The sequence below is a fragment of the Rutidosis leptorrhynchoides genome, chromosome 3, assembly GCF_046630445.1.
Source record: "Rutidosis leptorrhynchoides isolate AG116_Rl617_1_P2 chromosome 3, CSIRO_AGI_Rlap_v1, whole genome shotgun sequence".
Taxonomy (NCBI): domain Eukaryota; kingdom Viridiplantae; phylum Streptophyta; class Magnoliopsida; order Asterales; family Asteraceae; genus Rutidosis; species Rutidosis leptorrhynchoides.
The window spans coordinates 641,506,426-641,578,514 of record NC_092335.1 but is presented as its reverse complement, the minus strand read 5'-3'; the positions used below and the strand labels follow the sequence as shown (position 1 = coordinate 641,578,514).

The following is a 72,089-nucleotide window of genomic DNA, read 5'->3' as shown; positions in this document are numbered from 1 at the left end:
AGAAAGTTAAAAGAACAAGAGGATCAAGAATCTTTTGGCCTAACCTGTCACAGTTTTCTTAAAGTTCAAAACTTATGCCAAATTAGCTTACATATTACAAATTACTGCTCTGAGGTGGATTCCTGTATGCTCGACAAATTGCTTAATCGTTTTTGCAATTTACAGGATCTGTCCTTGGCAGATTGCGGGAAAATGCCAGATTCTGATTTAATTAAATTACAAAAATATGGGTCTACATTGCAGTGTCTTTCTCTTGCTTTCTGTCTTCGAGTAACTGATACAGGAATTGTTTCAGTTGCTTCCTATTGTCCATTGCTTTCTGTTATCTGTCTTTCCAGATGTTCTATCACTGATAGTGGGCTCGAAATTTTAGCTATATCCTGTAAATTATTAATAGAGGTCAATCTTGAATCCTGCATAGACATAACTGATTGCGGGATTCAATATATATCTAAGAATTGTCGACAACTTCGGGCACTAAAAATAAGTTACTGCATTAAAGTTGGAGTTGTAGGCTTCAGAGGGTGTTCTTCTACTTTGGCTATCTTAGAAGTCAATTTGTGTGCATTCGATTCTATCGGTGTTGTTGAAATCTTAAATGGAGGTGGTCTTGAGTATCTAAATCTTTCGTCCTAGTTATAAACATACTATGGGAAAAGGACTGACAACTATTGGTTTAGGATATGGTGCAAATCTTAGAATCCGTGATTTACATGTGTGCAATGTTGTGGACGATGATGTGATAAGCATATCAAAAGGGTGTCCATTGTTGAGAGAGTGGGACCTATCGTTATGTAGAAACGTTGGTTTGCGTGGTTAGGAGTCGATTGGATTGTACAGTCAAAAGTTGCAGATAATACATGTGTACAATTGTTGGGGATTTTGTGATAGTGGGTTATATAGATGGGCAAAAAAACCGGATCCAGATCCGATCTGGTGACCCGATCCGGAACCGGACAGCAGCAAAACCGAACACAGCAAAAACCGGATCCGGATCCGAGATCCGATCCGGTACGACCCGGATCCAGATTTTCAAAAAAACCGGATTTTTTCCGGATAAAAATCGGATTTTATCCGATCCGGTTTGGATCCGGATCCGGATCCGATCCGGTTTTTCAAAAACTAGCCGTCTTTTTTTTTTTTTTTTTTTTTTTTTTGTGCAGTTTCAGCCTTTTTTTGAGTTTTTTTTTTTTTTTACCATTTTAACCTTTCAAAGTCCATTATAAATACATGGTAATGCTTTGGTTGAAAATGCACCAACAAACATTCTCATATTTATTTCTAAATCACTAAATATTCTCTAATCTCTAGTCTACTTATCCCATAATGGATAATTCACAAGCTTCCGTTTCCGGTTCCGCTTCCGTTGGAACATCTTCACAAGGCTACACTACGGCCGATATTGATTACAAAAAAGAAACAAAGCGAAAAGGGGACGTTTGGTCCAAATTCGAGTTGTGTGTAATGAAGGATGGTGCGGAAAAAGCTCGTTGTACACAATGTATGAAGTTCATGGCTCGTTTTAAAGAGGCATCAACAATGTTATCTGGTGTTTATTACCCAACTAGCGTACTAGTTTTAGAACAATTTTATATAATGACGGAAAAAATATGCGAATTTGCGAACTCAAATAATGTTATTTTTAGACAAGCGATTTTTCATATAAGAAAAAAACTAAAAAAATATTTTGGAGAGATACCGAAGGTATTTTTATGTGCGGTCGCACTTGACCCACGATTAAATTTTAATGGGGTTGAACGATTGATGACAACAATATATACCAACTTTGATTGTGTGCATGGTGTTTTTGATGCCGAACCCAACTACCTTTTGAACCAAGTACACGCTTTTAATGATGTTTTTGAGAATATGTTTGGTATTTATGCAACAAAATATGGTCGACAATCAAACCCAATTGTTGACCAACCCGGATCATCTTCTCGAAGGAGCCGAGACCTCAAAATAAGTCTTTTTAACTTGGTACGTGAAGACGCTTCCAAACGCGCACGAACATCGGCACCCACAAGCGAGTTGGGAAATTATAAGATGGCAAACTTTGCACTAAACATGAGTGAAGAACAATTTAACAACCTTGACATTTTAAAATGGTGGGAAACAAAACAAGACACATATCCAATATTAAGCATTATGGCTCGTGACTTATTTACCGTTCAAGCTTCAACCGTAGCTTCCGAATCGGCCTTTTCTTTGAGTGGTCGAATTATATCGGAAGGAAGGTTAAGACTTACCCCCCAAGCTGTGAAAGTATGTGTATGTTTGAAAGATTATTTGGATGGGGTAGATAGGATACAAGATCAAACTTCATTAGAAGGTCCGTTATATAACGACATTGAAGAATGTATAGAGTTTGAAGAAAATTTAGCGGGATTATCACCTACAACAACCGAAGAGAATTCCGACAATGAACTAAACGAAGTGGATGAAGGTGACTATGAACCGTTTGATATGGACCAAACCGAAATGAATGTATCGGGTTACCAACAAGCTTACCTTTCTCTAGTTGATGACCCCGCTTTTGAAGACTACGATCGAAGGCACCATCCTCAACGCGCTCAACAAGATAACACATTTGGGTCATTTGACGACTAAATTATAACGGGTGATGGCCATGCCGAAGCTCGATATACTTTAGTCTTAATACATTATTGGGTGATGGCCATGCCGAAGCTCGAAATGTATTAATTATAATTGTATTGTTCGAATAAAAGTGTTTTTATTTTTATTATTGTATCGTTCGAATAAAAGTGTTATTTATATAATTGTATTGTTCGAATATTGTTATTTATATTATCTATTGTGTTAAGCAGTTGAGCATTATAACTTTTCTTTATACCGATTATATTATTGTTGTCAAACGTTAAAAAAAATAGAACCGGTAAAAATATAATTCGCAAAATCGAATCCTAGTCCAAGAAAAATCCGAAAAAATCCGATCGAGATCCGAAAAAGAACCGGTTCCGGAAAAAAATCCGAAAAAAATCCGACGCCGAGAACCGGAACCGGATCCGGAACCGGTTCCGAAAAATCCGGACAAAAAAATCCGGTTTTTTTTTTTGTCCGAATCCGGTTTTTTATCCGGTTTGTGCATCTATAGTGGGTTACTATGTTTAGGTAATGGATGCAAACGCCTGTTATTTACATGGGAAGGTGCAACAAAATCACTTCAGATGGTCTTCATGCCTTTAAATTACAAAGACAAGATGTGAAGATTGAAAACGATGCGGGTACCACTTTTCCTAGTTGGAGATTTACTTGGCCGTTTGCAAAACATTTCGGCTTTTAATCTTCGAAGAACTACAATTAGCTGCCTTTAGGAACAAAAGAGAAGAAATATTAGCACAATTTGTATGTTTATGTGTTTATTTAAAATTTGAACAGTTGTTGTTTGGTTTATGAAGTCGTCAGAGTCGTGTAAGGATGTTTTAGATTCACAAGTTTCTGACCTGCGTACGATGTTTTAATTTTCCGTATACAACTGAGTCCCTAGAGGTTCACTCTTTGACACTAGTTTGGCAGGGTGGTTGTTATTAATTAGTAGTGACCACTGACCAGGAAGGAATAAATTATTAACAAACTATCGTCATTAATCTTCATCCTTATTTATTAGAACTATTCTATCAAAATGATAAAAGGTTTTTGAGTTCATGGTATAAAGTTGTATTTAAGACCAAAGGGCTTACATCCTAGTAGTATTTGAGGAGTCTTTCTAACAAAGAGGTTGAGGGTTCAAGCCCCGATAGAGACATATGGGTGATCTAATATGTATTGTATTGGATGTGTGAGTTGTCGCTAAATGACATCGATCAATAACCGATACAATAGTAAACCCTAATATTTAGTATACCTTTAGGCTTTTTAGCCCACTAAAATATTATGGTTAAAATTATAGCTTGAGATTAAATATTCAGAGTAATAAAGTGACATTATTAAGATAGGTAACAGGTAAAGGTAATTTAACAGTGATTAGCAATTACTTCACGTTAAATACTCCGTATTAGTTACCAACTTCAAATAAAGTAATATATGTAGATTAGACTAGCGGTTTCAAGATTCCAAATCCATGAATCAGGAAAATAAAGTTGAACACCTTCAAGTTCGAGTAAAGGGAACCAAGAGAAGCTTCATTTTGGCTACCCAAACTTTGCCGTTGCTAGTGCCACATCCAATTATCTATATGTTATATACATAGTGAGTAAAAGGAGTAGAGCTATCATTTTTTTAAATGACAAAATTTCTTGCTGGTCGTTTGACTTCGTACCAAACGTCTTATGTGACCTTAAAAGTTAACTATTGTTAGCACCGAGGTCATCTGTGAGATATCGTGATAGTTCGAGATCAACCAAGTAAAAAAAATTTGTTTAAGGCCACCTAAAATGTTTGGTACAAAGTTAAAGGACCAACGGAGAAATTTTGTCTATAAATTGATATATCCACCACAAGTCCACAACTTCATATTAAATACTTGTAAGTACAAATAGTTAATGTACAGTTATAGTGGATTTATTAATTTTGATGATGAAAATATCAATTAGCATAAAAAAAAACACTAAAGATTATTTTATCTTATTTTTTTATTATTATTATTTTGAATTATGAATTTGAGATGTACGGACTACTAGTCAAAAGGTTTATTTTATTTTTTTAACATATGCGAGTAGTACGTATAAGTTTAACCTTCATATAAAATAAAAATTTGAGGCATACGGCAGAACAATTATATTCTTATGTGTGACAGTTTAGTGACTTGATCAATCGGTTGCCGTCGAGAGATTGGTCAAATGAGGTTAACAACAATGCATAAAAAAATGAGTAATTAATTTGATATATATGTCCACTATTTTTTAATTCATGTACACTTTTGTCTCATAAACATGCATTTATGCCCCTAGAGAGTTAAAATTATATTATTATTATATATATAATTAAGGGTAAAATAGGTAATTAGGTGTACATGGATTAAAAAGTGATGTGTTAGAATCACCTCTCATATATGTATAGCCGTCCTGCTCCCTACTACATATGTATAATCAATGTTGAAAAAGACGCGATGCGGGGTCGAAACCTTAAAACGTCGAGACAACGGTTTAGACGGACGTTTATTGACGTTGAATTTTATATATACATTATATATACATGTATATAAAACTAAAAAACCTTCGTTGACTAGTTTTTACCTATAATCTCTATTATCGTTAATAGAATACAAAAAAGTAACACTAAACTACTAGATGTTGAACGATTTGACCAACTTTTGACCGATTTTAACCAAAATTTTTTTTTTTTACTTTTGATCAGCGTTGACCTGACTTTTCCCACAGTTGATCCGACATTCAACCGTTGACTGACTTATTAGAAGACGGAACGAGTTCGAGACGAGCTAGTCACCAAAACGTAGCAACATATTTCGTTTACAATCAATGTGTATAATTGGTGTATATAGACATGTTACAAATTTATTATCGTTAAATAGATGTTTTCATGAGCTCTAATAGTTATCATGCTAATCACACTCTAAACAAAAGTTACATAGATTACTAATTTACGTTATTTCAACTCAGATTCAAGTAAATTTACGCGTCAACATCTTTTTTATATGAGTTGTTACATACATGACATAAGATATTAACAATACCCTGAATATATATGATTTATTTATCTTATATTATTTATCCCATTAATGTTTTAAAAAGTAGTATTTGATAATAATGTAGGGTTATATATGTACAATTACATAAAACAAATAACTAAACCAAGTCAATCCCACCAATTCCCTATCATTTATCACTAAAAAAAATACATGTCTATAAACATGTTCTTTCATTCATCACCCACCCACTACTTGCCCTTCATCTTCATCGTCATCAATCATAATCATCATCATATTATAACCTTTAGAGATAAATAGATACACTGTGATATCAAAAGCATATACCCAAGATGAAATTACTCACAAATTTTCCATTTTTGTTGATATTAGCATGTAATTTAATTCTTTCATCGCATATCATCCATGCACAAACACAAGATTCATGTAGTTCCAACATAAGTCGTGCAAGTCTTAATGGCCCTATCTCTTTTGATACTTCTTCTCTCAATTGTTACCCTGTTTGGCCCTCTGAAAACTTCATCCTTAGAGTAAGTTTCTTCATCCAACAATTACTTGTATGTATCTTTGTTTTTCAAGTGGTTCTTGATATGCTTTGTATAACAGTATTTTTCAAAATCCCAAGTACAAAATCATATTTTCGATTTGGTTAATGATCTATTTATTACTAAGTTTACATCGATAGATAAACAGCATAAAGTTTATTTCTAAATCTTTTAGAAGTTGTGATCATTATTTTGGTTGCCTTTTTATCTTCATGAAAGGCAATCTTTTTGGTTGTTTTTAGCTTGCAAAAATAAAAAAGAATCCCAGATATGTGTTAAGTTGTATCTCCATAATCACTAAAGCAGGAAAAAAAAAAAATCAGGTATTGGATCGAATTTAAAAATTATATAATTACCAAAATATTAAATATTTAGAATTGTTGTAAAGGCCTAATTATAGATTATGTTTGGTTAATGGGTTGGTATGAAATAGACTTGTTCATTACATATCACTTAATAAAAATGAGTATATGATTTGTTTGGACGGTTGTACCTAATAATGAAAGTTACATCTTTTGTATCAGTATTCACAACAAGGTCCAAATTTATGGAACTTTGTATTATCAGCACCAAACACAAACTCCTACACAGCAATGGGATTCTCGTCCGATGGCCAAATGGTGGGGTCCAGCGCCATCGTTGGTTGGGTCGGTAGTGATGGTGTATCCAACATGAAAAAATATTATCTTGGTGGTCAAACTCCGAGTCAAGTCTTGCCTGATCAAGGATCCCTACAAGTTCTAGGAAACACGTCAGCACCATTAATGTCATCCGACACTTCTCGAATCTACATGGCATTTCAATTGGTCACACATCAACCAAGTGGACGACTTATATTTTCGGTCGGGGATAGTAGTAATCCTCCTCCGAGCGCACCAAGTTATCGGCTAACTCAACATAGGACCGAAACTGCCATTAGACTGAATTATGCATCAGGTAAAAACCTCTAGCTCTAAAATTGAGGTTAGTTATTGAAAGTATTATGGAAAGTTTTTTTTTTTTATAAAAAATTGGGAGTATATTTTTGGTCAACTACAGAGTCTTTCAACGTGTGGAGATTGATTTTGTCAAATTGGTTCATGTTACTTGATCAACATGATGGGGGTATTTTATATGTTTTGACTAACCATTAAATATTAAATATTGCTTTTGAAGTATATGTTAAGTTAGATGTCTCAAATATGTTTGTCAACAAAAGAAGAACATTATGATCTCAAAAATAGTACTCGTATGAAATTTCTATTTGGTTTTTATCAAATCAAAAGACTTTTAAAAGTCTATGAAAGTTAGTTACATTGTTCCTTTCTATACCAATAGACTTAGACTATTATATTTATATATATTGTAATTTATTAATTTTATATATATTTAAAATATATATATCCTTAGATGTCCATATCTCTACAATATGATAGAGAAGATTATATTATATTAAGAGAATAATAATAATAATTTTTTTTTATGTTACTCCATATATATTTTTACACATATACCATCGATTTTTTTATTGTTTTATTTAATAAAATATATCAACTATATATTCAAGTGAATACCGACTTTTAATTATGACAAAAAATAATAATCATGTAGATTTCAATTTTTCATCTATTATAGTTCGTTGAGTTGTTGGAAGTTCCTTAGAAATTTGCCCTTTGACTTTGACTTATAAACGTGATAATTGTAAAGTGGGCCCAGTGCCAACTTCTTGATAACTTCTAGTGGGCCAAGGAGACTCAGACGATGACTTCACTTTTGAAAACCCAAAAGCAATTAAAAGCCCAATGGAGTGTTCTTGTAAATTCATTGTATCAATACTAATACTTTTTTTTTTTCGTTGAAAAAATCGAAACTCATATAGAAACAGAAACGAGGTCGTTTTTTAAAGGAAAATGCCCTCCACAAATAATACAAAAAGACGGGGAAATGAGAAAGCTCGCACCTAGAAAGCAACTATCTAAACGAAACTATCTATAAACGAGTCTCCCTACAACCCGAAAAACCATAAAGACAAACTAATAAAATAAAACCGAATACAACACGTAAAAGGGAATCACATCAAACTAACAAACAAGACGAACCCGACTACTCAACCTCGAGGTCCCGCTATTTTCAATTTACCGTTAACCATCTCTTTTAAGGAATCTTTCCGGACCGATTCTTTATGTTGTACGATAACACACTGGTGGATCCGTCACCTGGTGCGCTCTCGTTGGACAAACCTTTCATCATTTCATCGAAAGCCGCAAAAGCCTCCACAGACATATTACCTCTCCAGAATGACGATGAACCGCCTTCTTTACCGTCATGAGGCCCCATAAACAAGTCTTGAATTGTGTTCCTGTAATCCAAATCATCAACATTATCTTTAAGCTTTAAAGTGCCCGAAGTGGAAGCCTCGTTCATCTTTTTTCTAGATCTCGGATTAACTTCAGCAAACGAACTTTTAGAAACAACTAAACGAACCATGATGTACAAAAACCTTCACATATACAAGTTAGCATGAGATAATAATGTCATTGCTAAACTTGTTTAGAATATGTTTTTAATGAACTTTGTTTGCAATTACTCTGTAACAGGTCAAGCTAATAAGCTTAAGGCACCTCACTCGAATTTAAAAAGAGCTCATGGAATCTTGAACATCATAGGATGGGGCGTTCTTATACCTATTGGCGTAATGGTGGCTCGTTATTTGAAGCATTTGGATTCGTTATGGTTTAACCTGCATATTGGGATTCAATCGTTAGGATTTATTCTTGGATTATCAGGCGTGATTGCAGGATTCGTTCTTGATAATCGTCTTGCCGTGAATGTCCGAAAGCACAAAGGACTTGGCATAACCATTCTTGTGTATGGTTGCCTTCAGGTATGAACCTACATTGTTTCTTCATACGTAGGCTATCATGCAAAGCCAAATAATGGGAAATTATAACAATAGCCAGCTGTAAATGTTATCGTTAAAAAACTATTTCTTGCATTGACTCTCGTAATAACATTTTAATGGCATACCTTTTGGTAGTGGCGGAACATAGGGTAACCCAAAGGGGTACCCGCCCCACCTGAATTTGGGGGAAAAAATGTACACAAATTTTTTTTTTTTTACAAAAAAATAAGGTTTTTTAGTGTTAACCCCCTGTCATCAGCTTTGCACCACCTGTGATCGGGTTCAAGTTTCGCCGCTGCCTTATGTTTGTTTTTATTAAAACTCTTTTAAATTTCCTTTTAACGATTTGTTAAAAGTTCACTTTACTTCAACTTTTATTCCTTGATCTTCTTATAATACACAATGACTATATGAAAAGACTTATGGCGTCATTGTTTTGGTTACAGCTTGTAGCTTTATTGGCTCGTCCTTCTCTAGATTCGAAAACGAGAAAATATTGGAACTGGTATCACTACACCATAGGACGAGTTATGATATTGACCGTGATCGTGAATATTTTCTACGGTATTCATATAGCTAAAGCAGGAAGCTCATGGAATGCAAGTTATGGGGTCATTCTTGGAATATTTATCATGACTGTTCTGTTTTTAGAAGTTAGGATGTTTAAGAAAAGATAGACCTTTCCATCTTTTTTTTTTTTTTTATTTGTACTTGGATTGTATGTATTATAGCCATTGTTTTTCAGTATGCTTTTATGTTACTTCTCATATCTCATATTATTATTATTTGAGAACTACACTCTTCGATTAATTATTTTGCGGTGATACAAACTTCTGTGTTATTTCATTTTACTTTCAATATTTACTAAAGTCGCAATTGCGTTATTTATTATAAGCCGAATGTCTTTGTTACATCTACAGGTTAGATGTTAATATTAATTGTTGGTAATGAACTGTGACGGTATGGTTCTTGTTTTATTGATTAGAATTTATTTATGAAGAACTAAAGAAGCTAGGATACTTTCATTATTGATTTGTAATTCAGTTTTTTCATTGTTTTTGAACTGGTGTTTGATTCTGCTCTATAAACATGCCTCTAATTACATGTCATTTGACATATTGGAGTTATTCAATTATCAAAGGTAAATCTTTATCCATAAACATGCCTCTAATCACAAGTCATTTGAAGACTATGCAGGTTTGGTCTATTGTGTTCCATCTTTTTTGCTTAGATTTCTCCCCGGTGATGAGTGTTAGCGGATATGTTTATGGTAGTTACATTAACCCATTATGATGTTAGATAATATTGTGTTAGCCCATTGATATGTATAGTTTAGGGTTTGGCCCAAATATGTATTTCTATTTATTCTTGTAATGTACATATTGGAAGTTTGATACTGGTCTGCCTTTCTTAGCGCGAGAGGTTAGAAGTTCGACTCACGTGGAGTGCAGCATTGCACACAAGGTTGCCCTTTAACCCTTGGAATTCACTCAAGGGTGTCTTCCGCACATCGCGTTGCGGGGGCAGTGGAGGCGGTGGGTTTTGCCGTCCATGCCCTCGGGTTAGGTCAGGTTTCCTTCTGGGCAGCAGTTGAGGGCGGGTTATGCAACTGTGTGAGATGAACGCGTGGGTGGTTTAGTCCCCCCTTCTGCTGTTCTAAAAAAAGGATGCATGTTCTCTATCAATCATTAGGAAATTTAGTACATCTAATAACATTGATTTTATTTGATTTTTTAGACATTTCAAGACTTTTCTCTTATTAGATTTTAAGGGGAATGTGGGTCTGAGCCAACCCACTCGGTTCAAAAAATACGATCGGTTTAGAATGAAACTTGTTTGGACCCAACCCAACTAAATTTTAAGGTAACAAGATTTTCAAATAGAGTTATAGGGTTGTTTACTTTTTTTTTTTAATTAAATTTGCCTTGCTTTCATTTGTCTCTTAGTGAGAACAGATGTTTGATTCCATGTTTCCTAGACACATACCAAATTTTAGATTAAATGATGGAGTAAGTGATAAAAAACGACAATTTTACTTATTAATTTAACAGCTATACAGAACAGATTATTAAGTTGAGAGTAAACATGTCTATCTTGCTTTGCATATGGTAAATGGTCAAAGAGACCTTTATGCAATTTAGGAGTTGTATGGGGTTTAAAACATAAAGAAATGGAAGGAGGAGGGTTTGAGGGTAAACTCACAAACCATCGAACCCTGGAACCTAATTCGTGTGTATGTTTTTTTTTTATGTCACCATATGCAACTCCCAAACCAGTCCCACAAACTTAATTATTCTTGAACCATTTGAAGCGACTTTAGAACCATTTGAATCATCTAGATTTAAGGTATGTAATATGTTTATACGTGTTAGAGATAAAACATCTCTTGAGTTTACTATGAATTTACAATTAAAAAAATGCGTAGAAATGCTTTTTCTTTTGATTTGGAGATTGTACATGTTACTATGCTCAGCTTATTATATATTATTTGAGATAATTTATGTCTTTCGGAGCGTTTATACAAAATGATTTTGAAATAGGTTATTGTTAGAATTTTGAATCATTTATTTAACAATCATCATGTTTAATGGCCTTTTCTATTTAGAGAAGATGTTAACATGAGCTGTATAATAGAAAATGGTTTGGAATTGATGTTTTGAACCATATGGCTTATTATAGGAACCTCTGTGTGGACACTAATGAAGATCTGCAGCTGCAATGAACTAACAGAATATTATAAGGAACATGATCATTCGGGGTCGTTGAGCACTAGGAGACGAGACACCGAACTTAGTGTCTAATTTAATTTCAGTGTCTTCCAAGACACTGAAATTTAACACTGATGGTAAAAGTGAGGAAATGATTCAACGTCTAATTCATATTTTATAATTTATTTTTGGCTTCCGAAAAAATTTACCAACGTCGACTAGGTAAGGTCGTTGAAAGGCAACTGTTATGTATAACGTTGGTTTAACGTCGAGCCGAAGTCAACGACTTTGAGAAACTCGGCGTTGGATATGAAAACGGTGAAAATTGTACACGACTCCGAGTGCTTTAGAATAATATAATAACAGGACTATGAATAATTTTGGGTTGTATAAAACTCATTCGCATGTACAGTATATGTTAGATTGTTGCTTTCTCTTAAAGACGTGATATGTACACAACCAATATACTTAACATAACAAAAAAATGTTGTATACATATCATCACCCTTAAAAAATATGGAGTAGTTTGGTATGTTACCATTATTATAATTAAAAAAATATAATTACAAATTAAAAAGTATAGATATCTTTATTTTTTCACAATAAATATGTAAAAAATCGCCTCCGTTAATATATATATATATATATATATATATATATATATATATATATATATATATATATCGACTCCAAGCAAAGTAAATGAGGTTATTAATTATAGTGAGTATATATATATATATATATATATATATATATATATATATATATATATATATATATATATATATATATATATATATATATATATATCGACTCCAAGCAAAGTAAATGAGGTTATTAATTATAGTGAGTAAATTATGATCCCTTAAAGTTGTGATTATTCTATAGTTTAGTAGTTTATAATTAAGTTATATATCTATAAGTATCTATATGTAAAAGTTGAGTACTTAATATAATTATGATTAGTTAACATCATATTAAATGCTACTACAAATATTAAAAAGGTAAAAAAATAGTAGTATAAAGGTAATAAAAAAAGGTCGTAAATTTAGTTTATTACATTTAAATCTTAAGTAAGTAAATGAACAATATTTATATTTTCTAAAGGTTTAATTGGCCTTTTCAATATTCATCAAAGCATACGTTTTAGAAGTAAATAGCGAGTCCCTATGATATCTTTTATAAATATGAATTACGATTATGATTTACTCTACTATAAATTTATAGCAATTTTGATAAGTAAATATTATAATAAACTATGTCGGGGTTATTATCCCTGCATTGGCATAGTCGAAGCTAGAGATGATAGCAACGGGTTGTTTAGTACCCCTCGGGTGATCCCAATCGATGTTCAAAAAAAATAAATAAATAAATAAACTATGGTAAAAAATTAAAAAATAATAGTAAATTAATATTAATGTATAATGATTAACCATGCTTTTATTATAAGTAATTGAAAGTATTTATGATTACCGTACCTCTAAAATTGAGTTTTATAAAGTATTTAGGATTTTTTAATGACACATGGTAATGATAAAGATAAAATAGTATAAAAAGTATAAAAAGAAAAACAATAAAAAAAGAAAAAAAGAAAAAAAATCTTAACTTTTTTTTTTTTTTTTTTGGCAAAAAAACGATAACATTAATAACGGATCCGAAGATCAACTCATACAATCAATACAATAGAGTCCAAACAACGAGCTTTAGCTAAGACTAGACAAACTTAACAAACGGCTCACCAACTAGATGAGAAATCGCGTTTTACAAGAAAACTATTTCAACTAAAGCTATAACATAGGAAACTAAAATACCGATTATACTACACACTAAATAAATAAACAAAAACCACCGATCGGGAGAACTCCGACCGATACCATTACAAAACAAATGAAAAAAGAACCGCCATTGACCCACCAAAGAAGCCATCCGAACAACCACCGGATAATAGAAACTGACACCTTCAAGGTTACTCCAAGACTAAAGCCCATAAGCGAGAGAACGTCGCAAATGACAACACACTCCGAGCAAAAACCTGAAAGAACACCCAAACAGTAACTCCGGTGAAAAAGCCGACGATCGAAAAAAAGAACCGGCCACCACCAATCTACTCTACCACCAAAATATAGAGCACTAAGCCTCAAAAACCAGCTAATAACCTGCTGCAACAACCAGAACACCTAAAAGGTGTTCGCCGCTTGATTAAAGACATGAAATAGGCCTCAAATAGAAACTCAGGCGAGACCTAACAAAATCCGGCGAAAAAAGCAAACCACCCTGAAGCTTGAGAGACACCCAGATCCACAGAGAAATAACACCATACGCCGGAGATAATCGAGAGAACGTCGATCACACAGATTCCGGCCCAAAGAAATCTTCCAGAGAGATCTAGAGACTCGAAACAGCCGGAATGGAAGCCAGAAAGGGACGACCAACAGGAAAAACACACTCCACCGCAGATCTGCCCAAATCGGCCCCAACCCAACCCATAACCGAAATCTGACAAAAGGAGAAGTAGAGATCCAGTATTGGAGTTCGTCGCCTACAATCCCACTCAGAAAGACAACTGGCAGTGAAAGGAAAAGAGCCACATGAGCTGAACCTCCCCAAAACCCCGACCGACGGCGAGAATCCGACAGTCAACCCCACATCAAGAACCGAAACCCAGATCTCGAGGGAAACCCAAACAAGATCGTCGCCTGGAGAGCGGCCTAGTGGCCGGAGAATCCAATCAGGCTAAAGCCGTCGCCGGAAAGGGAATGAGCGGTGGATCTTTATTTGAACAGAAAGTAAGTAAAACTGGACCACCGACGAGATGTCGGTGGTCGGTGAGGAGTACGTCACGAAGTTACAAACCTGCAAACGGAGGGAACAGAAGGAAACGAAGGTGGCAGCTGAAGAAACTAGAGAGGAAACTCAAATCGAGTAGTGAAAGGACCCGTTCATATCGATTATAAATGTAACAACCCAAACCAATAACCAATTGATTTCGCGAAACAAAATTTTTTTTTTTTACAGAAGAGTGCGCCACGCGCACCACCATAGGGTGCGCGGCGCGCACAGGCTCCAATTCAGTTCTGTCCGAATTTGCAAATTTTCAAATAAAGATCTCCCACTTCCCGACATAATTAGACGAAACGCTTTTCACAACATATTCTAATATGGAAAAGTCATACGATTCAAACATAAAATGAGTTTTACAAAACGGGGCCCACATCGGCCGTTTTACGAGTTTCATACAAAAGTTCGAGTTTCGACCACACTAGTTTAAATTCCAAACGACACTATGAGCATGGTGTTTGGGGTTAAACTACCCAAATCTCGGTCAAACTTCAAAAGCTATCACATCCCAAAAGCGTCCCCTAAACAACAAGCGGGATCTCTAATCCAATCGAAGGCCCATACCATTGTCAACGCTGGAGCCTATAAAAAGATAAACAACGAGAGGGTAAGCAAAGCTTAGTGAATACAATACTTATACCCATATATATATATAACATACCTACTTGCAATCACTTACACATATACCGCATACACGCTAGCAATACAATTAGCATACCATCTCAAGTACAAAGCTAATAATCTCCAACAAACCGCTACTAGCGTAATCAATAACATATAATCGACATAATATAATATGCTACAAAATAAAATACACAACCATGGTTAACCATTCTCGCATCATGGTGCTACCGGCTCTTTGGTTCACACCATACGCATTTGTTACGATGCTACCAGCTCTTTGGTTCACATCACAACTCGAGTCATACTCACGCTAGAGTGCTACCGGCTCTTTGGTTCACACTCTAACAACGCTAAGGTGCTACCGGCTCTTTGGTTCACACCCTAACAAATCGTGCTATAGCGCTACCGGCTCTTTGGTTCACATATAACACACGTACTATGACGCTACCGGCTCTTTGGTTCACATCATAGCACGCTCGCACATACTATGGCACTACCGGCTCTTTAGTTCATACCATAGCATACAAATAAATACATTACATACATATGCATATAATCATTCCACTCACCTTTAACGATTTGGTGACGATTTTATACTTCCTCAAGCTTCAAAGCAAAGTACCTAATATAATAAGTACTTCAATCAACCCACATAACTAGTTGGACTAAATACCAACAATTTCACTTATGTTCATTTAATGACTTAAATGCATTAAATGCCCCATTTTCACCAAAACCGCCCTTTAAGGGTCAAGACCATCATTAATCACTTAAAAGCTAGTGATTAAGGTCCAACAACACTAACCATTACACAATTAGGGTATTTCATACCCATATTTCCCAATTAGGTCAATCATTAGCCCTTTGACTAATTTAAAGTCAACACACCCATTTCGGGTTATCTACTAACCCATCTAACACCCATTTATTAAATTAACTAGGTGTGCTAGTGATTAACTAACCAATTAGAACTCATAAACATCAATTAACATTTTGAAACCCTAGGTTAGTCACCATTGAGTCTTTATGACTCCATCTTACCCAAGAATACCCAAAATCACCAAATATGAGTTTTATGTTCTTCATTTACCCAAATCCTAACCCTTACACAAAATCAAAGTAAGAAAATTAAAGTTAGAACATACCACTACGACCACAACGGAGCTAGAGAGGAGATGAACAACTTTAATACCAGCACTTTGGTCCGAGAACAACTTCTTCCTCTTGGATTTAAGCTTTCTCACTCAAGAATCACACACTCTCTCTAAAATTTAAGTGAAGAGGATAAGGTTGTTGATAATGGAGTTAATGATACTCCACAAACTGACCAACTGGCCTTTAACTCGTCCACAAGTGAAATTACCAAAAAGCCCATCAAAATATCTAAATAAAAGAGCTGGATCCGGCTACAGTGAACAGTGCGCGGCGTGCACCATTAGGTGTGCGCTGAGCGCACCTAGCCCAGCCCAGCTTCTGACTTCTGTTTGATTACACAACTTCACCCACACGCTATGTACCATATATACCCTGCTGTACAATGAATATTAGGGTCTTATAACTCTCCCCCACTTGAATCGGAGCGCGTCCTCGTGATCCAAGCCGCATGACAAGAGGGAAGGTAAACCAACACGAAATCTTCGGACTCCCAAGTAAACTCGGAACCTTTACTACGACGCCATTGAACTTTATAAGTTCTCACTTCTTTATTTCTCAACCTTTTGACCTTCTCATCGAGTATGGCAATCGGCTCCTCAATATATTCTAACTTATTATTTAGCTCAATCTCGTCTAACGGTACCCAAGATGAATCATCCGCAAGACACTTGCGGAGATGGGAAACATGAAATGTATTATGGATTCCCGCAAGCTCTTCGGGTAACTCCAAACGATACGCGACTTCACCAACACGAGCTAAAACCTTAAATGGCCCAATAAACCGAGGAGCTAACTTTCCCCGTTTTTGAAACCGAATAACACCTTTCCATGGCGAAACCTTAAGCATCACCATGTCACCTTCTTAAAATTCGATCATTCGTCTACGCTTGTCCGCATACGAATTTTGCTTATCTTGCGCCTTTTTCAAATGATCCCGAATCATATCAATCTTGCTATTCATTTCTAATACCAAATCAGTACTCCCAATTTATTTTTGACCAATCTCACCCCAACAAATCGGAGTTCGACACCTTCGCCCATAAAGCATCTCATAAGGTGGCATCCCGATACTAGTATGATAACTATTATTGTACGAGAATTCCACCAAAGGTAAGTGATCATCCCAACTACCACCGAAATCAATAATACACGCCCGTAACATATCCTCCAAAGTTTGATTCGTACGTTCGATTTGACCATCCGTTTGAGGATGATACGCCGTGCTCAATTTCAATTGTGTGCCCATATCTTCATGAAACTTTTCCCAAAACCGAGATGTAAAACGGGTATCTCGATCCGAAATAATAGATATAGGAACCCCATGTCGAGCGACTACCTCCTTGATAAACAATTTAGCCAAGGTTTCCGATGATATCGCTTCCCGAATGGGAAGAAACAAGCCACTCTTCGTCAATCGATCAACTATCACCCAAATCGAATCAAATTGGGTTCTCGCCGTTTTAGGTAACTTTGTGATGAAATCCACTTCGGGATTTCTAACGGTTGTAACTTACCATACGGATTTTGGTGCTCGGCCTTAACTTGCAAACACGTGACGCATTGCTCAACATACTTTACAACATCACGTTTCATGCCCGGCCACCAATAAGCTTTCCTTAAGTCAAGATACATTTTCGTCGCGCCCGGATGAATGGAATACTTTGACTTATGTGCTTCATCAAGTAACACTTGTCGATAATCACCCATCTTAGGCACCCACACTCTTCCTTGAAAAGACAACAAACCACGCGAGCCCATAGTAATGAATTTCGATTGCCCCACAATTCGTTCCGCATGCTTGTTGTGAACGTAAGCTTCAATTTGAATCACACCAAGTTTTTCAAGAAAATCATTAGTAATAATCATACGTAACAATCCCAATCGTAACGCCGGGTGATGACTCTTTCGAATTAACGCATCCACGACCACATTCGCCTTGCCCGGATGATAAAGTATCTCACAATCGTAGTGTTTCACCACATCCATCCATCTACGTTGACGATAATTCAAATCTCTTTGATCAAAAAGATGTTTCAAACTCTTGTGATCCGAATAAATTGTACACTTTACACCATACAAGTAATGGCGCTAAATTTTCAACGCATGAACAACCGCCGCCAACTCTAGATCATGAGTCGGATATCTCATTTCGTGTTCCTTTAATTGTCGAGAGGCATAAGCGATGACTTTACCCCTTTGCATTAGAACACAACCGAGCCCATTTAAAGAAACATCACAATAGACCGTCATGTCTTCCACCCCTTCCGACAAAACTAGCACCGGAGCTTGACACAACTTCTCTTTTAACAATTGAAAAGCAATTTCTTGCTCGTTCTCCCAATTAAATCTCGCATTCTTTCTCTTTAACTTCGTCAATGGAGAAGCAATCTTGGAAAAGTCTTGGATAAACCGACGATAATAACCGGCCAATCCGAGAAAACTTCTGATTTTCGTAGGCGTAGTCGGTCGTCCCCAACTCTTTACCGTCTCTATTTTTCCCGAATCTACTTGAATACCATTTTCGTTCACAATGTGGCCAAGGAATTGAACCTCCCTTAGCCAATTCACATTTGGAGAATTTAGCATACAACTTCTCCTTCCGCAACGTCTTTAACACACTTCGCAAATGATGTTCATGTTCCTTCATACTCTTCGAATAGACAAGTATGTCGTCGATGAACACAATTACCGACTTGTCCAACATAGGTTAGCACACTCGGTTCATAAGATCCATGAATGCCGCCGGTGCATTCATAAGACCAAAAGGCATAACTACGAATTCAAAATGCCCATAACGCGTTCGAAAAGCCGTTTTCTTGATTTCTTCCTCACGGACCCGCATTTGGTGATAGCCGGACCGTAGGTCGATTTTAGAGAAATACGTTGCACCTTGGAGTTGGTCGAACAAATCGTCAATCCTAGGTAATGGATAATGATTCTTGATCGTCACTTTGTTCAACTCCCGATAATCGATGAACATCAGCATACTACCATCCTTCTTCTTCACGAATAAAACCGGAGCGCCCCATGGCGAAGCACTCGGTCGGATAAAACCCTTTTCAAGTAGCTCTTAGGTTTGATTTAACAACTCTTGCATTTCCGTTGGCGCTAAACGATAAGGAGTTTTAGCAATGGGGGTAGCCCCTGGAATCAACTCAACGCGAAATTCAACTTGTCTTTCCGCCGGAACACCCGGTAACTCATCCGGAAAAACGTCTTCAAATTCACTCACCACCGGAATTTCACTAATGGATGGTGGCTCATCATGAGTATCAACAACATGGGCAAGAAAAGCCATGCCACCACCAACAAGAAAACGACGTGCCCGTGCAAAAGTGCATATCGGCACAAGTCTTCTTCGTTTATCGCCATGAATAATTAACTCTCCCCCACTAGGGGTATTTACTCGAATAGATTTTTCATGGCATGCAATATCGGCTCTATTATGATCGAGCCAATCCATACCAACAACGATATCAAAATCACCCAAAGTCATCGGGATGAGATCGATTTTAAAGTTTTCGACACCAAACACAACATTACAATTTTTACACACATCTACCACTAGCACCGTCTTGCCATCCGCTATTTCAACTTCTACCGGACGACTTAACTTAGCTAACGGTTTATTAAGTTTAGGCACAAATCTTGGTGACACAAACGATAAGTTTGCACCACTATCAAAGAGTATCCTTGCCGGATTGGAATTAACCATGAAAGTACCTGAGACAACTTTGCTAGATTGCTTGGCCTCCTCATTGGTCATCAAATAATTTCGACCCCTAGCCGTACCCGCCGCCTTCTCTAGTCGCTTAACATTATCGTTACACAATTCGGGACACTCCGGCCTCTTGTGCCCCTCTTTGTTACAATTAAAACAAACGATTTTGTTGGAAGATGAGTTCGTACAATCACGGGCCAAATGCCCCTGTCGACCACAATTGTAGCACGTGGGCCCAAAACTCTTAGAAGCCCCCTTTTTCCCACTACCGACGCTCTCAGCCACACTCTTGTTCTTCTTGTTCGAGTGGCTAGTAGCTTCAAATTTTCGTTTGCCAAAGGTGAAGTCACTATTTCTTGGAGCAAGCGACTCAAAACCCTTAGCGATATCAAATAGCTCATCAAAAGTCTTCGCCGAATTCCTACTAATCCTTTCTTGATAGTTATCATTCAAGGTTCGGTAGAAATCTTCTTTCAACATGTGATCGTTCCCGTCTTACTCCGGGCAAAATTGGGTCTTTGATAAGAATGTGGACTTGAGAGTGTTCAAATCCATTGACCCTTGCCTTAAAGTACGTAACTCGTCCTTAAGCTTTGAAAGATCGGCCGAAGTTCGGTACTCTTTGAAAAATTCTTCTTTAAACTCGTCCCACGTCAAACTCATACTTTGTTCTTCGCCATAAAGTCGTATCTTCGCATCCCACCACAACTTGGCATCACCCCTCATCATGCTACTACCAACCCTCGTCTTTTTATCGAGAGGGCACTCACTAGTACGGAAAGCCCCCTCCATATCGGAGATCCATCGAGCACTCTTGAGTGGGTCTCGTTCACCTTCAAAGGTGGGAGGTTGAGCATCCTTGAAGTTTTTATAGTAGAAGTCTCGTCTTCCCGCGTTATCCTCTTTAAGAACAATCTTAACTTGTTCATTGACTAGATTGACTACTTGTTCGTCAATCGAATCCAAGAACATCTTCTTAACATCCTCTAAGAAGGCCTCATGACGCCTTTGCATAATGGCCTCAACCTTGGCCGTAAACTCAACATCCTCGCTCGAACCCCCTTCATTGATCTCGGGTTCGTTTCTCGTCTTCATACTATAAAACGGAAATGGTTAAGCAACGAACGAGAAAAACTAACACATATGAATGTACATATACACCACACTACTCCATCTTGCTCAACAATCGTCGTACATCGCTTGCTTGACACGATTTGAACCCGTAACAATGGTAGCTAATCATTGTTACGCGAGCACGTCGCATTAACTTGCTAGTACAACGTCTATCTTACTTGATGATTGCTAACACAACACAAAACAATTAGCGCAAGGTTAGTTCACATAAACCTAAGCACTAATCAACCCCCGGTCCGACCCGTCTCCTACAAGACCCGCATAAAGCGCATACACAAATAAATCTAAGTCTAGGCACCTATCTCAAGTCGCCTAAATCCCTTAGACCATGCTCTGATAGCACTTGTAACAACCCAAACCAATAACCAAATGATTTCGCGAAACAAATTTTTTTTTTTTTATAGAGGAGTGCGCCACGCGCACCACCATAGGGTGCGCGGCGTGCACAGGCCCCAATTCAGTTCTGTCCGAATTTGCAAATTTTCAAATAAAGATCTCCCACTTCCCGACATAATTAGACGAAACGCTTTTCACAACATGTTCTAATATGGAAAACTCATACGATTCAAACATAAAATGAGTTTTACAAAACGGGGCCTACATCGGCCGTTTTACGAGTTTCATACAAAAGTTTGAGTTTCGACCACACTAGTTTAAATTCCAAACGACACTATGAGCATGGTGTTTGGGGTTAAACTACCCAAATCTCGGTCAAACTCCAAAAGCTATCACATCCCAAAAGCGTCCCCTAAACAACAAGCGGGATCTCTAATCCAATCGAAGGCCCTTACCCTTGTCAACGCCGGAGCCTATAAAAAGATAAACAACGAGAGGGTAAGCAAAGCTTAGTGAATACAATAATTATACCCATATATATATATAACATACCTACTTGCAATCACTTACACATATACCGCATACACGCTAGCAATACAATTAGCATACCATCTCAAGTACAAAGCTAATAATCTCCAACAAACCGCTACTAGCGTAATCAATAACATATAATCGACATAATATAATATGCTACAAAACAAAATACACAACCATGGTTAACCATTCTCGCGTCATGGTGCTACCGGCTCTTTGGTTCACACCATACGCATTTGTTACGATGCTACCGGCTCTTTGGTTCACATCACAACTTGAGTCATACTCACGCTAGAGTGCTACCGGCTCTTTGGTTCACACTCTAACAACGCTAAGGTGCTACCGGCTCTTTGGTTCACACCCTAACAAATCGTGCTATAGCGCTACCGGCTCTTTGGTTCACACTATAACACACGTACTATGATGCTACCAGCTCTTTGGTTCACATCATAGAACGCTCGCACATACTATGACACTACCGGCTCTTTGGTTCATACCATAGCATACAAATAAATACATTACATACATATGCATATAATCATTCCACTCACCTTTAACGATTTGGTGACGGTTTTATACTTCCGCAAGCTTCAAAGCAAAGTACCTAATATAATAAGTACTTCAATCAACCCACATAACTAGTTAGACTAAATACCAATAATTTTACTTATGTACATTTAATGACTTAAATGCATTAAATGCCCCATTTTCACCAAAACCGCCCTTTAAGGGTCAAGACCATCATTAATCACTTAAAAGCTAGTGATTAAGGTCCAACAACACTAACCATTACACAATTAGGGTATTTCATACCCATATTTCCCAATTAGGTCAATCATTAGCCCTTTGACTAATTTAAAGTCAGCACACCCATTTCGGGTTATCTACTAACCCATCTAACACCCATTTACTAAATTAACTAGGTGTGCTAGTGATTAACTAACCAATTAGAACTCATAAACATCAATTAACATTTTGAAACCCTAGGTTAGTCACCATTGAGTCTTTATGACTCCATCTTACCCAAGAATACCCAAAATCACCAAATATGGGTTTTATGTTCTTCATTTACCCAAATCCTAACCCTTACACAAAATCAAAGTAAGGAAATTAAAGTTAGAACATACCACTACGACCACAACGGAGCTAGAGAGGAGATGAACAACTTTAATACCCGTACTTTGGTCCGGGAACAACTTCTTCCTCTTGGATTTAAGCTTTCTCACTCAAGAATCACACTCTCTCTCTCTAAAATTTAAGTGAAGAGGATAAGGTTATTGATAATGGAGTTAATGATACTCCACAAACTGACCAACTGGCCTTTAACTCGTCCACAAGTGAAATTACCAAAAAGCCCATCAAAATATCTAAATAAAAGAGCTGGATCCGGCTACAGTGAACAGTGCGCGGCGCGCACCATTAGGTGTGTGCTGAGCGCACCTAGCCCAGCTCAGCTTCTGACTTCTGTTTGATTACACAACTTCACCCACACGCTATGTACCATATATACCCTGCTATACAATGAAGATTAGGGTCTTACAATAAACGATTCACATTAGTTGATTACATTGCGAAGTTCTGACCTCTATATGATACTTTTTACAAACATTGCATTCTTTTTAAAAGACAATTTTCATCTCATCGAAAGTTTACAATTATGCATACCAATGATATTAACATGTTTCCCAAATATAATTGACTAATCTGTCATTCATCTATCAACAATCTTTTTGAACTCAAATGATTTGAATGCAACGTCTTTTGAAATATGCCATGAATGACTCCAAGTAATATCTTTAAAATGAGCAAATGCACAGCGGAAGATTTCTTTCATACCTGAGAATAAACATGCTTAAAAGTGTCAACCAAAAGGTTGGTGAGTTCATTAGTTTATCATAAACATTCATTTCCATCATTTTAATAGATCACAAGATTTCAAATATTTAACCGCACACATAACCCGTGTACAAAACATGATACACATAACCTGTGTATAAAAATCATTCATATGGTGAAAACCTGGTAACCGACATTAATAAAATGCATCTAGAATATCCCCATCATTCTGGGACTCTCATCGGACATGATAAAATTGAAGTACTAAAGCATCCGTAACCCGGATGTGGTTTGTTAGGCCCAATATATCTATCTTTAGGATTCGCGTCAATTAGGGTTTCTGTTCCCTAATTCTTAGATTACCAGACTAAAAAGGGTGATATCCTGTATAATAATCCAACCATAGAATGTAGTTTCAATTACTTGTGTCTATTTCGTAAAACAGTTATAAAAGCAGCGCATGTATTCTCAGTCCCAAAAATATACATTGCAAAAGCATTTAAAAAGGGAGCAAATGAAACTCACGATACGATATTTTGTAGTACAAATATGCATACGACGATACTGAACAATGCAGGGTTGACCTCGGATTCACGAACCTATATTAGTTACGTATGTATTAAAACATGTAACAAGTTTATATATATACACTCATAATTATATGTAAACAACTATGTATAATTATATTATTAATATAATTTTTATATTAATAACATATATGTTATATTAATAATAAGTTCTATATATATAAAGTAGTTAATATATATTTCCAAAATTACATTTATTAATATAAATACTTTCTTTTTAAAATAGTTTAATCATGTAATTTAATTCAATATTATATAATAATAAAAATTTGTATTAAAGTTTATATATATATGATAAAAACATATATATTTATATGTTAAGTAATATAATTTAATTAATATCATTTTAATGAAGGAAATATAGTGATATGTAATATTAATATAATTATATTATATATAGTAAATATATTTATATATATCAAATATTTATTTGGTAAAATAATATTAATAATATCAATAATGAATAAAAGTTGTATTATTTTGTAATAATAATAATTATTTTGATAATAACAATAATTATATTTACAATGATAATAAAATTTTTGATGGTAAATAATAATTATTTGTAGTAATACTAATATCATAATAATTATAATATTAATGATAAAAATGTTATGATCATGTAAATGATTATAATAATACAAATAATGTTAATTAAAATAAAAATGATAATAACGATAATTTTAATAAAACGATAGTTTTACATTCCATACTTTTTAATAATAATATATTCTAATAAAATGATAATTTTTAATAATAATAATTTTTAATAGAATGATAGTTTTAATAACAATGATAAATTTTAAATGATGATAATAACGATGCTTTAGTAATAATGATAATAATAATTTTCAATATTAGTGTAAATTGTCTTAATAATAATATTTATTAAATATACTAATTATCATAACAATAATAATAATATTTTATAAAAATAATAATTCTATCAAAAATGATAATTTTTAATAATAATAATCCTAGTATGATAATAATAATATTTTATAATAAAAATGATGCTTCTATTAAAAATGTTAATTTTAATAAATGTGATAATTTTAATATTAATGCTACTCTTAATAATAATAATAATAATGATAAAATATAATAAAATAATAGTTTTTATAAAGATGTTTATTTTTAATAATAACGATAATGTCAGTAATAATATCAATGATAATAATTATAATAATCATTTTGAATAATAATACTAAAATTAATGATAACATTAATAATAATAATAATTTTTAGAGAGTAATAATAATAATTATAATAATGATAATAATAATAAATATATTATATTATTAATAATAGTAATAATAATAATAATAATAATAATATAATAATAATAATAATAATAATAATAATAATAATAATAATAATAATAATAATAATAATAATAATAATAAAAGTGACGAGAGTCATACCATCCTAATCTCATCGCCATTGACCTGCTATCCTCATTGTACCCATAACCTCCTTAGCTAACCCATAACTCCATAGCTTCAACCCACTCGAAAACCCGTTTTGAAACACTCGAGCAAAACCCCTTCGTAGTATTTTATATGTAATACTAATACTAATAATAATAATAATATTACTAATAAGATTAATAAGATTAATAATAATAATAATAAAAATAAATATATACGAAGTACGTGAATTAGATAGAGAGATAGATATGGATTGAAACCAGAACGCGTTCGAGGCTTTATAGGCCACTTCTAGACCCATGAGCTCCGCGATCGGGAAGGTTAAGTGGGCATCTAGCCCGCGATCACGACATGACCACTTCCAGCTCACTCTTAATTCCCTCGTGGGCTGCCGACAATTTTTAATATATTATACATACATATATATATATATATATATATATATATATATATATATATATATATATATATATATATATATATATATATATATATATAATTTATATAATTATAAATATATTATATAATATTCACGTGCATAGTTAACTTGTAATTTTAGTTCCATGACTTGTACGTTGACGCTTGACTCATGTCCCGGTTCCGGTTATTCGAACGTCATTTCGTACGCTTAGAAAAGTAGCACATTACATCTCGCGACTTGTACCTTTGTCAACAATTTGGCTTAATTCGCCAATAACTTATATCTCTCGAGTGTAACCTAATCATTTAAGTGTTTTGGTCATTTGCTTCTATAAATCGTCTACTCGATGTTTGTTAAAATATATTAAATGATATTATTTAAAATCTTTACTATAAGAAAGATAAATATAATCAATTAGTTATATAACTAAATAAATATTATATTTTATCACTTATAAAATATACATATTATCGTTTAGAAATTTGTATAACAAATATATATATATACTCGAGATCTTTATTTAATGATATAATCTATTGTTTTTTTCAAAACTAATTATATTTAAAGTTTATAAAAATATAAATTCTAAATCTTTTAAATAATAGAAAATATAATATCAAATAACGTTTACACTTTAAAACTTAAATTGATATAGTTCATGTATGTACTAGTGTTATTTTAACTTATCAAACATTCTAATTAACTTATCAATAGTCATGAGGAAATTATCGTAAAACATGTACAGGAATCTCCACTAACTTTTGTCTAACACTCGTTAATTGGCACTTTGTACTTACTTGTGAATCACATTACCAATTATTCCGAATACCGTTAAAAAGAATAGATTTCTTAAATCATAATGGACCTCACTGTGACAACCCGGAAATTTCCAACCAAATTTAAACTTTAATCTTTATATGTTTCCGACACAATAAGCAATATTTGTTAAGTTAAATTTCAAGAATTTTAAACTATGTTCATACATTCATTCAACCTCGACCAAGTTCCAACGATTCACGAACCATTAAACGAATATGATTATATATGTATATGTGTATATATATTATAACTTGAAACGTAAACGAAATATTAGATTAAATACTTTATATGATTGTATCTGTTTCAAAATGTTTATCAATGGAATTAGAAGATAAGATCAACTGATTGAATTATCAGATATATTAAATTATGATTACAAGTCTCTGTTGAAAGGCCCACGTTGATTTGAGAAATCTTTCCATTTTAACAATATTCGGAAAATGGTAAAGTAATTTATAAATAAGAACAAATTGTCAATCATTGAGAACTAGACAAAGGATAGTGGAAGATTGAATCTCATAAAGACTCGATTGATCTATTTAGTTTCAAACGTACAAAAACGTTTTCAGTTTAAAAAGAACTTTATTATTAAAACGTATATAACTTTTATAAATATCTAGAACCACTTTTGACAACTCATTACTTAACTAGTATGATAAAGATAACGATATTTATATTTTATTTTATTAAATATATATAACGATTTAAATTAATATTATATATATTTATACGCGTATAATACGTACATAGTTTTATACTTTTACTATACTTAAACTTTACCTTTACTTTATTTTTACTTTACTTTAACTTTAATAATTCACTTTAATAATTTATACTTTAATAATTTATACTTTAATAATTCACTTTAATAATTCATACTTTAATAATTCACTTTAATAATTCATACTTTAATAATTCACTTTAATAATTCATACTTTAATAATTCATTTTAATAATTCAAAAATCTATTATAAATAGAATTCAATAGGTTTCATTATTTCATAGAAACTTGAAAATATTTTTCTCTAAACTCTCTCAATCGATTTACATATATATATTTACTCCGTATTATTTCAAGATATTATTAGTATACATAAAATATTACGACGGAGTGTTGTCCGAGTGATTTCAAAATTGTTTTTCGAGTAGGATAGGATTAAGGAAATTATGGGTTATAGCTATGGAGGTGATTGAGTATGGTTCATGGGTATGCTCGTGAGGTCAATATAGTGTTTATCATTTCCGTTGCGTCTACGTACCTTTCCTGCAATATTGAATCTCAATATTGATGCGTGAGTACTCATAATTTAACTTTTACATACTAATAGTGTATCCCTGACTAGTGCTCGAGTATTTAGGATTATGCATGCTTGTACTTTTGATATTGCCCTTAGACAGGTTAGGTTGAATCTTGAATTAGTTACACTTGCGGTTGAGATAAGGTATAAGATATGCATGTCCTTGGAAAGCTAGCGAAAAATTAAGAACTTTTCCTTTAGATATCTAATGGTTTCGATGAACGGATTAGAAGTTATAATCAATTGAATTTTCGATATTTTTATTAAAAATGATTATTATTATCGTCGTTTTTATCGTCGTTCTAGTTTTATCTTATTATTATCATTATTATTATCTTTATCAATAAAAGGGATTTATCATTAAAAATTGTTTTTTTATTACTATCGTTATTATCGTTAAAGTTATAATTAGTATTATTATTATTATTATCCAATTATTATTATTATTATTATTATTATTATTATTATTATTATTATTATTATTATTATTATTATTATTATTGTTAGTATTATTATTATTATTATCATTATTAATATATATATATATATATATATATATATATATATATATATATATATCATTATTTAAAAATGGTTATTGTTATTGTTATTATTATTATTACTATATTATCATTAAAATAATTATTAGTATTATGGTTAATAATATTATAGTAACTATCATTATTAATATTAGTGTAATTAAAACAAATAATTGTAACACCTAAATATTTTGATTACTATTATTATCATTATTATGAACAAAATATAAAAGACGATTAAAAGCTATTAAACGAAACGATTAGGAAATAATGAGTAAGAGTATCATGATGAAATTAAAATATTATAAGATATTAATTTAGATAAAATTATCGTTCTTATTATTTTTATCATTACTATTATTATTAAAAGTATCGTTAGTATTAAAACTATCATTTTAACAAAAATTATCATTTTAATAGAAATGTCATTGTTACTATAAAATATCATTATTATTATTATTTTAAATAGAATTATTATTTTAAAGATAATATTAAAAATTATCGTAAATATTAAAGTTATCATAATTAGAATTATCGTTTTATCATAATGTCATCTTAGTAATTATAAATATTGATATTTTTATAATAATAATTATTATTACAAAATAATACAACTTTTACTTACTATCATTATAGATATTATTTTATAAAATAAATATGTGATACAAACATATTTTACTACGTGTAATAACTTACTTTAATAATACCTATCATATTATCTTTATGATATTAAATGAACCCTATAAATTTTATTACTTAATATATATAAAAGTATATTTGATTATATAAATTTAATATAAAATTTTATTTATTAATAAATAAATTATATTATTTACTCTAATAAATCTTTTTAAAATATTTAAAAATATAAAACGATGATATTTAAACTATATATTAATCATGTATAGATTTTTAGAAATTATTTTGAGTCAAATTTACTTTTGTTGACTTTTGCATATTAGTCTCGAGCATTAGGATTGTGGTACACTATGACTTGACCTAATTTGTTAGAAAAATATTGACCAACATATAAATATATATAATTAATTTAGGTTCGTGAATCCGAGGCCAACCTTGCACTTGTTCAATGACGTTATATGTATTTTTACTACGAAATACAGTATGGTGAGTTTCATTTGCCTTTTTACCCTTTATATTTTTGAGCTGAGAATACATGCGCAACTTTTATAAATGTTTTACGAAATAGACACAAGTACGTGAAACTACATTCTATGGTTGAATTATCGAAATCGAATATGCCCCTTTTTATTAAGTCTGGTAATCTAAGAATTAGGGAACAGACACCCTAATTGACGCGAATCCTAAAGATAGATCTATTGGGCCTAACAAACCCCATCCAAAGTACGTGATGCTTTAGTACTTCGAAATTTATATCATGTCCGAAGGAGGATCCCGGAATGATAGGGGATATTCTTATATGTATCTAGTTAATGTCGGTTACCAGGTGTTCACCATATGAATGATTATTTTTGTCTCTATGCATGGGACGTATATTTATGAGAACTGAAAATGAAATTCTTGTGGTCTATTAAAATGATGGAAATAAATGATTATGATAAACTAATGAACTCACCAACCTTTTGGTTGACACTTTAAAGCATGTTTATTCTCAGGTGTTAAAGAAATCTTCCGCTGTGCATTTGCTCATTTTAAAGATATTACTTGGAGTCTTTCATAGCATATTTTGAAGAACGTTGCATTCGAGTCATTGAGTTCATCAAAGATTATTATTAAATCAATTTATAGTTGGATAGTGGATATTATGAAATGGTATGCATGCCTGTCAATTTTCGATGTAAAGAAAGTTTGTCTTTTAAAAACGAATGCAATGTTTGTAAAATGTATCATATAGAGGTCAAATACCTCGCAATGTAATCAACTATTGTGAATCGTTTATAATGTATATGAACGGGTCCTTTCAGTTGGTATCAGAGCGGTGGTCTTAGCGAACCAGGTCTGCATTAGTGTGTCTAACTGATAAGTCGATAGGATGCGTTAGTGAGTCTGGACTTCGACCGTATCTGCATGTCAAAAGTTTTTCTTATCATTTTGTGTCGAAAATTAACTACTTATCATCCACAGAAAATTACCTGCTTATCATTTTTAGTCTAAGACACGTCTTGCTGTATTGATTGCATGAATAGTGTAGAGACAAAAATTCATATCTTAGCATATCTGCTAAATCATATCTTATCCTATCTGTTACTTAAACTTTGCCTGACATATCCCGCAAAGTCCTCCGTAATCTACGAAATCTTTTGATCTATATATATATATATATATATATATATATATATATATATTCTATGTAATTAGAATACCATTCGTTAGCCAAAATCATTTCATATCGAAAAAAAAAATCCTTTATCCAATCGTACGAAATGGAATTCGTCATCAGTTCAAGTCACTCAGATTCCGAAATGGAATCCCATTCAAGCTCCGAAAGCAGTGTGACCGGAATAGATCAACCAATCAGTCATCACCTATTCTGGATGAATTGGGGATGGGTTCGTAGCCTCCTCAATCATTGGAGACAAGAAGAAGGTGATCCCTTCCATCCACCACATTGCCCTCTTGATGAAGAACCTGAAGCACTTACCGGCGAACCTGTCCGAAACACCATTTTCTCGCTCATTTCCAGAGTATCTCGTCACGATTATATATTACATCAAATTTTAGATTTTATTTATCCGCTCGTCCGAACCGACAATCACCCCGGTGTAATAGAAGAAGTCAACGAGCTTCGCGCTCGGGTAGTGGCTTTGGAGAATATGGTGCAGAGATTACAAACACCAGCAGCAGCATCAGCAGCATAACCAGTACCTCCATCATCAACACCAACAGTACCATTACCACCTCCAACCACAACCGCGTCGTAAACCTCAACTTCACAATCTGTCCCACGAGCATCAACGTCATACACACCATAGATACCAAGGAGTACCAACAACAATAACTGACGAAGTATTAATTCATAACTTCATTGGAGAAACATTCCGCGGCGATTATGTAATCTCTAAAGTCTTAGAGATTATCTAATCTAGCCCTAACCATAAATCAGTTAAGCGAACCAAAATGATGGAAGGAAGAGTAGAAACCCTGACAAAAATGGTGTGTGATTAACAAGCTAAACTTGCTTTACCAACAACATCAATAGTACCATCAGCGTTACCAGCATCGTCAGTACAGTCAACATCCGAATCAACAACACCGATAACATCACAAACTCCGTCAGTTCAAGAATCACTGTGGACATCATTACGAATCAATAACGTTTATATTGTATCAACGAGTTATGAAGAATTAACTCATTTCCTCTGAAGAAATTATATGTATATTATATATATATATATATATATTGAAATAAATCTTTCAGTGCTAAGCTATTGTGTGTGAATCTTAACTACTCGGTTAATTCATATTACAAATATGCAATAATGTACGTCCTTCGGCCGCAACTTAACCAGCGTTAACTACAATCTCTGTCGCAATTCAACAAATTCCAATTCATAATAAATCAAGTATATATTTGATTTTACACTTTCATTATCAATGTACCCGAAACTTTTCAGATAACATCATTCGTACTTTGCGAAATTCTCAAGAATTTCACGAACCGAACACCATACATCAACAAATAACGAAGTATTGATTCATAATTTTAATGTCATTAAAGAAATACTGCGTAAAAGTTATGTACTTTTTAAAGCCTTTAGGGATTATTCAATTCTAGTTTCAACCGTAAATTAAATGAGTTTAATTTAACATTAACTCATTAAATCTATGTTACATCTGAAGAAAATATACATATATATATTTTCATAAAGACTGTAATAAAATTCTTTTGTACAAAATATTAATTGTGAAATTTTTTTTAACGGGTAGGTAATACCCGAGAGATATATAAATTCACAATTAATATGTTACATTCTTCGAATCTGATTCAGCAAATCATCCATTATACTCCCTACTTTCACAACAATATACATTCTTTTATAGAAATCAAAACAACCATACTCATTCAAAATTTAATTACATATTCTGATTTTGAAATCTCAAAATTTAACTTGAGATATGACCAAAATCATCACTCTTAGATCCTTACATCTTTCACAAGCTATATTTTGACTTCAAAACTGTGTTAGAACATCAAATGTATGTTAACGATTACAATCTGTGTTCAAACCCTTCGAAAATTTCTGAAGACACTTCGAATGATGAGCAATCGAGATGATGATCCAACCACATGTTACCCACAGTTATGTACCCGAAAAACTCTTGAAACCAAAGTAAAAGTTTAAACAACGTATCCGCGTCAGATTCTTTGGCATTTATTAGCAAAAATAACTTTGCGACTCCTATTCAAAGTAGCCAGTTTTGTCACAGCTCCAGCAAGTCAACTTCGACTTTTCAGTCAGACTAACCTTATTATAACCTTGAGATATACACCATCGTTACCAGGGAACCTTTTACATTCCACCATATTATTAGCAGATGTACCAACAACTTCATTACCCTTTGACTTTAGCCTCTCCAAAAAGTCATCATAATTATTCATTGAAACCCCATCATTTACTCATTCGCATCTTGTAATGAGAATTGCCATACGAATCATTGGGAATTAGCAATCAGTATTTTGAAATCTTGCAGCATGTCTGCGCCAACAGTTATATGTGTATATATAACGTTTATCTTCTGGACTTAATTTGAATGTGAAGTTTCTGAAAAACACTCCGAACTACGAATTGGTTCTCCAAAAATGGAAAAAATGCTAATGAAGCAGCAAAAACTATAAACGACTTTAAATGGTAAAAGCTGGATGATAATGATGAAGTGTGCTGGCAAAGCGCAGAAAAAGAGAAGTTTTGGAACTGGAAAACGGATTGAGCAAAGTAGGAAGGAGGCTGTGGACAAATTACAAAGACTGAACCTTGACTTTAAAGGATCCAAATGATTCAGTACCTGCTGAAGTCATTAACGAATACCTTGCTCCTGACTCTAAACCCCTGCGGACAATATTCTTCATCATCCTCTGATATTAGAAATTCTAAAATATCATCATATCTTTCATTATAAATATCCTCCATATTTCTGAAGATATTTTCTTAATTTTTCTTATTTGAAATCATTTACCTCTTCGCGCTATCTGTATTACATCATAAAAGAAACTATTTTAGTTTCTAAATTCTGAAAGATTCAAGTTTAAAATAGGAATATTTTGAAGTAGTGTTGAGAACTGAAGCATGAATAAGTATAATATAATGACACTTGATCAATGTGATTATATTACAGTAAGTCATGCTGAGTTTCTAAATGGAACGTGATGATTCACAGATCATAACATCATCATGTGCCATGTTATACGACTCTTGTATTCTATTTAACCTATAAAATATCAAGAAAATATTTCTTGATGATTCGGCCTTTTCCAAGGTATTCTAGTAATTTGACAAGTCAAGATCGTGCCATCACAATTTCCTTCCTAGAACATTAACAATGTTCATTCCGAAATTCATATCTGTGAATTCTGGACCATTACAAGCGGTGCTTAATCGCAAGAAGAAGAAACGAAAGGACAAAACTCCGAAATAAAAATTGGGGTATAAATTGCAGCAAATAAAAGAGAGCATTAACTGTGAATGATAATGATTATAGAAGACAGAAGCAGAGACTTTGAAATATAAGGGAACATATAAAGCTCAACGACAAACCAGAAATTATAAACCATATATCGATGCATATAGCAATATAAAGACACGGGAGAACTAGAAACACTATAAACCCAAGAGTATAGTAGAAGTAAATAGATTCTTCCGGCGGTAGATGAAAAAGAAGAATGACCGATATGAAAGTTAGAAGTATATCGAGAATCAGAGCTGGATGGAGCATATTGATGAATACTTTAAAATATGAGTTAAGGGGGAAAGAATAGAAGGTGATGAAACATGACTAGGAACTTAGAAATCAACAGATTTAACTCACACAATGGCAGAATAAGTGAATCAAACCCTCTAGTGAATAGGTTAAGTTTTTTTTGATTAATTTAGTCAAACCACAACTAAATCAAGTGTGATTAGATCAACACCTAGAGCTATTATTCACCACATGGGTGATTTGGACTGAGAGAGAATCGGAGGAGCTCACTATATCTGAGTGTGTGTAACAAATAAGAGGCTTAACCTAAAATGAAGAACATAAGACTTTATATACCCCTGCTGTTGACTCACCCATATGATTCATTCATCACACGTACGAGTTGGCTTCATCAGCCGTACGGGTGATCACTCACTCGTGTCTTCTCATTTAGGTTGTAATTGTGACTTAGCTCAGCATCAACCGTGCGTATGAGCCTGTCAGCCGTACTAGTGAGGCTTCACTCGTACGTCTGACTAAGTCTAACATAGTCAAACATCTAAATCTCGTTCCTGCAGTTCCTGTAACCACATACAAACACAGGATAATAATGAGCAATCATGGTGGCCTGTAAACTGTTGTACCTGCAATGGACGTGGGTAGATGTCTAGGGACTTGCATAAAATGCATCAACAGAAGGTGTGAGTTGTAAGGAAACGAAGGAGGTGAATTTATAAGAAAATCTCCGACAGAATAATTAAAATGGACGATCGCATTTAAAGCGGATCCTAATTTCCTTGATTACCGGAGAGTCAAATCTTATTAAGAAGATTTTCTTCAAATCCCTTGAAATCTGTGAATCAATCATATCTACGTCAAATGATAAGATGAATCTACACTTACTCATTTCACTCTTCTATGTTAGCTTCATTCGTACTCTTCATATAAATGGATTGTTTATCCAAATTATTCGCTGATGATAAAACTCTAATTTTCAGCCCGTATGTATCATGAAAACATACTTATTATCATTCACGACCTTTCCACTTAAATTTCGAGACGAAATTTCTTTAACGGGTAGGTACTGTGACAACCCGGAAATTTCCAACCAAATTTAAACTTTAATCTTTATATGTTTCTGACACAATAAGCAATATTTGTTAAGTTAAATTTCAAGAATTTTAAACTATGTTCATACATTCATTCAACCTCGACCAAGTTCCAACGATTCACGAACCATTAAACGAATATGATTATATATGTATATGTGTATATATATTATAACTTGAAACGTAAACGAAATATTAGATTAAATACTTTATATGATTGTATCTGTTTCAAAATGTTTATCAATGGAATTAGAAGATAAGATCAACTGATTGAATTATCAGATATATTAAATTATGATTACAAGTCTCTGTTGAAAGGCCCACGTTGATTTGAGAAATCTTTCCATTTTAACAATATTCGGAAAATGGTAAAGTAATTTATAAATAAGAACAAATTGTCAATCATTGAGAACTAGACAAAGGATAGTGGAAGATTGAATCTCATAAAGACTCGATTGATCTATTTAGTTTCAAACGTACAAAAACGTTTTCAGTTTAAAAAGAACTTTATTATTAAAACGTATATAACTTTTATAAATATCTAGAACCACTTTTGACAACTCATTACTTAACTAGTATGATAAAGATAACGATATTTATATTTTATTTTATTAAATATATATAACGATTTAAATTAATATTATATATATTTATACGCGTATAATACGTACATAGTTTTATACTTTTACTATACTTAAACTTTACTTTATTTTTACTTTACTTTAACTTTAATAATTCACTTTAATAATTCATACTTTAATAATTTATACTTTAATAATTCACTTTAATAATTCATACTTTAATAATTCACTTTAATAATTCATACTTTAATAATTCACTTTAATAATTCATACTTTAATAATTCATTTTAATAATTCAAAAATCTATTATAAATAGAATTCAATAGGTTTCATTATTTCATAGAAACTTGAAAATATTTTTCTCTAAACTCTCTCAATCGATTTACATATATATATTTACTCCGTATTATTTCAAGATATTATTAGTATACATAAAATATTACGACGGAGTGTTGTCCGAGTGATTTCGAAATTGTTTTTCGAGTAGGATAGGATTAAGGAAATTATGGGTTATAGCTATGGAGGTGATTGAGTATGGTTCATGGGTATGCTCGTGAGGTCAATATAGTGTTTATCATTTCCGTTGCGTCTACGTACCTTTCCTGCAATATTGAATCTCAATATTGATGCGTGAGTACTCATAATTTAACTTTTACATACTAATAGTGTATCCCTGACTAGTGCTCGAGTATTTAGGATTATGCATGCTTGTACTTTTGATATTGCCCTTAGACAGGTTAGGTTGAATCTTGAATTAGTTACACTTGCGGTTGAGATAAGGTATAAGATATGCATGTCCTTGGAAAGCTAGCGAAAAATTAAGAACTTTTCCTTTAGATATCGAATGGTTTCGATGAACGGATTAGAAGTTATAATCAATTGAGTTTTCGATATTTTTATTAAAAATGATTATTATTATCGTCGTTTTTATCGTCGTTCTAGTTTTATCTTATTATTATCATTATTATTATCTTTATCAATAAAAGGGATTTATCATTAAAAATTGTTTTTTTTATTACTATCGTTATTATCGTTAAAGTTATAATTAGTATTATTATTATTATTATCCAATTATCATTATTATTATTATTATTATTATTGTTAGTATTATTATTATTATTATCATTATTAATATATATATATATCATTATTTAAAAATGGTTATTGTTATTTTTATTATTATTATTACTATATTATCATTAAGATAATTATTAGTATTATCGTTAATAATATTATAGTAACTATCATTATTAATATTAGTGTAATTAAAACAAATAATTGTAACACCTAAATATTTTGATTACTATTATTATCATTATTATGAACACGATATAAAAGACGATTAAAAGCTATTAAACGAAACGCTTAGGAAATAATGAGTAAGAGTATCATGATGAAATTAAAATATTATAAGATATTAATTTAGATAAAATTATCGTTCTTATTATTTTTATCATTACTATTATTATTAAAAGTATCGTTAGTATTAAAACTATCATTTTAACAAAAAATATCATTTTAATAGAAATGTCATTGTTACTATAAAATATCATTATTATTATTATGTTAAATAGAATTATTATTTTAAAGATAATATTAAAAATTATCGTAAATATTAAAGTTATCATAATTAGAATTATCGTTTTATCATAATGTCATCTTAGTAATTATAAATATTGATATTTTTATAATAATAATTATTATTACAAAATAATACAACTTTTACTTACTATCATTATAGATATTATTTTATAAAATAAATATGTGAAACAAACATATTTTACTACGTGTAATAACTTACTTTAATAATACCTATCATATTATCTTTATGATATTAAATGAACCCTATAAATTTTATTACTTAATATATATAAAAGTATATTTGATTATATAAATTTAATATAAAACTTTATTTATTAATAAATAAATTATATTATTTACTCTAATAAATCTTTTTAAAATATTTAAAAATATAAAACGATGATATTTAAACTATATACTAATCATGTATAGATTTTTAAAAATTATTTTGAGTCAAATTTACTTTTGTTGACTTTTGCATATTAGTCTCGAGCATTAGGATTGTGGTACACTATGACTTGACCTAATTTGTTAGACAAATATTTACCAACATATAAATATATATAATTAATTTAGGTTCGTGAATCCGAGGCCAACCTTGCACTTGTTCAATGACGTTATATGTATTTTTACTACGAAATACAGTATGGTGAGTTTCATTTGCCTTTTTACCCTTTATATTTTTGAGCTGAGAATACATGCGCAACTTTTATAAATGTTTTATGAAATAGACACAAGTACGTGAAACTACATTCTATGGTTGAATTATCGAAATCGAATATGCCCCTTTTTATTAAGTCTGGTAATCTAAGAATTAGGGAACAGACACCCTAATTGACGCGAATCCTAAAGATAGAGCTATTGGGCCTAACAAACCCCATCCAAAGTACCGGATGCTTTAGTACTTCGAAATTTATATCATGTCCGAAGGAGGATCCCGGAATGATAGGGGATATTCTTATATGTATCTAGTTAATGTCGGTTACCAGGTGTTCACCATATGAATGATTATTTTTGTCTCTATGCATGGGACGTATATTTATGAGAACTGAAAATGAAATTCTTGTGGTCTATTAAAATGATGGAAATAAATGATTATGATAAACTAATGAACTCACCAACCTTTTGGTTGACACTTTAAAGCATGTTTATTCTCAGGTGTTAAAGAAATCTTCCGCTGTGCATTTGCTCATTTTAAAGATATTACTTGGAGTCTTTCATAGCATATTTTGAAGAACGTTGCATTCGAGTCATTGAGTTCATCAAAGATTATTATTAAATCAATTTATAGTTGGATAGTGGATATTATGAAATGGTATGCATGCCTGTCAATTTTCGATGTAAAGAAAGTTTGTCTTTTAAAAACGAATGCAATGTTTGTAAAATGTATCATATAGAGGTCAAATACCTCGCAATGTAATCAACTATTGTGAATCGTTTATAATGTATATGAACGGGTCCTTTCACTCACAACAGAGATCCGTAATCATATCATAATGTATCTGATAATTCAATCATTTGATATTATCATATACTTCCGTCGATAATTATATTAAACATATATTGAAACAAATACGTTTACGTAAAGTATTATGCATCTAATACTTTGATAACATTTTTAATTAATATAACTATATATTATATATATATATACATGTCTATATACACATAAATGTTCGTGAATCGTCGAGCACAGTCAAAGGATAATTGAATATATGAACATAGTTCCAAAATTTTCGAGAGTCAACATTACAGACTTTGCTTATCGTGTCGAAAACATAATAAGATTAAGTTTAAATTTGGTCGGAAATTTCCGGGTCGTCACAAGTAGATCTACATAGATGTAAGTAGTTTCAACCGAATTTAATAAAAGAAAAAGAGCAGATCGGTGAAAAATAGGAAGTTACCAGCGAGATTCAAAAAATAAAAAGGGAAGAAGATGGTCACGTGAAGGGATGGCACAAATATCAAGTCAGAGAGAAAAATTGATTTTATGAAAGTAAAAAAAAAAAAAAATGTCAACGAAAGCATAAATCAATATTTCAAATACTACCGGATTTCCTCCGATCTCTACTTAACAATCTATAATATTCATTTGTAGTTTGTTCAATTATGGTATTGAAACATCAATTTTGCCTTAATTTCAAAAAAATCTTAAGTAAGTCATATGTATAATCTATATATCTATAAAAAGTGACTCCTACTTCCATAAATATGGCGAGTTAACCATCTCCTTGACCAAGTTTAATTGTTTTACCATTTCATTCACCACATATCATGGAGTAAAAAATCATGTTATATATTTATATTTATATTTATTATTAGACGTAATAAATGATATAGAATCCATAACAATGAACCTAAATAATATTTAGAAGTTGCAAATATGTTGAGAAAATGAATGATCTACATGTATAATAGTAATAACATATAGTCAGTGCATTAATGAATCGACCTTATATTGAAATCGATATTGATTGTTATGTAACAGATATAATTATGATGAGTATATGAAATGAACTCCACACATTATAAGTAAGTCATAATTTTGGTTGCCAAACAAAATTGAAGATTCTCCAAGGGTAAGTTACTTAGCTGCAAATGAAGTTATGTAATACGATAGTTACGGTGAGTTACTAACGATCCAACAAATCATATTTTGTTCAATTATGAAATCATGTAAACCTTCAATTTGAATAGTCTATATAATTTTCTCACAAGTTTCAATATGTGTATTTCCATTCAACAAGTCTAGGAGATTAGTTCAAATGTTCAATGGGATGTTTATTGTTAACGTGTTGTTTAGAGATAAATAGATTACTTATACCGAGTAATCAATAACTCTGCATGTTATAATTATAAGGTAAGTTTTTGTATTTTCTATTTTATTTTTATGTTGTTTTATTATTGTGAAATGTTAAGTTATCTACACATGTGGTGAATTATCATGGTGATGGTGTTTATTCAAAGGGCGCTTGACTAATATTGATAGAGGAACCTTTTGATAAGTCTCACTTGAGACATTGAGTTTCAATATTAGTGATGATTCTACATAAGATGTGCATTAAACTATAGGTTCGTCAGTCGAAAAAATTAGTTAATCTTTATAATATTATACCGTTCAACCCGTAGATCTAAATATGCGAAACATTAATTGTCTTTCACTAAGGTAATAAGATAAACAAACACTATGAAGAATCATATTTCACAATATGAACACAAATTTTGATTTATATTTGATAGTTTACGAACATTAAGTGTATCCATAATCCATCAAACGTGACAAACAACAGTTACGGCTTATATGCTAATTAAACTGATTGTTTTGATAACCTTCAAATACAAATGTAACAATGATGAATAAAGGTTAATGCTTATGAAATAAATTTAGCCCTCCCCCAATAGTTGATAATATGGTTAGTTAACCTTTTTATTTTCTGGCAATAATGTTAAACAAATTTAATTATCAATGTAATGATAAATTATCAGTGTAGTTATGATTTTGATTTACTCTCTAATAAATGCTATAAAAAATAAATTGAGTTATATGATGATTTACCTAATAATAAAGGGTTTAATGATTTTTCAAAAACTGAATTACAGAATAGTAATAATGATTTACCTATTAATTTTCATAGTTCAATTTTTTCATTATCCTTTATATTAAATAGCAAAGTTTTAACGTTTTCTTATATATATATATTTTTGACCAGCTACTTAAGTTGATATTTCATTACTTATAAATACTTATTTTTAATTTGCACATTACATATATTTTGTAAATGAAATAATTGATACAAATTTGTGAATTTTATTCCGTCATCATCATCGTCATTTGAATAAGATATTTTGCTACTTAATTATTGAATTTCCGTCAATTGTTGATGTCCTGATTGCAAACTTCTTCCGAATCATGTTCACCGGCATATTAAAAACATCATGAAACTCATCCAGGAATGTAACAAGCTCACATTTGCATCCATTCAAATTATGTGCATCAAAATATTGAAATTTGAGACAAATCGTGCAACGCACGGGCATTGTCTACTAGTGTTAAAATAAAGAGATGAGTTTGATTTAAAATAAAATCATTGAATTTCAGTTGTGTTTAAACAATTACGTTTTCAACTTCATATTTCAGTAAAATTAAACAAACAATAAGTTGACTTATAGAGAATATTTAAGATTTTCTAAACACAATTTTATCAACTTTATTGAGTCGATAGCAAGCGTTGATTTATTGGCGACTTGACTGACTCTTAGAGCCTAAATTAAATTTCAGGCAGGATTTAAAACCCATGGAAATTTGATTTTACCATTTTCATGGTATCTCAATTTTATTATTAATTTAATTAATTGTTTTAATAAAAAATTTTCCTACTTATTGGCCGGAGGTCCACTCGGAAGCAATCTCTCTATCTGTCGAATAGAGAGAGGGATGACTTTCTCTACTTTTAAGAGTGTCTTCAATCTGGGTTGAGAAATGACTTGTTTTTATTCTCGGATAGGGGAAGGATTGTCTACATCTCACCTTCCCCATACACCACTTATGTGGTATTGGGTTTTGTTGTTGTTGTAATTGTAAAATAGTAATAGTAAAAAAATCTTAATCGAGTCTTATATACTTAATGCCATAAAAGATGAATCTCATTAAAAGAAAACAAATGAATTTCAAAAGTTTTTAAACGGTTAACTTTTCAACTTGTCATTAGAGTTATAATAATTGATCAAATACGAGTAGTAATTATGAAACTTTGATTCAAATAAATATGTGTAAGGTAACATTGTATATTCACCTTTCTATTGAAAGGAAAAACATATAGGGAAGTTTCCAAATAAAATATGTACATAAATTAACATTGCTAAACGTGATACAAGTAAGTATCATCAATTTGTAAATTATATATATATTCAATAGAAAGTATAATTTTACTATTCCTAACATTATTTTATTACCAAAATTCATTTTTTCAAAATAACCCCCAACTTTGATCAAAATATAAATCGGCTCCCGAAATTATGAATTCACTATTCCCAACATTATTATATTACCAACATCCACTTTTTCAAAATAACCCCCCAACGTCGCGAGTTAAATTTTTTCAACAATACCGTTGAACTCGAAATAATTTTACAAACACAACGCAACTAACTACTCACAAAATGGATGTCTTTTAAATAACGCTAAATGGTTTGAGGAACCTTTCATACACATTGTTTTTTTTTTTTGAAACACTTGGTTTTCCATTATGGCTCGCTTTGGAGTTCCGCTGCGAAGCACGGGCTCCTTAACTTGTTGTAAATAATAGCAATTGCAGTGTTGCACTGCTTTTTGTACACATAACAAAGTCACACTTCTATTTTTTTTTTTTTGGTGATATTTATTGAAAAATCTCTTACTCTAATCAACTTGCAGAGGCATCAACCAAGTGTAACTAACTCAAAAGTACCATTAGAAGGGTGTAAAGATTTCTTCAATTTACAAGGAACGGGTACGTATCTTTTATCATGTCTTCTGAATTATTTAATGTTTGAATAAGTATGATTGTTTCTCTAGATTCTTAACTTAAGCGGACTCTACTAGGTTATCATACTAACAAATCTATTAAGAAATGGAACCTGCAATTTTGGATCTTCGGTTGGGTACATTAATGATGGGGACATCCTGCCACAAATAAACATAGTCGAGGGTTAGATGAAACCTTCATAGCTACAACTCTTAGTGAGTTAAGTGTGTCCTCTATGTTATAGAATTATTAGTCGATTGTGAACCGGTCAGAGTTGTCGATTATCAACATTTTTGCCACAAATATGTATCTATATATATACCCACATACATACCACATTACCACTCCTATCTTACTAGTATACTTTGTAGTGTTTTCTCTTAAACAAATCAGTTTTGGAAGTTCTATGCTTTAAAAGCGATTAACAACACACTAATCCATTCATTCTATTAAAATACTGTGATTTTCCTCGAATATCATATTATAATTTTAACCCATTTAACCACTTTAAAAACTGAAAAAATTTACTGTCATAACTTACATTTAATTAAGATGTCAATTACTATTACTATTTTACTAAATGAATCTATAAAGTGAAAAACTCATATACTGTTAAATGATAGAAAAAGAAAATGAGGAGTCTTACGATTAGCTATTTTAAAATACTCTCGGATTGAATTTCACAACACACGAGTAAGTAAAATATTTTGTACATTTATTGCCAGCTCAAATTGCAATGAGGAAAACGTTACGTTGAGAATACTGTTAATAGAAACAACTATATCGTCAAATTCTCAAATTCAACTTTTTATGGGAGACCGCATCACAAGCTAACTCATAAAATAAAAACTACTCCGTACTAATAATGATCCTAAATGTTGAACTGTAACATATCCGTGCAATGCACGGGCTTTACCTCTAGTATGTCATTAAAATTGACATCCTGTTACAATAATGTGAGGTGAGAGCTGAGAGGCAACATTATATTTTTTATTCCAACATCAGTACGGAATCATCTAGGGGACTTAACCACTCGCGTATTCATCTCTTGCAGTTGCATAATCCGCCTCAATTGCTGTCCAGGAGATAATTTGGTCTAATCCGAGGGCATAGGTTGTAAAAACCTCTCCCCCACTGCCCTCACAATGCGATGTGCGGAGGCACCCTTGGGTGGAATTCAAAGGTAAAGGGGCAACCTTGTGTGCAATGTTGCATCAAATGGGAGTCGAACTCCTCACCTCTCGTTAAGAGAGGCATGCCACTACCACATGAGCTACAACACATTACTCATGTCGATAAAGTATTATCAATTATAACGTATCCCAAACTGATATCAAAATAATATTAAGTGTAAATTTTGTGTACTATAATCATGTGTTTAGACTAAAATGAATATTTTACTATAACTATTGCATATAAATTTCTTACTTGAATATTTAATCCTTTTTAAGCAGAACTCCTATCTTTTAAAATAAAATATAAAATAATTAAACTCAACTTTTATAACTCTCATTAACATATAAAAGCATAATTTACATTTAAATAATCATCACTTCTAGAAAAAAACTTAATTATACCTTTCTATTTTAAAGTACAATTAGACTGCGTTTAATAAAAATGAATGATTTAGCGTTGAAAGGTTTATAATCTGAATGATTCAATGTCTCTGAATAAATTTGATTCTGAATGAAAATAAGTTGTTTGATAATCATATTGAATGAACGATATGAACTGGGTAATATTTTTTGGGAAAAAATTAACTTATGAAAGTGTTGCATGAATAAAAAAAAAAATTCAATTTACTTGTTTTTTTGATTGTTACCTTTTCAAAACAACGCGTTGAATGCTGAGTGATTCAACATTCGATGCCAGAACGTAAAAAAACACACATTTAGTCAATTAAGAACAGAAAAAATCAATTAATGTATGCAAAAAGAGAGCTGGTTTTTCACTTTCTCTTTTTGATACATCCACCATTATTTCATGTTATTTTTTAAAAAATTATAATAAAGTAAATTTTAATAAGAATAAGAAATTAGTGTAATGCATCATTATCCTTTTACCCTATTACCAAGAGCACTGTTGATAGAGGTTATTAAGGGCTACTTACTCCTATATTTTTATAGCTATATCCTAAAAAGAAAAGCATGTTTAGAGCACTCTTATCGGCTCGTGATTGAGCCCGTCATTGAGTATGTTCTTGAACGGCGCCGATATTAGCGTTGGGACCATGGTCTGCCGTTGAGTGACTGTGGTTCATATTTCCTTTGCATTACAATTTGCATCACGGATACAAACGACTACTTTTTTCGATTCTAGCCGTTACTATTTTCCAACGGATATATTTTGATTATTTCTTTTATTTATTTATTTCAATCCTATATATACACACACTCCACATTTAATAAGTACACACTAAACATTTATATCTCCATATTACAACACACTCCATATTACAACATACACCACAAAATGAATAATATTAATAATTTTGATTACGATTTCAAAGATATCGTACAAGTAGTTAGTGCGTATAATCCTGAACACCAACTCGAACTTCTTAATTTCTTAGATACCGATGATGAAGAAAATCAAGAACCTATTCTGAGAAATCCAAGAAGATTTTTTTATAGAGTTCGGGCTGCAAGGCTACACTATTATAGAACAATTACTTTTCCGACACACCAACGTTCCTCGAAGATAAATTTCGAAAGCGTTTTCGAATGAGCAGACGACTGTTTAACCGTATATCCGCAGGTATACTCAGTTATTCTCAAGACCCTATTCCTTCATACTTTAAATTTATTCATCAAAGACGGGATGTAGCTGGTTTACTCGGGTTTAGAGTGTATCAAAAAATCAAATCTGCTATACGACAATTAGCATACGGTGTTGTTCCCGATATGTTTGATGAGTATTTACATATTGGTGAAACCACATCATATCAGTGTTTAGAAATTTTTTTCAAAAGTGTTATACATTTATATTCGAGCGAATATTTAAGAAAACCGAATGCCCATGATGTTCAACGTTTAATTACACGTCATGAGCAAATACATGGTTTTCTGAGCATGCTCGGTAGTCTAGATTGTATGCATTGGGCTTGGAAAAATTGTCCTGTCGCTTGGAAAGGTCAATACATACGAGGCGATCATGGTTACCCAACAATAATGTTGGAAGCGGTTACCTCCTATGATTTGTGGATTTGGCACGCTTACTTTGGACCAGCTGGTTCAAATAATGATATCAATGTGTTAAATCAATCCGATATATTTAAAGAGTTACTTGAAGATAGAGCTCCACCGTGTAACTATACGGTGAATGAGAAATATTTTACAAAAGGCTATTATTTAGCGGACGAAATTTATCCGGATTGGGCGACACTTGTGAAATCGTTCAAAAGTACGGTTGAACCAAAAACATCAAAATTCAAAAGGTACCAAGAGGCAACAAGAAGGATATCGAACGAGCTTTCGGTGTACTTCAAGGTCATTTTGCAATCATTAAAAGTCCTGCAAGACAATTCTATATCGAGAAAATTCAATACATTATGTATACGTGCGTGATTTTACACAACATGATAACTGAAGATAATGGTCGAGTTTTTTGTGGGTTAGAGGAGGATTATCAGCCAGTTCGGCGTGTTTTAACAATACGAGAAAGGTTCTCTACGCATTTAAGAATGGACAAAGAACTATGCGATTCTACCATTCATCATTTTCTCCGAGACAAGCTTATCGAACTGATGTTATGCGAGGTGTATACGAAATAGTTTTATTTTTATTGCAAAATACTATTAAATATGCTACAATTTTACACAAGTTATTTATTTATTTATAGAATGGATATACCTAAACCTTGCTACAACACTATAGGCAGTGTACCTAATCGTAAAGTAGTGTAGTTTTTAGTAAGTCCGGTTCGTTCCACAGAGAGACGGCTTATTGCGTACACTATATTTTTAAACAATTATATTTGTATAAATATATATATATATATATATATATATATATATATATATATATATATATATATATATATATATATATATATTAGTAATATAGTAGTATTATTATTATTATAAAAGGGGGGTTTTACCGTTTAATGACCGGTTTGTCGATTTTAAATAAAGCGTAAAGATAAATGACAATAATATAAATGACAGAATTTAAAATGCGATAAAGTAAATTGCAGTAATTAAAATGACAGTAAATAAAGGTACGATGAAAAATATGAAATAAAAGTATTATGCTTATTTAAACTTTCATAATCATGATGTTTGACGTTTTGATTTTAATTAATTGTTACCCGGGTTAATTGTCCTTTGTCCTGGTTTATTTGATACCTATCTGATTTTTGTCCATAATAGTCCATCGATCATAATTATAAAATGCTCATCAAATTAATCTTATTCCTGAAGTCAAATATTCCAACTAATTAGGGATTCGAACTGTAACAAGGTTTTAATACTTTGTTTAATAATTACACCAGGTTATCGACTACGTGTAATCCAAGGTTTTAATACTTTGTTAACAATTACACCAATTATCCTTGTATGTAATCCACCACTGTTTTAATGAGATATAAATATTAATTTACCCACTTGATCAGAATGAATAATCAATTACCCAACCCGAATAATTAATTAAATGATCGTAAAAGATGTCGTATAAACGTCACTAAATAGGACATACATAATCATTTTAATAATTATTAGATTAACTAATTTGAAGATAGGTTCGACAGATTCTAATGAGTTGTCATTCGATTAGACAATACCCCCTATCGATTAATAGTGAATAGTCCAATGTCCACAAGTGTCGGTCTTTTGTCCAAACCTTAATTATGGTACAAAATCTAATAACCCCGTCTTAATATTTAGTCTAACATCACGATTACTTTGGCTCAAATAAGCATAATAATAACTTAGTTACGAGACATTAAATTAAAAAGGAAGAACATAGGTTACAGTGGTGATTAATCGCGTAGCGTTACACGGACAGAGTTTCGACTTACAAAACCTTAAAACATTTCTTACATTAACCCAATTATTATTAAACTTAATTTAAACTTAATATTATAAATATAAATATATAAATATTGATCAGAGGAAAGAAAATGAAAAGAGAGTGTGTTTTTACTCGTGCATAAGCCTGGCTTTTATAGGCATAATTCCTGATTCTGATGCCCATGCGAGTGCATGGGGTTTTAGTGCAAATCTCATGCACTCGCATGGGCTCATGCACTCGCATGGGTTTTATGCCTATTTCCCATGCGATCGCATAGCCGTCAGATCCAGCTCACATATTTTTTGTTTTCTTGCTTGTCGACATATTATTATATATTATATTATATTCTTGTGCATAGTTGACTTGTAATTTTCGCTCCGTTGTCTCGTACATTTACGCCCGGTTTATGTCTCGGTTCCAGTTTCTCGAACGTCCTTTCGTACGATTTAATATCTTGTACTTTGCATTTCGCGACTTGTACTCTTGTCATTTTTAGACGTTTCTCATCAATAAATTGAACCACTTGAATTATATCTTGTACATTTGAGCTTTTTGGTCATTTGCGTCTTCAAATCGTCGTTTTCTTCTTTTGTCTTCGTACTTATTTATTTAAACGATTATTACTTGAAAATAGAATAATTGCAACTAAAAGCTTTACATATTGGAAGGATATTGAGCCTAAATATATGTTCATTTGGAGCACTATCAAATATCCCCACACTTGAGCGTTGCTTGTCCTCAAGCAATACATAACTTGAAATAAAATCACACTTCACTCGAATCACTTTTTTATTCTCACACTTTATACATCAGTGATTTTGATACAGTGGTATAAACAATGATAGTAACATTGTGGTTTACAGTCCCACATGACTATGAAAATGTAGATCCTTTAAGGAAATTGAATCTTTATGAAAACATTTGATCTTTTGAAAATTCATTCTAGCTTTTACCCTAGATAAGTTTTCCGGAATAACCCTTCACCTGTGTTTGCAAAATGTTTTTGTGGGTTTTGTCGGTTTCAGATTTTAAAATTTTAGTTCAAAACTTGCGGTTTTGTGTCACCCACTTGCTAACCTTGTATTAGGAAAGTAACACGTCCAGTATACTTGTTCCGTATATTACCTTTCGATAAACTACCGTCCGGTTGTAAAGGAAAGCGTTGAACAAGCAACTGTTAAGGTAATGTCTAATGACATGCAGATGTTCATGGTCTAAAAAGTGTCGGATGCAATTACTATCCTTTGTAGGAGCAATAATAAAGATCACCCTATAATTTTTTGGTCTGGCACAAGGTCCTGTCTTCGACCATGCTATGCAACCACTAGGGATGGCAATGGATCGGATATGGATCGGGTGAGGCCGTATCCATATCCATATCCATTTATTTTTTTTACTTTTCATCCATCCATATCCATATCCGTCGGGTAAAGCGGGTTAATGGATAATTATCCATATCCATTTAAATTTATTTTATTTTTAATAATTATAAGCTGTGGTTCACTATATACGATTAAAAGTAATATTTTTAATAGTTTATGCGACCGAAAGTCACACTTTACTAATCTATATAACAAATATTCAATAGATAACCTATTAAACGGTAAAGATATCGACATGTAAGTTGCTTACTTTTAGTTACATGGAATCACATTTGAACCACCAAAGTACGATAAATACATTTGATTATTTAAACAAAACAAAATATAAGAAGAAAATTATATTTTTAGAGAAAATATAAAGAAAGATGAATATGAATATAATTAATGAAATATCACTACATAAATGATACTAATTTGAGTGATAAATTTATATATTTAGTTATTTCGGGTGAAAGCGGGTTCATCCATGGATGAAATTTTTTCATCCACATCCATATCCATATCCATTTAGATCGTCCATATCCACGAATAATCGGGTGGATCGGATGGATATCCACTGGATCGGGTATTTATTTCCATCCCTAGCAACCACCGTTCTTACGGTTGACACCCGAATTGGTTCAGGTGACCTAATGAATTCCAGGTGAATTCCTAGAATTTTACGTTCAATGGTAATGAACGCATTGAAAATAGGTTTTCAGAAAACAAATCGGTTTTAATTTGATCAAAATATTTTCTCGTTCAAGCTCGAGTTTAGATATCATCGAATTCCATGAGTTTGTAATTCTCAATCTTTAAAGTCAATCTCAAAGATTGAGTAATATCAGGTTTAAAAGCTGATTTTTAATCTTTAAGGAGATTATCCTTTCTGGGGGTCTGATTCATTAGTCTTATCAAGCTAATTTGCACGACGCCCTCCCCATTTTACGAGACAGATCCTCTCATGGTTAGGATAAGTCTGACCACTTGGCGACCCTGTTTGATGTTGAGGTCCGTGGATTTCCAGCTGATTTTCGAGAAAACTTTTCAAGGTTTTTCGTAGACTCTACAACTGGTCTGGACGACAACTTTCTGACCTAAATCAAGAAGCGCGTGTCTTTTTCTGAAGACTTTACTTCCTTTTAATGATGGAATTGATTCATCGTGTAGATCCATCTATTCTTTCACAGGTATTACAATAAATCGGGTACAACTGATTAGTTTAGTCCAAAGCAAAAGTACCTGCAATAATCTGTACTAAATATGTGATATGTGTTTTAAGAAATTGGTAAATTCTTCCCACACTTAGTTTTTATTTATTTTTTTCTTTGCCTTTTTATTCTCCTCTATTCCATTTTAAATGAATTCTAACGTTTTGGGTTGTTTCTCCATTTATGTTCTCTCCAAGGTAACAATAATTTCGACATTAACACCTAGTTTTATCGTTCATAAATATGTATAAACATGATTTTGAATTCATTTAGTTGAAAATTTTTCAAATTTTTACAAAATTTGGCAATTAAACTAAGTATAAACCCGAGAGAATTTATAACTCTTCCCCACACTTGAGATCATGCAATGCCCTCATTTGCATGAAATCAGACTATAATTATAAATTCTTGAGGGTGATTAGTGTAGAGAAGTGATTAAAAATACCGAGTTTGCAAACATATTATTTTATATCACATTTGATATTTTGCGTCTTGTCGTCAAAATTAGTAGCTTTTGCTGAACTTAATGTCAGTCTTTAAAAGTACGTTGTTTTACCCTGTTTTGTACATAAGATAAATTACAAACATACATAATATTTTTATTTTATATATATATATATATATATATATATATATATATATATATATATATATATATATATATATATATATATATATATATTATAAAACCTTTATTTATTAAAACAATTTAAATGAATAATTTTTTAAAATTTTGTTTCCTTTTACTTTAGGTAGTTTTGGTATGTTTACCTAGTCCGTCCCTCGACAAAATTTAAAATTTGTCGTTAAAACGATTGTTTTAAAAGCAAAGATTTTTGAGTTTTTTTAATTTTTTTTTGTATACTTTAGATCAATAAAATTAAAAATAATGATAACAAAATTTTCCGTCCCGCCCTCGGGTAAAGCAATTTCGGTTTCATGACCTAGTCTTCAACTTACGATGAATTTTAGAAATCATTTTTTAAACTTAATGAAATAAAGTAATTTTTGTTTTTAAATTCACACAAAACTTAAATTTAAAAAATGCATATTAATTTCATACAAAACCTACAAAACAAAAATTCAGAATGGGGGAGAAAACTAGTTCTTTAGTGTCTGCTAGTGGAAAAGACCAATCGGATTCCACTCTCGGAACTACACGAGAACAAAACAACTAACTCTAGACAGCGTTTTCCTTTTAGAACATTTGAATCTCCCCACACTTAGGTAGCTGTGGTGTCAAAATTGTGATTAACTTCATTGTCAATTTCTTTTGGACCATAATCAACTTGCATATCTGTGACTTTTGCTTTAAGCCATTGGTCGGATTTCTGTGTAATATCCACAAATTCAACTAGTTTTGCCTTTTCTTTAGGCGATAGATTGGATACTAACTGGTTACACAACTTAAAGTTCCCTTTAATTCTAGCACCGCGAATCCGTTTAATAAGTTTATTCATTGAACTATTAATAACGGGGTCATTTAATTTTGTATCAACAACGGAGTTCTTTGTTATCAGGTCATCATTAGGTGTTACTTCATTTCCCCACACTTAGGCGTTTTATTATTGCTAAGCACTACCGTTGGAGTTGGTAAAACAACATGGTTCTTACCAATTGTTTTTGTTGGTTCAACGGTTTTGGTTGGTGAAGATTTAGACTTTCGACTCACAAAGGTGATCGATTTTTCATCATTACTAAGTGTCATTCTACCTTTTCTTACATCAAATAACGCCCCAGTGGACGCTAAGAATGGCCGTCCTAAAATTAGAGGAACGTTTGAGTCCTCTTCTATGTCAATGACAATAAATTCGACTAGAAAGGTTAAATTACCCAATTGAACGGGTAGGTTGTTAGCAATTCCAACTGGGTGCCTAATGGTTTGATCAAAGAGTCGGACACTCATCTCTGTTGGACTTAACTCACCTACTCCTAATCTTTTATATAATGAAAGAGGCATAACACTCACACTCGCACCTAAATCTACTAGTGCATCATACATGACACAATCACTAAGTAGACAAGGAATAATAAATTCACCTGGATCACCCAACCTGGGTGGAGGTTTCGGTGGAACTGTCTTCTCCGGGTTTATTTTTACAGTTTTTGTTTCTTGCACTTTCTTATTCTTCTTCTTCTTCTTTCCAGAAGTTTCACAAACTTTATTACATATTACTTGCTCATACTCAACTCCTTTTCTTGGAAACGGGATGGGTGGTCTGTATGGTGCCACCACTGGCTTTACATACTCGGGTGGTGGTGGTGGTGTTGTAACTTCTTCATTGTTACTCACATCTAAAACCTTCCCATCTTCTGATACTGGTTTTTCAGAATTTGTTGACACTATATTAACATTCTCATTCCGAGGATTTACTTCAGTATTACTTGGTAGCTTTCCTTGTTCCCTCTCACTCATAATGCTAGCAAGAGTACCTACGTGTTTTTCTAGATTCAAAATGGAAGCTTGTTGAGTTCTTAATGACTGATCAAACCTCTCATTTGTTTGGGTTTAAGATGTAATAAATTGTGTTTGAGATTTCATTAGCTTTGCTATCATTTCTTCCAGATTTGACTTTTTCTCTTCGGTTTGTTATCGTGGTTTATACAAGCCAGGTCTTTGTTGATTGAAAGTGTTGTTTTGAGTTGGTTGGTTATTCAGACCTTGTTGGTTATACGAGTTATTGTTGGGTCCATTTGGATTGTAAAGAATGTTTTGATTTCGATTAAAGTTTGGCCTTGGTGGTTGATAATTATTTTGATAATTATTTCCCGGCATTTGGTTCATGTAGGAAACATTCTCACGTTGTTCCATCGTTTGTTCAATGTGACAATCTTTCGTTAAGTGTTGTCCACCGCATTGCTCACAACTGATTCGTATTGCGTGAATATCTTTAGTCATCTTTTCCATTCGTCTCTCGAAAGCATCTATTTTTGCGGAAACGAAATCAAAGTCATTGCTAGAATCGGCTCTAGCCGCTTTAGATGAACGAAAAATATCTTTTTCCTGGTGCCACTCATGTGAGTGGGAAGCTGTATTATCAATAATTTTGTGAGCTTTGGTTGCGGTTTTCTTCATAATGGAACCACCAGCTGCTGTGTCGATGTCTTTTCGTGTAGCAACGTCGACACCTTGGTAGAATATTTGTACTATTTGATAAGTGTCTAAACCGTGCTGAGGAGATCCTCTCAACAACTTTCCAAATCTTGTCCACGCCTCATATAGAGTTTCATTTGGCTTCTGCGTGAATGTAACAATTTCTCCTTAAAGTCTCACAGCTTTAGATGCCGGAAAGAATTGTTTAAGAAAATTTTCAACTAAGACATCCCATGTGTCAATCGCCCCTTCAGGTAACGATTCTAACCAATCTTTGGCTTCTCCCTTTAAAGTCCAGGGAAACAACATGAGATAGATCTGTTCATCCTCAACTTCTCTGATTTTGAATAGAGTACAAATCCTATTAAAGGTTCGAAGATGTTCGTTTGGATCTTCTTTTGGCGTACCACTATATTGGCATTGATTAGTTACCATGTGTAGGATTTGTCCCTTGAATTCATAATCTGGCACATTAATATCTGGCTTAATAATGGCGTGACCTTGGCCCGTGCGTGTGGCTCTCATTCGGTCTTCCATACTTAGAGGTTCCGTTACTTCCATAATTGAATTTGTTGAATACGAATCACTAGAGGATTCTGATTTAATGGTTTCTTCCTTGACAATCTATGGATGAGTAATCTATGGTTCAGGAGGAATGATTAGTGGTTCAGGATCTCTGAATTGTCCTTGAATATTCTCCGGATTCTCAATTGTGAGGTCGGGTTCAAAAAATGGATTATCGGAAATTTGAATTGGAGTACTTGGTCGACTAGATGACGATTCTAAAGAAAAATCAACGGCGATAGTATTAGCTACATGTCTTGATCGAGTTACAGGTAGTGAACGTATGAAAGGTGGTGAACGTTTTGCTCGGTGCATTCACAGAATATCTTATTAGTTATAAAAGATAAAAATTATATAAGCTATCAAATTAATAGACTTTTCTAATTTTGCCCACGTTTCGAATAGCTAATAGATGCAGCAGGTAGCTAGGACCCTTTAAATCGGAAGCCCACAACTCGCCACTAACAAATCCAACTATTACTACGAACCAGAAAATTTTGGATGTCTATCAATTTAACCGCTTAAAATAATTTTTCGTTTTGAAATTTTAGAGAAGAAATAGAAAATTCTATGTCCTAAAAACTAGAGCGTCGAGAAATAAGAAAGAAAAAGAGTGCGTCAAAAAATGTCGAAAAATAAAAGTAAGAAAGATAAACGACGAAACTTAAAAGTCTAAAAACTAAATATTAAAAGTTGCGTTTAAAGGTATTAAAGCTTAAAAGGAATTCTATATCCAAAACGGCAATAACTTAAAAAGGCACTAAAACTTATTAAATATAAAAGCGATAAGCGACGTCGTAAAATTCTAAAGCATCTAAATCATAGTCTAAAGAAAAAGCACTTAAGAGATTTTACGGCAAGGCCTAAAAATCTAGAACTAAAAATAACTACGGTAAATACTAAATTTAAAACTAAGTACGAACGATAAAAATACAAATATAACGAATAAACGATTAAAATATACAATTTATAAAAAGAAATGAAAAGTAATAAAATTACAATTTTATAAAAATATTAATTTTATATTATTATTTTATAAAAGTATTAATTTTATAAATAATAAAACTAATTGAAACTTAAAAATAGAAATTTAATTAAAACTTAAACTAATTATTATTAAATTAAACCCTAACTATAATTAATTAATAATAATAATATTAATTAAACACAAACCCTATCCGTACCAGCTCAGGTTCAGGCCTGTCAGACACGACCATGTGGTCGCATGGCTTTATAACTGAACCTTCATGCGATCGCATGAGGGTCAGGTTCAGTTCACATGCAGGTTCAAAATCAACAGGTTCAACGTATTTTTTATTTTTTTTACTCTTTTACTTTGATTTTTTTTACTTTATAATTTTACAAAATTTAAAATAAGTAATTAAAATACACTTATATTTTTAAGATCTGAAAAAAAATACTTTTATACTTTATAAAATATATATTTTCATTTTACTCTTTTTTTTATATGTTTTAAATTTTTATTTTTAATATTTAAAACGTATTTTTACAAAAAGAAATTAAAACTTAATAAAAATCTTTTTTTATAGCTTTTCGCTTCGGCGTCCCCGGCAGCGGTGCCAAAAATTTGATGTTATGCGAGGTGTATACGAAATAGTTATATTTTTTTTGCAAAATACTATTAAATATGCTACAATTTTACACAAGTTATTTATTTATTTATAGAATAGATATACCTAAACCTTGCTACAATACTATAGGCAGTGTACCTAATCGTAAAGTAGTGTAGTTTTTAGTAAGTCCGGTTCGTTCCACAGGGAGACGGCTTATTGCGTACACTATATTTTTAAACAATTATATTTGTATATATATATATATATATATATATATATATATATATATATATTAGTAATATAGTATTATTATTATTATTATAAAAGGGGGTTTTACCATTTAATGACCAGTTTGTCGATTTTAAATAAAGCGTAAAAATAAATGACGATAATATAAATGACAGAATTTAAATTGCGATAAAGTAAATTGCAGTAATTAAAATGACAGTAAATAAAGGTACGATGAAATATGAAATAAAAGTATTATGCTTATTTAAACTTCCATAATCATGATGTTTGACGTTTTGATTTTAATTAATTGTTACCCGGGTTAATTGTCCTTTGTCCTGGTTTATTTGATACCTATCTGGTTTTTAATAGTCCATCGGTCATAATTATAAAATGCTCGTCAAATTAACCTTATTCCCGAAGTCAAATATTCTAATTAATTAGGGATTTGAACTGTAAAAAGGTTTTAATACTTTGTTTAATAATTACACCAGGTTATCGACTGCGTGTAATCCAAGGTTTTAATACTTTGTTAACAATTACACCAATTATCCTTGTATGTAATCCACCACTGTTTTAATGAGATATAAATATTAATTTACCCACTTGATCAGAATGAATAATCAATTACCCAACCCGAATAATTAATTAAATGATCGTAAAAGATGTCATATAAACGTCACTAAATAGGACATATCATTTTAATAATTATTCGATTAACTAATTTGAAGATAGGTTCGACAGATTCTAATGAGTTATCATTCGATTAGACAATACCCCCTATCTATTAATAGTGAATAGTCCAATGTCCACAAGTGTAGGTCTCTTGTCCAAACCTTAATTATCGTACAAAATCTAATAACCCCGTCTTAATATTTAGTCTAACATCACGATTATTTTGGCTCAAATAAGCATAATAATAACTTAGTTACGAGACATTAAATTAAAAAGGAAGAACATAGCTTACAGTGGTGATTAATCGCGTAGCTTTACACGAACAGAGTTTCGACTTACAGAACCTTAAAACATTTCTTACATTAACCAATTATTATTAAACTTAATTTAAACTTAATATTATAAATATAAATATATAAATATTGATCAGAGGAAAGAAAATGAAAAGAGAGTGTGTTTTTACTCGTGCATAAGCCTGGCTTTTATAGGCATAATTCCTGATTCTGATGCCCATGCGAGTGCATGGAGTTTTAGTGCAAATCTCATGCACTCGCATGGGCTCATGCACTTGCATGGGTTTTATGCCTATTTTCCATGCGATCGCATGGCCGTCAGATCCAGCTCACTTATTTTTTTGTTTTCTTGCTTGTCGACATATTATATATATATATATATATATATATATATATATATATATATATATATATATATATATATATATATATAATTTATATTAATTATATATATATATATATTATATTATATTCTTATGCATAGTTGACTTGTAATTTTCGCTCCGTTGTCTCGTACATTTACGCCCGGTTTAAGTCTCGGTTTCGGTTTCTCGAACGTCATTTCGTACGATTTAATATCTTGTACTTTGCGTTTCGCGACTTATACTCTTGTCATTTTTGGACATTTCTCATCAATAAATTGAACCACTTGAATTATATCTTGTACATTTGAGCTTTTTGGTCATTTGCGTCTTCAAATCGTCGTTTTCTTCTTTTGTCTTCACACTTATTTATTTAAACGATTATTACTTAAAAATAGAACAATTGCAACTAAAAGCTTTACATATTGGAATGATATTGAGCCTAAATATATGTTCATTTAGAGCACTATCACGAACACATTTGGAGTTTACCACCTAATGCACGTATTTGATATAACCCACAAGTAGTACCTTCGGCAATGCCCTAGCATGTCAACGACAATAACGAAGCAAGAACTTCAGGAATTAACCAAGATGAATGTAACAGTAGCAGACAGGTCATTTGAAGGTTTTGCAGGCTGTGGTGATCGTAACAGTTCACGGTGGTTGGGTTTTTGGTGGGTCGTTCTTGTATAGAAATAGGAAACAAGTTTCAATGGTTTTGTGATGTTTGTTTATACTACACTGTTTAGCATGGTGATGGTTATTGAACTAAAACTGAAACGGGTAGTGAAGGTGATCGGTGATAGGCGGTAGTTCATGGTGGTTGTTAAGGGTGTTGTAGGGTGGCGATTTTAGTTCTTGGGTTGGTAATCGAAAACAGAAACATAAAGATTGTACCCGGTTGATGGTGTTGGTGGGTGGCGGTTTAGAGAGGATGGTAGTCAATTACTCTTGATGGTGGTGAGCTTTGATGATGGTTAGTAATGGTGGTTATAGGTGGTTGTGAGAGTGGCGTATGATGTCGGTTGTGGCTGGTGATAGAAGGAGTATAGGAGAACATACGATGGTTGTCGTGAGGTAGTGATAGTTGATCAATCAACTTAAGGGTTTTTGGTTAATACATATCTGTATGTATGTTTATATAACTATATAAGATGTAGTTAGTGGCAAACACAAAAACAAAAATAGTGAATTTACAATTCATAAATTCAATATCACGGATGTAATCTTATAAGTGTGAGAAAACAAACATTAAATAGTAACATATGATAATAATAACAATAAGACTCTGTGTTGATAGTAGTTAAAAGAAATTTTTCGTGAACCTTCTTTGTTTTGTTTGGTGACTCAAAAGCAAAGAGAAAGAAAATATAATATGAGTGGGTGTTGGCATGAAATCACGGGCAAACATGTTGGCATGTACCCGAATTTGTTATTTGTCTCTTTAATTGATAATTAATAATTATATTATATTAATACTATTAATAATAAATAATAATAATAATAATGATAATAATAATCATAATCATAATAATAACTAAAATCAAAATTATAATAATGATAAAATAATATTTTTAATGATAATGATAATATTAGTAATAACAATAATAATATAACAAATTACATGTATCAAATTTCATATCTATATATTATATATATTTATATTTATATTTATATACATATTTATTTACAAACAATTATTCGTGAATCGTCGGAAATGGTCGAAGGTTAATTGAATTCATGAAAATAGTTCAAAATTTTTGAGACTCAACTTAACAGACTTTTCTTATTGTGTCAAAAATATTAAATCGTATCGAGAGTGTAATTTGAAATTAGTCAAAAATTTCCGGGTCATCACAGTACCTACCCGTTAAAGAAATTTCGTCCCGAAATTTGAGTGAGATCATCATGGCTAACAATAAAAATGTTTTCATGACGAATATGAGTTGATAAATAGAGTTTTAACATTATTGATTAATATAGATAAAAAGATTCGATTATGTGAAGCTGCTGTCACAAAAGATTGAGATAGAGATTTAACGTTTGACGTAGTCTCGGTTGATTTCCGAAATTCAAGGAAATTAAAGAAGATCTTTGAAATCTATATAAGATTTGATTCTTCAGTGATTAAGGAAGTTATGATTTTCTTTGATTAAATGCGTAATCTGCCTCGATTGCTATATCTGTTATTTCGCTATAAATTAACCTCTTCCGTTTCATTATTTTCACCACTCCTACATCTTCTTCCTCATTTCATACTTCCATAAGATTGTGAAAATGCTTAATCCAGTTCTGATCCTTGATCTCCTTCTGACTATCGCAACAATCATTCTTCTATTCCAACTCCCACCGGAGGAATCTGTTTACTTCTACTTCGCTCTTGGGGTAGTGGTTTTCATAATCCTTCCTTGCATCTGTCTTTCCATAATTATTGACATCTACAGTTAATGATCTCTTCTATTTGCTGCGATTTATACTCCCATTTATAATTCGAAGCTTTGTGCTTTTGTTTTCTCTTCTTGCCTTTGTGTGAAGCAAGTAATGGTCCATAATTCGTAGGTATGAAGTTTCAGATGAACATAACTAATGTTATATGAAAGAAATGATAATAGCACGATCTGATTTGTTAAATTACCAGAATTCACGGAACAGATAGAACTATTAAGAAAATATGTTCTTGATATGTTTAGAGGTTAAATAGAATGAAAGAGTTATGTAACATGGCACATGATGAGGGTATGGTCTACTGTGAACCATCATCACGTTCCATTAGAAACTCAACATGACTTACTGTAATATAATCACATTGGCCAGGCGTCATTATATTATACTAACTCATGCTTCAACTCCCAACACTTCTTCAGAAATCATTCATAAAAAAGCTCAAATTTTATAGAAGGATAGAAACTAAAACAATTTCTTTTATGATGTAACATAGATAGCACGAGGAGATAGATAATTTCGGACAAAGATATTTATGAAGGTATCTTCAGAAATATCGAAGATATTTATAACGAAAGATATGATGATATCTTAGAATTTAAAATATCTAGAATCAAATGATGTTGCAGAACTTTTCCGAAAGGATTTAGAATAAGTAAGGAGCAAAGTATTTGCTAAAGATTTCAGCAGATACTGAATCATATGGATTCTGTAAGTATAGATTTTTTGATTTATCCACAGCCTCCTTCATAGTCTGCTCAATCCATTTTTCAGTTCCAAAACTGAGCCATTTCAACACACCATTCTTTATTATTAAGCTTCTGGTCATTAGGACCATCTATAGCTTTTACTGCTTCATCAGCACTCTCATATCTGAATCATTGGTTATCAATCCGAGGTGTTTTCAAGAGTTTGAAGGGTTTGAATGAAGATTGTAATTGTCAAGATACAAATGATGTTTAAGATAGAATCAAGTGGCAAACTTGAAGAAATGTTTAACTGTAGAAGATGTAACTTATTAATGATATTTTAAATCAAAATGTGTTATAATTAATATTTCCTACTCTTTTAATACTTTTTTAATTGTCCAAGGTTAGTAGTCCAATGTTAGTAGTCCAATAGTTCAATATATAATCTAGTTAATCAAGGTTATATTATATTGTCTCAGGATTAACCAAGACTAGTATATTATGATAGTATTTAAATGACGATATTTAAAGTGCGTAAAATAAATAACAGTATTTAAATGACGATAAATAAAGTGCGCAAAATAAATAACAGTATTTAAATGACGATAAATAAAATTGCGAGTATTAAAATTGCGATAATTAATTGTGATAATTAAAATGACAATAAATAAAATGTAATAAGGAAATAGTCATAACGGGTATAGGAACAGTTAGCTAGGATTTGGTTAGTATAGATTTAAAATTTTACGTAGTTAATTAATTGGTTTCTAATTCAATTTTATTTTGTTCATTATTTTCTTCATTATGCCACTTGTCAAATCTTGACTTGGATTCTGATTTGTCAAAATTCGAATATGAAATTGAATTGGAATGAAAATGGTTATTCGTGGATGAACAGATACGTATATCTGTGTTTGTAAGTAGGATAGTAACTGACTGTTGAATCTGAATTGAAGAATGTACAGTGTAACATATTAATTTAAAATCTAAATATTCTTCGGGTATTACCTACCCGTTAAAATATCATCATCATTAATAGTTTGTACAAAAGAATTTTAATTACAATTTTTATGAAAATATATTTATATATATATTTTCTTCAGATGTAACCATGGATTTAATGAGTCAATATGATATTAATCTCATTTGATTTTACCGTTAGAACTAGAATACAAAATCTCTAAAATATTAGAGATTACATAATTGCCATGTAGAACGAATATAAATGATGTAGAACGAATATGTAGAACGAAGATTATGCTCGAGATATAGATTGTGATATTGAGGCGTGTGATGCAGATGTTTTTGTTGGTGGTATTGGTGCCAGTGATGCTGCTGGTGCTCGTAAGTTTTGCACCATATTCTCCAAATTTACTACTCGAGCGCGAAGCTCGGTGACTTCTCCTATTAATCTAGGCTAATTGGCAGTTGGAACAAGCGGATGAATAAGGTTTAGAATAGTAGATATTATGTAATCGTTGCGAGTTATCCTGGAAATTGAGGGTGAAAATGGTGGTTTGAACGGGTTCGCCGGTAAGTGCTTCAGGTTCTTCGCCAAGAGTGTAGGTTCGTGGGTGGAAAGGATCGCCTTCTTCTCGTCTCCATTGATTAAGTTGATTACGAACCCATCCCCAATTCATCCAAAATTGAAGATGACTAATTGGTTGATCCATTCCTGTTACACTGCTTTCGGAGCTCATGTAGAAATCCATATCGGAAGAGCTATCGGAATCTGAAGAATTTGAACTAGTTGCGAGTTCCATCTTGTACTATCAAGGAAATGAATTTCGATATGAAATAGATTATAGGACTTAAATTGGTATCCTTCAATACATAATTTATATATGTATATATAATACCAAAATCCCATAGATTACGGAGGAACTTTCGGAGGCTGTCAGACAAAGTTTATAGTAACCGATGTGCTAATATAACGACCCTCATTTTTCCATTATATATTTTTCCAATATTAAATGCCCAAACAATATAATAAAAACTTAATGATTAAACTTTAATCAACAATTGTTAAGTGTTAAGAGTTATAAAACATATTAATTAATTTTGTGCAATAATTGACAAGTTAATAAAAGATGAAAATTTTTGGTGTGAGTTTGAATGAGAAATGAGGGGTATTTATACTTGAAAAAAAATTAGGTAAAAAGAATAAAATAATTAAAAGAAAAATAAATATTTTAATTTTTAATGGGATTTTAAAATTCAAAAGTATTAAATGTTAGGTCATGGGATAATGCACAAAATAAAATAATAAAAGTAGTTTTCCATTATAATTTTTAATTAAAAAGTAATTTATTTATTTATTTTATTAAAAAAAATCATTTATTTTAAGGATTTTTTATATATATATATTTTTAAAATAAAAAAATTGATTTACTACTTTTCTAAGAATATTTGTCAATATTTTTTTATTCATAATAACAATACTGATAATAAAGATATTAATTATTGATATCTTGTTTAAAAAGGATATTAATAATAATAATATTAATATATCAAATTAATGCGTAATTATTTACAAATAATTGTTCGTGAATCGTCGGAATTATTCGAGGTTAAATGAAATCATATAAAGATTTTTGTTTAAATTTTGCCGGAAATTTACGGGTTGTCACAGTATCCCCCTGTTAATAGAAATTTCGTCCCAAAATTTAGTTGTTGCCATCAGTCGGCGTTGTTTGTAAACAGGTGAGGATATTTTCGTTTTATTTGGTCTTCACGTTCCCAGGTATGCTCGGGGCCTTTCGTGAATTCCAACTAATAGGATATTGTTTTGTTTCTAGCGTTTAAATCTTACGATCCATAAATTCTACGAAGTGCATTTTATTATTAATGCAGAGGTTATCTAAAGGATTTAACAAGAGTGTCATTGATTAGGTTTTCCTCAGAAAGATATGATGACGTTATACAAGCATTTCAATATACATGAAATGTGTGATGAATAATAGTGAGCTTATTTAAACCTTGAGCGTTTATGCCACAATATTATTGTAGACAAAATAGAGAGGAGTTCATGAAAATCATAATCATGAAATTTGTTAAAGATCGTTATTCTTTACAACAAGAATGATGAATATGAGTTGAAAAATAGAGTTTTTATCAACATTGGGTAATATGGATGAAACGATTCGATTACAAGAAGAGTATAAACAAAGCTATCGTAAAAGATTGAAATGGGGAAACTAAATGTTCGCCTTAACTTTTGATATGGTTAAAGTTGATTTCCGGAATTCAAGGGATTTAAAGAAATCTTCATAATCTTTATAAGATTTGATTCTTCGGTAATTAAGGAAATTAGGATTTTCTTTAATTAAATGCGGTGAATTGCCTCGATTGCTGTGTCTGGAATTTCGCTATAAATTAGCTTCTTCCGTTTCATTATCTTCACCACTTCTATACTTTCTTCCTCAATTCATACTTCCAAAAGATTTGTTAATATGCTCAATCCAGTTCTTGTTCTTGACCTTATATTGGTTATCGCCACAATCTTTCTTCTTTTCCAACTCCTACAAGAGGAGTCTGTTTACTTCTATTATGCTCTAGGATTTATTGTATTTTTAGTTCTCCCGTGTATTTATATTGCTATACGCATTGATATACACGGTTTTTAATTTCAGTGTTGTTATCGGGCTTTATATTTTCCCTTATATGTCAAAGCTTCATGCTTTTGTAAAGCAAGTAACGGTCCAGAATTTGTAGGTATGAAGTTTCAAATGAACCTAATGTTCTAAGTAGAAAGGAATGTAATATCATGATTTGATTTGTTACATTACCAGAATTACTGAGGATAGAACTATCAACAATATATGTTCTTGATATGTTCAGAGTTTAAGTAGAATGTAAGAGTCGTGTAACATGACAAATGATGATTATAAAGTCTATGAATCATCATCTTCCATTAAAAACTTAGCATGCCTTACTGTAATGTAATCACGTTGGCCTGACGTCATTATATTATACTAACTCATGCTTCAATTTCCAACACTTCTCCAAAATCATTCATATTTTAAATTTTGAATTTTACAGAATATAGAAACTTAAACAGTTTCCTTTATGATGTAATAAAGATATCGCAAAGAGATAATTAATTGCGGACAAGAATCGTTATGAAGATATCTTCAGAAATATCGATGATATTTATAATGAAAGATACGATGATATTGAAGAATAATGAAGAAAATTCTTATGTAAGGATTTAGAATACGTAAAGAGATCTTTTGTGGTTTTCATCAGAAATCGAATCATCTAGATTCTTTGATTATAGGTTTAGTCCTTGGGATTTGTCCACCGCTTCCTTCATGTTTTGCTCATTCCGTTTCTTAATACCAGATTTTCTTTGAGCTTTTCGAATGCACAATTCTTTATTATCAAGCTTCTAGTCATTAAGACCATCTACGGCCTTTGCTGCTTCATCAGCATTATTAGGGTTAACGAATCTGAATCGTTGGTTATAGTTCTAAGGTGTTTTCAAGAATTTTGAAGAATGTACAATGTAACATATTAATGTGAGATATACATATTTCTCGGGTATTACCTACCCGTTAAAATATTTTCACAATTAACAGTTTGTACAAAAGAGTTTTAATTACAGTTTTTTGAAAATATACGTACATATATATTTTCCTTCAGATGTAATCATGGATTTAATGAGTTAATATAATATTAAACTCATTTGATTTACGGTTGTAACGAGAATGAATAATCTCCAAAACCTTAGAGATTTTATAATTGTCGAGAAATATTTCGCTAATGAAGTTATGAATCAATACATTCGTCGTTACACTTGATTTATTATGAAATGGAGTTTATTGTGTTGAAGCAGTGACTAACAATTGTTAAGTCATTAACGAAGGGTGTACATCATAGCATATTAGTAATATGAATTAACCAAGTAGTACTTACTATTTAAGATTCACACGTAATAGCTTAGTACGACAAGATTTATTATTATTCCAAATCATATATATATATATATATATATATATATATATATACGTAGTAAAGTATACATATATAATTCTTCACAAAGAATGAGTCAATACATTTTAACTCATTATTGCTAATATTCCTTGGTATCTTTGGGCGTATGATGTTGATGTTTGAGGTACTGAGTGTGATGTTGAGGCGTGGGATGCGGATGTTGTTGTTGATGAAGCTGATGCTGTTGGTGGTGATGTTGATGGTACTGATGGTACTGGTGGTGATGCTGGTTATGCTGCTGGTGCTGCTGCTGGTGTTCGTAGGTTTCGCACCATATTCTCTAGATCCACCACTCGAGCGCGAAGCTCGTTGACTTCTTATATTATTCCGAGATGATTGGCGGTTGGAACAAGGGGATGAATAAGATCTAGAATCTTTGATATTATATAATCGTGACAGGATACCCTGGAAAGAAGAGAGAAAATGGTGTTCCAAACTGGTTCGCCTGTAAGCGCTTCAGGTTCTTCGCCAAGAGGTGAATTCGATTGGTGGAACGGATCACCTTCTTCACTTCTCCATTGATTGAGTCGACTACGAACTCATCCCCAATTCATCCAAAATAGATGATGGCTGATTGGTTCGTTTGTTCCGGTTACACTGCCATTAGAGCTCGAAGAGTTCGAGGAATCCATATTATGTGTTTGGAGTAAGGTTTGATATGAAATGAGTGTTGGATGCTGAATGATATATTCGTCTCCTTGAGTACGTATATATAGTAAAAAGATTTCCGTAATTTACGGAGAAAATTTAGGAATAGTGTTTAGATAAAGTCTATTGGAATAGATATGATAAGATATGATGTATCTATACTCCATTTATGCAATAATGGCAGTATGACATGTCGAGATTTAAAAATGATAAGTATGTAATCAGATAAACTTTCGATTATAGACTTTCAATTCGTAATGGCCTATTCAGGTCTCGGGGCTTGAGCTATAGGATCCTTTAAATCGGTAATCCAAACCCTTCCATTCTAGAGTTTCGTAGACGCCATCCGTCAAGAAAGTTCAGTGAAAAATAACGAAAAAGCAAAGATGTTGAAAGTAATGAATATGAATAGTAGAGATTTCAAGAATCATAGATAACATTTCATGTAATACATATGTAATACACAAAACCATGATAGATGACAGAGGAATGTCGAGAACGGTGTCGCATTTAAATGTGGTGGCGAAATTGGATAGTACTTAGGAGAGTGAACAGAATTCTTAGGTTGGATCGGCATTCTAAGAAAGATTAAAGAATTTAATAAGCATCGTTTCTAATGTATAGTGTAGCATTTAGCAAGTAAAGGCAACAATTAAGGGCACTATGGTCAAGGAAAGTTGTAGTCCTACATTGCTAAGGTACCTAATTGTATAAGGCACACATAAAATGCAATCCTGGTTCTCTACAACAAACTGCTATGATACCAATCTTTGACACCCCCAAATAGGGCCTGCGGTATTTGTGTCTAATTATATCAAATCACAGTTGTATAAACGAGAACGACTCTACATGAGACGTTTTGTGGAGTTTTGCAGTGGAAGATAAATATGTCTTTAATTGATACGATATGTAATGAAGACTCCAAGCATAGCAAGCAATCATCATCAAAGCAGTAGATATACAGCGGAAGCAATATTTAAGTACTATTGCTCTTTCCTTGTGCCTATTTCACTGTAGGGGGCTGGTTCACAGGTACAACCTTTGTAACTTCATGGTATACCCATGGATTAGCTAGTTCCTATTTGGAAGGCTGCAATTTCTTAACGGCCGTAGTGTCTACTCCTGCTAATAGTTTAGCACATTCTTTGTTAATACTATGGGGTCCTGAAGCACAAGGAGATTTTACCCGTTGGTGTCAATTAGGTGGTCTGTGGACTTTTGTTGCTCTCCACGGTGCTTTCGAACTAATAGGTTTCATGTTACGTCAATTCGAACTTTCTCGATCTGTTCAATTGCGACCTTATAATGCAAATGCTTAAAAAGTCAACACGAGGTTGAGTGAGTTCATAGTTTTGTCATAAATAATGATTTCAGTAATAGTGTTAGACCACAAGATTTAGTTTGTAAAGTAGATCTCGCAAGATCCAAAAGTTGATCTTCCGCAGGATCAAAAAGTTATGCCAGTGCGTGATATTTAGGCTAAACGCTGTTTGCCCCGTGACAAGTTGTTCTGTCCTTGTCGTTTAATTTCATTATCAAGTAATACAAAGACTTAGTCAAATGTATCGGGGACGTTACTCCCGATAGGCCTATCCCCAATAATTAAGAATGCCGCAGCAATTAAAAATATCACTGTAGGGACTTAGTTGGACATAGTCGGGTATAGCATAGTTTTAACAGTTGGTACTGATATTTAGACTAGACTTTCAAGTTTATCCCGTAACAAGTTATCGTTTATACTTGTCGATTGGGTACTTGCTGGTTATAGCCCAACATAACATAGTTTAATAGTTGGTACTTGTATTTAGACTAGACTTTCAAGTTTGCCCCGTAACAAGTTATCGTTTATACTTGTCGGTTGGGGACTTGCTGGTCATAGCCCAACATATCACAGTTTAATAGTTGATACGTGTAAAACAGTTATAAAAGTTGCCATGTATTCTTAGCCCAAAAATGTAAAGAGTAAAAGGGATCATATGAAACTCACATTAAATAGTAGTTGAAGTATTCCACGCAAGAAAGAAAGTAAAGCAAGTAAGTGATCTGGATATCAACCTTGAGGTATAACGTTGGATTAGTTAATGTCTAACTTGACATAAAGTATGTTTATTAATATAGCAACTATATTGACAGTGACGATTTTCGAGAAGAGTTCCTATTTCTCAAAAGTTTCTATTTTTGGAAACCTACTATTTATGAAAAACTTCCACTTATAGTAAGCTTCTAGTTTAAGAATGTTCGGGTTATAATTCTTAACAAAGATGTTGTACAATCTCGCCCAAACTTCATCGCTAACATGCAAGTCACTCGAATGATCTATTGTTACCGAGCGGCCCAGAATCTCTTGACCAGAATCTAAGTCTTGGCATTCGAGAACCACAAGTGTCCCATAATGGTAACAAGGATCACCCTAGGCCACAAGTAGCGGCGATGTTTGTAGTCTTTGTACGCTATCTTTAATTATAACCTTCACGTTAGGTACGAATATACATATATATTCATTAATTCGATTTTAATTATAACTCCTATATATTAATTCATAAAAATACTTTTATAATTTTTAGTAACATATATTACTAATTATAACATGTTATTTATTTTAATTTTAATTGCATATAATTTATAACATTATTTACATGTTTCGGTAAAAAAATAATAAACCGAAGTAAATAGTAAAAAGTAAAAAGTAAAAAGTAAAAAGTAAGAAAAGAATACTTACTAGTAGTAATTCTTCAAAGAGAGAATGAGAGAAATTTTTGGTGTGAGTTTGAATGAGAAATGAGGGGTATTTATACTTGAAAAAAATTACGTAAAAAGAATAAAATAATTAAAAGAAAAAGAAATATTTTAATTTTTAATGGGATTTTAAAATTCAAAAGTATTAAATGTTAGGTCATGGGATAATGCACAAAATAAAATAATAAAAGTAGTTTTCCATTATAATTTTTAATTAAAAATTAATTTATTTATTTATTTTATTAAAAAAATCATTTATTTTAAGGATTTTTTTATATATATATTTTTAAAATAAACAAATTGATTTACTACTTTTCTAAGAATATTTGTCAATATTTTTTTTATTCATAATAACAATACTGATAATAAAGATATTAATTATTGATATCTTGTTTAAAAAGGATATTAATAATAATAATATTAATATATCAAATTAATGCGTAATTATTTACAAATAATTGTTCGTGAATCGTCGGAATTAGTCGAGGTTAAATGAAATCATATAAAGATTTTTGTTTAAATTTTGCCGGAAATTTACGGGTTGTCACAGTATCCCCCTGTTAATAGAAATTTCGTCCCAAAATTTAGTTGTTGCCATCAGTCGGCGTTGTTTGTAAACAGGTGAGGATATTTTCGTTTTATTTGGTCTTCACGTTCCCAGGTATGCTCGGGGCCTTTCGTGAATTCCAACTAATAGGATATTGTTTTGTTTCTAGCGTTTAAATCTTACGATCCATAAATTCTACGAAGTGCATTTTATTATTAATGCAGAGGTTATCTAAAGGATTTAACAAGAGTGTCATTGATTAGGTTTTCCTCGAAAGATATGATGACGTTATACAAGCATTTCAATATACATGAAATGTGTGATGAATAATAGTGAGCTTATTTAAACCTTGAGCGTTTATGCCACAATATTAGGGTAGACAAAATAGAGAGGAGTTCATGAAAATCATAATCATGAAATTTGTTAAAGATCGTTATTCTTTACAACAAGAATGATGAATATGAGTTGAAAAATAGAGTTTTTATCAACATTGGGTAATATGGATGAAACGATTCGATTACAAGAAGAGTATAAACGAAGCTATCGTAAAAGATTGAAATGGGGAAACTAAATGTTCGCCTTAACTTTTGATATGGTTAAAGTTGATTTCCGGAATTCAAGGGATTTAAAGAAATCTTCATAATCTTTATAAGATTTGATTCTCCGGTAATTAAGGAAATTGGGATTTTCTTTAATTAAATGCGGTGAATTGCCTCGATTGCTGTGTCTGGAATTTCGCTATAAATTAGCTTCTTCCATTTCATTATCTTCACCACTTCTATACTTTCTTCCTCAATTCATACTTCCAAAAGATTTGTTAATATGCTCAATCCAGTTCTTGTTCTTGACCTTATATTAGTTATCGCCACAATCTTTCTTCTTTTCCAACTCCTACCAGAGGAGTCTGTTTACTTCTATTATGCTCTAGGATTTATTGTGTTTTTAGTTCCCCCGTGTCTTTATATTGCTATACGCATTGATATACACGGTTTTTAATTTCAGTGTTGTTATCGGGCTTTATATTTTCCCTTATATGTCAAAGCTTCATGCTTTTGTAAAGCAAGTAACGGTCCAGAATTTGTAGGTATGAAGTTTCAAATGAACCTAATGTTCTAAGTAGAAAGGACTGTAATATCATGATTTGATTTGTTACATTATCAGAATTACTGAGGATAGAACTATCTAGAATATATGTTCTTGATATGTTCAGAGTTTAAGTAGAATGTAAGAGTCGTGTAACATGGCAAATGATGATTATAAAGTCTATGAATCATCATCTTCCATTAAAAACTTAGCATGACTTACTGTAATGTAATCACGTTGGCCTGACGTCATTATGTTATACTAACTCATGCTTCAATTTCCAACACTTCTCCAAAATCATTCATATTTTAAATTTTGAATTTTACAGAATATAGAAACTTAAACAGTTTCCTTTATGATGTAATAAAGATATCGCAAAGAGATAATTAATTGCGGACAAGAATCGTTATGAAGATATCTTCAGAAATATCGATGATATTTATAATGAAAGATACAAAGATATCGAAGAATAATGAAGAAAATTCTTCTGTAAGGATTTAGAATACGTAAAGAGATCTTTTGTGGTTTTCATCAGAAATCAAATCATCTAGATTCTTTGATTATAGGTTTAGTCCTTGGGATTTGTCCACCGCTTCCTTCATGTTTTGCTCATTCCATTTCTTAATACCAGATTTTCTTTGAGCTTTTCCAACGCACAATTCTTTATTATCAAGCTTCTGGTCATTAAGACCATCTACGGCCTTTGCTGCTTCATCAGCATTATTAGGGTTAACGAATCTGAATCGTTGGTTATAGTTCTAAGGTGTTTTCAAGAATTTTGAAGAATGTACAATGTAACATATTAATGTGAGATATAAATATTTCTCGGGTATTACCTACCCGTTAAAATATTTTCACAATTAACAGTTTGTACAAAAGAGTTTTAATTAC

General features: G+C 32.0%; 2 protein-coding genes and 1 pseudogene across 2 annotated transcripts; all 3 read left to right on the top strand.

The window, feature by feature from the left end:
* The window catches only part of LOC139899117 (F-box/LRR-repeat protein 12-like), a 1,869-nt pseudogene extending 977 nt beyond the window's left edge, over positions 1 to 892 (top strand).
* Positions 893 to 5,814: 4,922 nt separating this feature from the next.
* On the top strand, positions 5,815 to 9,874 carry LOC139899116 (cytochrome b561 and DOMON domain-containing protein At3g07570-like). Its single transcript, XM_071881932.1, has 4 exons — positions 5,815 to 6,156; positions 6,696 to 7,107; positions 8,748 to 9,034; positions 9,499 to 9,874. The coding sequence occupies exons 1-4, from the start codon at positions 5,959 to 5,961 to the stop codon at positions 9,727 to 9,729; spliced, it is 1,128 nt and encodes a 375-aa protein (XP_071738033.1). The 5' UTR covers positions 5,815 to 5,958; the 3' UTR covers positions 9,730 to 9,874.
* Positions 9,875 to 46,407: 36,533 nt separating this feature from the next.
* On the top strand, positions 46,408 to 47,250 carry LOC139902425 (uncharacterized). Its single transcript, XM_071885053.1, has one exon. It carries the CDS (start codon positions 46,408 to 46,410, stop codon positions 47,248 to 47,250), a length of 843 nt encoding a protein of 280 aa, XP_071741154.1.
* Positions 47,251 to 72,089: the final 24,839 nt, after the last annotated feature.

Bases quoted from the DNA above. Each gene is read 5' to 3' on its own strand.
- LOC139902425 (XM_071885053.1), top strand. From the start codon at position 46,408: ATGAGCAGACGACTGTTTAACCGTATATCCGCAGGTATACTCAGTTAT.
- LOC139899116 (XM_071881932.1), top strand. From the start codon at position 5,959: ATGAAATTACTCACAAATTTTCCATTTTTGTTGATATTAGCATGTAAT. The intron at 6,157-6,695 runs GTAAGTTTCTTC...CTTTTGTATCAG, and splicing joins CTGAAAACTTCATCCTTAGA to TATTCACAACAAGGTCCAAA. The intron at 9,035-9,498 runs GTATGAACCTAC...TTTTGGTTACAG, and splicing joins TTGTGTATGGTTGCCTTCAG to CTTGTAGCTTTATTGGCTCG.